This window comes from Amblyomma mixtum, chromosome 4, assembly GCF_055824585.1.
Source record: "Amblyomma mixtum isolate Tamu chromosome 4, ASM5582458v1, whole genome shotgun sequence".
Lineage (NCBI taxonomy): Eukaryota > Metazoa > Arthropoda > Arachnida > Ixodida > Ixodidae > Amblyomma > Amblyomma mixtum.
The window spans coordinates 93883947-93956035 of NC_143015.1; the positions used below are offsets into that span (position 1 = coordinate 93883947).

General features: G+C 47.4%; 1 protein-coding gene and 1 pseudogene across 1 annotated transcript; both read left to right on the forward strand.

The window, feature by feature from the left end:
• The first annotated feature begins 25980 nt into the window (after positions 1-25980).
• Positions 25981-43886, forward strand: LOC149347457 (solute carrier family 28 member 3-like). The gene is made up of 4 exons (XM_089585585.1): positions 25981-26112; positions 34762-34920; positions 42302-42482; positions 43737-43886. Exons 1-4 carry the CDS (start codon positions 25981-25983, stop codon positions 43805-43807), a joined length of 543 nt encoding a protein of 180 aa, XP_089441711.1. The 3' UTR covers positions 43808-43886.
• On the forward strand, positions 27514-28657 carry LOC149347458 (uncharacterized; annotated as a pseudogene).
• Positions 43887-72089: the final 28203 nt, after the last annotated feature.

A 72089-nucleotide genomic window follows, 5' to 3' on the forward strand; every position in this document is an offset into this window, starting at 1 on the left:
TGCCGTCACTACAACGTGACAATATCATAGCGAGTAGCTTCGGCGCAGCTTTCGAAGCTTCGACGCCGAACTTCGCCACGAGGCGTGACACTTTGCATGCCAACTGGGCAGTACGCGGAGGGCCGTTCCTTGTGGAATCTGTTTGGCCGTCTCGTTTTTTTCAGTGCTGGTGCAATGTACTTGATAAGCAGATTCTAGATTGGGTTAACAAAATTATTTAGGCCGCCAACTAATCATTTTTTAACAGCGCGAAAAGACGACGACGTTTACACACACAACAACACGAGCGCTGACTTTCAACTGAAAATTTATTAACACAAAAGATATTTACACATAATCCCGCCAAACAAACACACAAAAACCTACTTAACTTACCTTAAACATCCGGCAACGACTTCTCAAGAAGGGCAAATTCACGATTCATCAATGACAATGACGGTTTAGCGACACACGCAGAACACACGCAGGCCAATTAACCAACTTTAAAAGTGTCTGTGCCACATAGCCACAGTTAGCACTCCTTTAGCCAGTTAGCCCACCTTTAGAGCCTTGGAGAAGGCTTTACAAAGAGTCACCCTTTTGTCAGATTCATCGATGCCCGTGTTAAGGCCAGGACATATTGTAGCATATAGCTGTGAATGAAATTGACCATAACATACGATGTAATCGCGGTGCTCGACAGCAGTCGTTGTGTTAGACGCCGGACGCTTTCGGCGCGCCCACCGGAGAAAGAATTTTACTCGAACACCCTCCAGAGCGGTAACTCCAGCCAGCGCATCCCAGCGCATGGTCTTGGGCAGATGGTTCGAGTTGTTCGAGCACTACCGAGAACACAGGGCTAGGGACTGCAGCTTAGCGTTTGCTGCTGTGCCTAATCTTCTCAACGCCACCCGCTTCTAGAAATTTTAGGGCTGGTTCACGTTCAGGATTTTTTTACAAAATATGATAGTGTTCTAACGTGGTTAAACCGAGTAGACGCGTAAAGCATGTGCTCATCTACACGTGCACACAACCGTGCTTCATGATATTAATCTTCACAATCTCTCTCCACTCAGCGCCAGTTTGCGCGGCGCTACTCCAATCTTATCTGAGCTTCTTTTCACTGGTTGTAACTTGCGCGACGCTCCTCCGTACAAACCCTTGCTTACCCGAGTTTCTTCTAGTCTTCACACAAGATTCTTTGTTGGGAAATTGTTAAGTAGTGCTTTCGCACTGAGAACTTTGAATATTGGATATTGCAAAGTACTTTTGCGGCAAAAATGAAAGAAGTGGTTAATCGTTCCGATGCGTAACAAAATCTTTGTTTTAAAGCTTTTCCATCGCTCGCATCGTGTAGTAGAGACTACTAAAGAAAACCAATTAGGCGTTTTTGACGGTAGCAAAAACGTTAAGATGCAAGCCTTCCCACGGGAGATATGTACATATATTGTTTCTTACAGGGAAGCTTTGCGATACACGAAAAAATCGTGTGCATAAACTATGTCAGATTCTCTGGGTATGTATATACGAGCACGTTCCTGGTGCTATGGGATTCTTGTTCAGGCTACGTCGAGGAAAGGTCCCGGCTTTCGGGAAGCCATGATGTGCGAGCAGTGAGCTCAAATGTTGATTACATTATAAGTATCGATAGCAGAGTACTTGGTGTTGAGTCAGTTTTCACAACTTTTATATGTATGTCTTTCTTAATTATTGCAGAAGTTTTATAAAGTCCAGTTATTCTGTTTCTACGTTCGTCATCCGTCGATCGTCTTCCACTCTGCCTGCCAGGCGTCCTGCGCTAAGTTAAATCGCATCTTGGAGGAGCTAGGGAAAAACCCTAGCTTCACTGAAGGTTGCGCAAAGTGCACTGAGATTAATTTTTTTTTCCAGTTCAGCGCATTTTTCCGCATATCAGTCTCACCTTATAGGCGTTCGTGGTTACTAGTTATAGCCGAGCTATCCAAAACAGTAGAGAGTTGTGTGCCACCGACTACTCCTTTTTGGATAAATACGAATATTCTCTACCGAACAATAAAGATGTTCCTTTGGCTGGCAACACTTTCTGATGTGGCAACTCCCAGTGGTGCTGCCCCGTCCACGGACGAGTTACAGTTGTCGTAGAGTTATGAACTGGTAGTATTTGTGAGAAGCGGGTTGCACAAAACACCAAAGAACTCCCTCGGAGAAAGCATGTTAAAAAAGAGTGTCAGATGTTCACGTAGCTGCTGGTAGTGCAAGAAAATGCTCAGTTACAGCTATTTCAGTACGATTCCACATATCGGTTCCCAGATGTGAGGCACGGCCAGAATGAATGAGTCCTGAGCGTTTTTTTCGGGGTTTTCATTATGCTTATGTTACTCCGGTGTCAGTAAGCGGCCTCAAGTGAGTGCTGGGGGTCAGACTGTACCTCCTCAACACACGCAGGGCGACGAGCTTCTCGAAACAAGGTGGCCGTCTCGTGCTGGGCTTCCTGGTGACTGGGGAGTTCGAGGATACGGCTGTCTCCGTCACCCCCGGCTTTGCCTTCGCGGTAAAGTGTGTTTGTCTCGCCACTATAGACGCAGCTTACAGCCGACTTCGACACTACTGTTGTCTCGATTGGGTTGGCAGTTAGCCAAGACCACATTTTATCTACCCTGCTCCACCCGGTAGCCTGGTAGTGGAAATAAAATTGGACTGGACAGCGTTTAAGACCGTTACTAATTAAAAGGCCTACCAGAAGAAGCATCCCGGTACGTTAAATTGTGTCCAGTTGCTGCTCTAGGCCCGGTTAGGTGGACGACGAAGCAGTTTGTCCAAGTAGAATGAAAACGATGTGATGGAATGACACGCTGGATGAAATGAACTTTCGGTGAAAGGCAGCGAGCCGAGAGAGTGAGTGATGACACGCTGTGAGCACAGAAGGTTGACCTCATGAAATGGGAAAGAGGTGTTAGAGAGGAGGTGTTGTGTTTTATGGCGCATGTGCAACTAAGGCTATCATGTGCCAAATAACAGAGGTGAAAGAACATAGACGCGCATCTCTGTTCCATGTTGTGCCATGCCAGGAAGCGCTCTCTTAAAGCGCGTGCACTCACTGGCAAGTTCAAGCATGTTCACAAAAATCCTGTTCCTTCTATTTCTGGCTTGGTTTATGGGGTTTAACGTCCCAAACTGACTCAGGCTATGATGGACGCCGTAGTGAAGGGCTCCGGAAATCTGACCACCTGCATGAGGTCTTTGACGTGCACTGGCATTGAACAGTACAAGGGCCTCAAATATTTTTCAACCGTCAAAATTCGACCGCAGCCGCCGGTACCGAACCATCGTCTTTCAGGGTCAGCAGCAGAGCGCCATAACCACTGAGCCCACGCGGCGGCTCACGAATTCTGAGGAGCCAGTTCGCGTAGCATGGTTTGAAGACAAGCATGCTCTAGAGCGCAATTCAACAGAATGTTGTAAAAGAAGACATCTGGTCCCACTGCGTCAGAGCAGTTATTTCAGGATTGGTGTACGCGGCTAAATTGCGTCAGCGCGCAAAGCCTCCATGAATGCCTACCTACCTTCGTAAAAGTAATGTGGTCCGTTGAACTAGGACGCTTGCTTTCATTTTCTTCTACAAAAGAATCTCAGTTGTTATGGGAAGTGGCGCTCCGCAAATGTATTTCGCCTTTTCCGCTTATGCACAGCATTTCAAGCCGCTCAAAATTCGCCTCGGACACGTGGTGAGGCCTCCAGTATTACAACAGAAACTCAAAACCCATACAACGAGGAAAGGCATTGCTCTTTAACTGGGATATGTGGCCGTAGGACTATAAATATCAAAATTTCAGAGAAAAAGTGTGCAGTGAGTCCTATGAAGAAGTGTGCACATTTTTTCTAGGCAGCTTTAAAGATTCAAAAAATGGCTCCAGATTACGTACACCTGTCCACCATCCTGACTGCCATGAGCGGTTCTAACAAGCTCTCCCTATTCGCTTCATTTTCGTTGGTTATTCGCGATGAAAAACGACGAGCGCTTGTTGTGGGTTCTACACCTTTGTGCGTTTGTTTTCTGAGCTGTTCACCGCACGAGCACATAAGGGAGCTTGGAATTCTTACTCAAGTATTGCCGTCTTCTTCTGAGCAGCCGTGGCGCCTTAGTGGTTTTATTGCTCCGCTGCTGGCTCGAAAAACGCGGGTTCGATCCCTTCGGCAGCGCTTGAATTTCAATAAAGGCGGAATGCTAGAGGCCCATGTACTGTGCCATGTCAGCGCACGTTAAAGAAATCCTCGTGGCCGAATTTACCGCAAGCCACCACTGCGGCATCTGTCATAGCCTGATTCGCTTTGGGACTGTAAACCTCATAAGACCAAAGCCAAGCCTTTGTCGTCTATGCCCTGCGGACGCCAGTTTCTTTGCTCTTTTCCTGTTCCTTGAAGATCTGCAGGCACTAAAATTTGGTGCTTTGATGGGTTAGACCATGGTATACATGGAGCAAGCCGTGGAATTCAGCTGCGACCGCTAAATATTTCATAACTGAATTTCTTCTTTACATTCTTTAAGTTTCGGTTTCACGAATCAAAGCAGGCTAAAAAAAGAATGCCAATATCAGTTCTCCTACATCGTTTGTTGTAATTATAGCACGCAACTACGAATTGCGTTTATATTGCAGTTTTTCCGTTCCTCCCCTGACTGAAATTTCAACTGCACGTCACAGACATCGCTCGATTCACCGAAACAGCATGAGAGAAGTTCGATTACAAATTATTGAGCGGTCATAGGGGAATCTAACGCGGTGATTCATATATTGTAAACTCTAACGCGTCGTTTTAAAGAAGAAAACATGCAATAAAATAGGTGCCTATTGTCTCGTAACGTTATACGTACCTATCGTTTCCCTTCCCATATCATCCTGTAATGCGCGGAGATTCTTATTCTCCGCCAGAAACACAGTGGCGTGACCAGCAGTCGACCGGCTTCGTCATGTTTGCACAGAATAGCGAATAGAAAGCAGCTAGAAGCCAGAAAAATAGGTCTGCCTGCACGCTTCGTCATTGAAAACATTGCTGAGAGTTCTACAATACTGTAACGCAAGCGTGCAATCACTTTTTTTTAATGCGACAGTGCAGTTGACGGCTAAATTCTCTTCTCTCTTTGTAGTCCTTGCCTGCATCCCTTCATCCACAACATAAGCAAAGGACAATCTCCAACTGGGGCTCAACCACTGCCGCGCGAAGACATAAGGGAGTTGAAAGAAATAGATGAGAACAAAAAATAATGCAAGAATAGGCTCGTCATCATCATCATCATCATTTATTTGACTCTTAAAGGCCCCTGGGGGGTATTACATAAGGGGGGGGGGGAGTGTACATTCAACATGACTCACATTGGTGGGGAAAAAAAAGAACAAACAAAAAACACACACACACAACAAAAGCATAAAGAGAAATAAAGTCACGAAAGGGAAATGAAACGATTTATACAGCAAGATAACACTGCACGTCGCTGCAATTGCGTCATTGCTCCAGAAACATATGCCGGCATGCAGGTCTTTAAAGAACAGACAGAACAAGCGCTGACTCAGAACTGACCATTTATTCACAAAACGCCCAATAAATGCATCCTAACAAAACAACTAAGAAGGAGAAATCAATGAGGCGCATCTAGATATTACAACTCGCTTTCGTGCAGGACACCTGATGGGTCACTAACATATGTGTGCTCGTTCTTACAGATATGAGAGGCCTCTATCTGTAAGAACCAGCACGAACGTATTAGTGACCCCTCAGTTGTCTTGCACGAAAGCGAGTTTTCATATCTAGACTCAGCTCACTGATTTCTTCTTCTTAGTTGTTCTGTTAGGTCCTTGAAGCTTATGCAAGGGGCACTTGCTCATGTAATAGCGTGCAATTAATGCCACACAACCAACACCAGCTTTCTTAAGCCTTAAAGTGCGAGGAGGAAAACAAAGGTTTAGATAAATTACTCAGAATGAGAGACAATTATTATCCGGATATGGATGCAGAATAGTCTTAAGAGATAAACAGACAGAGAATATTTGAAATAGTTGCAGCTGCTTCAGGTTCTGGAACGCGCAGAGTGTCGTTCTTTGTTATGTGTTTTCTTTTGCGTTCGAATAAAGTTCGTAGCCACCCTCGCACATGCTTTTAATGTACGGTTTACTCTCTAAGGGTGTGATTGTTTTGTGTGTGGGACTGGCTCGTCGTGTGCAAACCTGTTTGCCTGACCAATGCAAAGATGCCGAGAAATAGGCAAATGATTCATTTTTATTCAGAACAATAATTGCATTGAATGGCCCTCCGAGTACTTTAAAACCGAACACAATGCATCGTCTCCGTTATTTCATTGGACATGTAGGCGTGCGTGGTAGCTTGGTTAGTTTTCAACGCAAGCTCACCACGAAACTAGTGCAGGTATCAGTGCATCAATACAAATGCAATGAAATCATGCTGCACGTTAAAGACCCCCATGTGGTCGAAATTTCCGGAGTCCTCCACTACGGCGTCTCTCATAGCCTGAGTAGCTTTGGGACGTTAAACCCCATAAACCAAACCAAACCAATGAAATCATGCCTCCATATTTTCATTCAACGAAGCTTCCTGTAATGCGACCCTTGCTGCCCTGCGCAGATCCTGCCGAACGTGCTGTTCCTCGGCTTCCTGGCCAACCTACTGTTCTACTACGGCGTAGCGCAGCGGGCCATCGCCAAGGTGGGTTGGCTGGCACACCACTTGTTGGGAGTGACCTGCTGCGAAGCTATAGTCGCCCTGGCAAACATCTTCCTAGGAATGGTAAGCCAGCTCTCCTTCCATTGCAGGCAGTGCTCTGCAGAGCCCTTATATGTATTGCGTGGACGAAACAAATGCTTTTGTACGCCGTCCTAGCCTTTTCTAGGCGATGATGAGCGGAGCAACGTATTCATAACTTCATCAAAGTGAACAAACTGTTTAGTGAACTGTTCGCAACGAATGCGACTGTAAAATGGATTTGGGCGTTTTTCCTTTTTCCCAGTTATACTTTCCATGTGTTCAGAGGCGTCCGAGATAGGATAAAGCGTCACAGTTTTATTCTTGCCTGAACGGCACCTCTGATATGAAAGATGAAAGGAACTGGACCAGCAGCAGCGGCCTATTGGTGTTACGGGTATGGTCCTCAGGTGCTTATATTGTGTTAGTATTAATTTTTCAGTGAACCGGATATCTTCCAGCGCCTAGGAAATTCCATCATGCATTACGTGCCGTCTCTTCAAACTTTAATCATAGCGACGTGATTCAAATGTCAAAACTTGCCGATATGAATTCCTCAGTTTTAACCCTACGTCCTCCAAACGCGGTCGCTGAATGCTTCTAGGAAGCACAGTACAAATAACAGCGGGCAATTAGTATTATGCATCGAGGAAGAGTGATAAACAGCGAATCGCACGGGGCGAAAAGTCCGGAGTGGAAGCTTTTGGAATTGCTGCCAAACCAATAATTAACCTGATTCACAGGCTTCAAGACGGTGCCCTCAGGGCAGCAAGACATAGGGTTCACTGCTGTTCTGTTTTCAGCGCAGTAAACGCAACCAGAGTTTTGCCGTACTTCTGTTTTCTTTGTTCTGTTTGCATTCTTTTATCTTTTTAACGGCCAGAGATATGAAAAAAAAAGTGTGGGGATATTTGGTTAACAAAATCTGGCTGGCATATAAAAAATGTGCATTTGCCTTTGCACGTGAGAATTAGGGATGTACTTTATTTTATCTGCAAGCTAGTTACTGAGACTGACCTACCTGAAAGACGAGGAAAATTATCAGTGAACCACAATGTTTTCACGTTGCTATCATCGACTCGTCGTGCGTCAGAATACCGTACCGCTTACCGCAATCACTGCAGCACTCCCACGAAACCCAGACGACGAATTCTTCGTAATCACCTGGCCCTCACTTCTTGACGCATCAAAAGATTAACCTCACCGCGTGGTAAAGAGCAGCATCAGGGATTTTAGAGTTTTTCATGGGATCCAACTCTGGAAAAGTTGATTATTTCCGACAATCGGTTGCTCTCATCGGCGTCAGCAAGCGGCGAATCAGCACAGCCCTGGAGCTTTCTTCAAAACGAAGCAATATTTTGGACTTCCGCATTGAAGCCGGGTTCATCCTGTGCTGCTATAAACTGAGAAAACTTGAGTGCTCGTAAGACTTGCGACTCGAGCACTGCTTTATATGTACGGAAACCGAAAAGGGTATTTAAAGTAATTCCATCATTCCTCGAAATTACTTGTAATTGGTTTGGTTTATTGGGGTTTGACGTCCCAAAGCGACTCAGGCTATGAGGGACGTCGTAGTGAAGGGCTCCGGAAATTTCGACCACCTGGGGTTCTTTAATGTGCACTAACATCGCACAGCACACGAGCTTCTTGAATTTCGCCTCCATCGAAATTGAGCCGCCGCGCCCGGGATCGAACCCGCGTCTTTCGGGTCAGCAGCCGGGCACCGTAACCACTGAGCCACCGCGGCGGGTCGAAATTACTTGTAATGTTTTTACTTTTTGTAAGCGGTAACTGCCAAAACATTGCCGTGAACTTTGGGAAAGCAATTATAAATGTAATTTCATTAATTTTCAAAAGTGATCTTGCCATACATGCTCGTGGATCTCAGACGCATCGCATCACATTAGCCTCCACGCCGTCCATCGTAAACTGCCGTCTGCTATAAGCTTTGTAGAACAAACATCTCGTCCTATTATGCTCCTAATTGATTTACTGACGCAAACGTGAGCTTTCTGGTCGGTGTGAATGCGCGCGAACCAATATTAAATCCCTCGTTAAATCAACCGTATTACATCCCCCTGAACATTGAGACACCCAGAGGCAGCAATTTAAATGCCATGTCGTCGAGCATCGCGTGCAGTTCTGCACTAAGCAAAGTGGAAGTTTGGGCTCGTTGGTAAGTCCTGATTTGGAGGGGAGCTTAGCGCGACAGAAATAAGTCCTGTGTCCCACTCATGTCCTTGTTTCTGTCGCACTAAGCCCCCTCCCCCAAATCATACCTATATTGCATGCACCCAGATTAGCCTTGACCAACGGATAAAGACTGCGTTCAATGGGGCCAGCCAGGATGATTCAGTTCGCTTCAGATTGTGCTCTTATGAGCGACATCCTTCAGAACGATTTAGTAAAATTTGTAGCGCAAATATAAAGAACCACATGGAGACGGCACACATACGCAAGCGCTAACTGATTTTATTGCTGAAAGGTGGCGCCTTATATAAAGCGAAAAGACCTGTGAAAAGGATGGGAAAGATACATAACAAGGATTGATGATACAGACAACTTAGTAGGACACATGCGCAGCGAAGCAGAAGTATAGCGGACCAAATAAAGTTTGTTTAGTTTTCTCATTTCATTTCGTCAACAATAGTAGCCTCTAGGAAGTCTAACTCGGCGGCAAAGCTGAAGCACTCACTGCCAAGTTTCGTTATGTAATTGTCAAGAAGTGGGAGCACGCCACCAATGGGCTCCACACTCTCTGTTACCAATTCTAGGGGAGGAGAGACAAACACCTCCACCCAAGTGGCAGATCTTAAGCAGGACCGAGTGGCTCGATAGGTCCACGCCTGACCAGCCGCTGACCGGAGGCCCGACACAGGAGTCGGGAATGAGAGTAAATAGAATTTAATTAACAAAGAGAACAACACTTTCACCAACGCATCAACAATAGCACAGCATAGACACAGGACAGACGGAACAAACTTTAGCTTTGACACATAGTATCAAATATGACAGGCGAGAGGAAATACAAATACTAGGCACTTTTAAAGGAACGAATTTATGGTATAGTTCGTAAATGTGGGAGTGGCTGGGGCTTAGCTGTTCGGGTGGTTGAGGTCCGGTCCGAGATAGGCGTCGGGCTGTCGATGTCGGGTCCCCGGAGTCGTTACTCGTTGCCCAGACACTTCGCGACGAGCCGACCACCTCTCGGCTGACACTTCACACACACGCGCGGTTAGCTGGCACACCGCCCCATCCAAGATCTCCACCTCGACTGCTCTCCGCCACATTCCACAGTCCCCCCGTAGTGTCCCCCTCTCTCCCTCACCATCCCCAGACAGCCCGGGGCCCGGGACCGACGAATCAGAGGCGGCAACGAAACGTAAACTATCGCGCCGAAACGTCCCGCGCCGAGCCCCGGCTGGCCCCGCAGACGCCCGAGCCGGAATTCCGCGTACAGGAGGTCACTGGCCAGACAACTGCTTTCTCACCGTCGGAGACCAGACAGCGAGAAGTGCGTGCGTGAGGGGGGAGGGGGGGGGGGTGCGCGTGGGGATGCTTAGGACGGAGTCCCCGCCGCCGGGCTCAACCGCTGCTGGGGAAAATCACGACTGGCGCGAATTCTGTTTCAGTAATAAGGTTCTCAAGTTATGCGCGCCGTCTTGTCTGTACTTTTTCCATAAATCTTTGTATCTTCCACTTACGTGCGCAACTAAATCTACGCATTCGCCATCTAGGTTCTTTAAACTTACGGCGTGTTCTCCTACGTAGTCATTGACGCAACGGCCAGTTTGGCCGACACGAAACTTTCGACATGACATTGGAATGGAGTATACCACTTCAGTGGGACATTTCACAAGCGGCGTTTCATGATTTTTGTTACGTCTCCATTCTTTGGTATTGCACATCCGTGGGCATAATTTTTACACTTTTCTGGGGAGCCGAGAAAAGAACTGCCTTGCCGTGCCGACTTGCCACTTTTTTGACATTCTGCTATATTCGGTGGGTGCAGGGCACAACCTGAGGCCTAGGGGCCTTTTGGTGATCAGCTGTTTTTCTTCGCATTGCGTCTTGGAGGACGGTCTCAGAAACGGCATTCAGGACAAAATAGTGAACCCCCTTAGCCAAAAGCCGGCTCATCTGATTATTAAAACATGATGCATTTGATGTTGGCAGGATTTTTGTAGAGCCGATTTCATGCACAGCGACGCTATTCCTCTTTTGATTGTTTTGAAGTGGAGCGAATTGTCCGGCAACAACTCCTTTTTGGCACGTGGATAATAGCCCAAACAGACGTATCCTTCAGAGAGCATCAGTTTAAGATCTAAGAGCTGTAAAACAGACTTCCGTTAGTTCATGGCGACTAAAACTCAACCCAAAACCATGTTTGTTAAAAGTAGCTAGAACTTCACTTACTGTAGAGGGGTAGGTGAAGTTGGTCTTCTGTGTTAAAAGTGCTAAAAAAATCATCAGCATACCCAAAAACCTTAAAAACTAGCCACCTTTTAAAATCTTGATATAGAAAATATTTCTACCTTTACTAAAAAATGTCGCAAAGGACAGGAGCCGCATATGAACCTATGCACATGCCATTGCGCTGAAAAAATGGCTCACTGCAAAAATGCGCACGTAAGTGCAAGGGATGTATGGCACTGTTTGAAGGGACAAAGATTCTCGGTGAAAGTGTAGAGAAGGTGACGCGGATAGTTTAGCAGCTTATCACATAAGGAAACTGGGCAGTGAATGATTCAGCCCCCCGGCCTTACGTGTTTTCGCCGCCGCGACTAATTGTGGACGAAATGAAAAGAGGAAACTAAACAAACTTGATTTGGTGTGCTATTCTTCTGCTTGGCTGTGCACATGTCCAACTATCCAACTATGTTGTCAGCGTCATCAATCCTTGTTATGCATCTTTCCCATCCTTTTCACAGATCTGTTCGCTTCATATAAGGTGTCTCCTTCAGGCATAAACTCAGTTGCCAGTTAGCGCTAGTTTATTTTGCCCTCTCTCTGTTGTTCTCTGTGTTTCTGATATAATTTTTTAGTAAATCATTATGGACCAACTAGCACAATAATAACTTTGAATTCTTCACAACTCCAGCGCAAGCTAAGCCATCGTTTTTGTTAAAGCAGACGCGCAGTGACGGTGTTCCATTCCTTCCAACTAAAGATTTACATGGCCCATTGTTACTGAAATTCTTTTCGGTCACAGAAATCAAGTAATCAGCAGGATGAAATATGTCATTATAGCAAAAAAACATCGTACATTATGCCAAAAGCAGATTTCAAGTATTTATGCTCAGGAATGACGGCAAATAGCTGTCTTTCATTTGCGTTTCTTGGAAAGGTTGCGCTCTGAGTGGTGCAAAAACAGTATTCCATTAGTAACAGTCGTCGCCTCTCCTCTCCCTCGTTGCAGAGCGAGGCGCCTCTGCTGGTGCGTCCGTACGTGGAGCGGCTCACCCGGTCCGAATTGCACTGCGTCATGACCGTCGGATTTTCCACTGTGTCGGCCGCCGTGCTTCCCGCCTACACCAGCCTTGGGGTACGGCTGCCTATGGCGGAGTTGTCGCGTTCCAGCAGGCGTCATTTCATTGCCACGAAAAAGTTCTCAAAACAGTTATCACATTTCCCTAGGGAAGTAATGCGAGATTGAAAAGAAAGTCTGATCTGCATGTTGCAAACACTGAGTGCTTGTGCCAGCGAATGCACTTCCTCCGATTGACCACAGCAGCCCTTCTATTATAAACCAGCCATCTTTACTCCCCCACCTTCTATCTTTCTGCACTTGAAACCTATCCTCGATTATATGGATAACTACCGCAGTCCATGGCAGAGACCAGAGCAAGAAGATTGGTTTCTTCGCAACACAAAGTTAACAATAGAGGGATGAGCCTCAGGGTGCGTAGACAACGTTTCGACAATAGGACAGGTCTTCTTGCATGCACAGGAACTTTCGAAGACATTAGTGGGCCTTACTGGTATCGAGACTTGCAACAAGTTATGGAATACAGGTGTGCTGCTGCAAACCGTGAATGTGAAAGTCTTGCGGCGAAATGTCATCGCAAAAGTATTGCCACAATTGTGGACCCAAAAGTTGATTAGAATATTGCATGCACCGCCAAAGAGAACTTAAGCGTTGTTTCATGCAGCGCCGTAAATTGGCGAGCCCAAAAATTGGTTGCGACGCTAGTGACACCGGTATTTCGTTTTTTTGTGTGTGTGTTTGCTGACCTGTAAAAGCTCCATTTTTGGTGAGAGTGGTCTCTATGGAAAGGAAGCGTGCTTAGTGACACAGGCACGATTCTATATGTTCGCATTGTGTCCTTTAAACTGAATACTGCTGAACCACAGGAGCGGTGGTGTGGTGTGTGGACACTGCGCGTCTCCCGTGCTTCTTGCGGTCTGCACGGATATATTTTTGCCGCCATAGGCTTGAAGAAATAAAGTGACGAAGTATGGTGCTAGAGTGGGGTGGACGAGGAGGACAAAGTGTGGCCGGGCGCTGGCCCTTAGTGCAGGCTCCTTGGCGGTCTCTCGCTCCATATATCTGCTACCACTTTTTTTAAAGATATATTTCTACTCGTTAAATTATTTCAGGGCTTTTCAAATACCACGAATCATGACGCCAGTGACGACTTCATCGGTATCTCTCATGCAGCTACCTAGGAGTCGCGAGCAAGCGATCCTCTTACAAGTATTCCTCCATGTAAAATTAAACAAAAAATATAATAATATAAATAATACATAAGTCTCGGCACTGCATCTGCCCTCACCGGGGCCTAAGTATTAATACGGGACGGTAAGCTCCCCATTACCAGGAGCTCGGGACAAGGGCTTTTAGTTCCCTTGGCTGCAATGTGGTGCCGTATGTCTTTAAACATTCAAACAGTGTGTTGACATCAACCGTAGCGCAAGAGAAAGATATTGACCAATCGGCTGCAGAAGAGTATGTGATAGGCCGCTAGGCTCAGCGCGCTAAATGGGCGCCGTCCCATATTGACGGTAATGTTGCACATCCGGTAGATCGTCCACGGGCTTCTGGCCCACGTTAGGACGCATACGTGAAAAAGAAATATTTATTTCCGATTTATCTAAGGAACGCTGTTGGTGACAAGCATGAGAACAAAGTCCTGCAAAGCTTTTAAACTGCAATTTCCCTCATTAGGACAGAGCTCCGCAGTTAACGCAGTGGCACTATTCCAAAAGGCGGTTTCGTTTATTTGATATTAGCAGCTTTAACGACACCCGCATAAATGAAAGCGAGTCAATAGGCCGTACTTCCAGTCAGCAACAACAAAAATCCGCTCGCACAAACTCAAATGATATTGTAAATCCTCAACCACTACCGCGCATACGTCAGCCATTTGAAGCAATGGGGAAGTCAGATACAAAGCCACCATTCGCCCGGCATCGGAGCGAAAAAAATTGGGCTCAGCTTAATGATTCTTGCCAGGTTATTCAGCGAAGGCTGTTGCTTCTTGTTCTTCCTCTGGATAATGGCTTGGATGACTCAGTGAACCACAAGGAGAGCGTCACATTACAGCTCTTACTTTCTCAGCTCATTACAGCTGTTCTTATCTTCATAGCTCCTCTTCCCCTCAGGTGCGGCTCTTGAAATTAGACGTGACTTTCGAGGCTAATATTACACGCCCACGCGGACAAAATTCAGCCGAACATCCGTCCTGCAATCCATTTAAATAACATTATATTTGCCAGTGGATAAAAGCCGGAGTTTCCCAGTATGCCGGAGTTACCGAGTATGCCATTTTACGACAGCGCCGCTTATTGAGGAGAAAGTCGAATGCACAGTCGCTGTCGTGAATGAGCTAGGCTGAGCTAAAAGCAAGGGAAATGGGGACTAGACCCTTATGCCAAGACAGCTGGGGATGTGTGGATAAAATCAGAGAGATAAACATGAACAAAACAAGTCTGAATCATCTTAACGACAGTATGTGATGTTTAAATTACTGGTCGACCATGGTTCTTGTATTTCACTTTACCATTGGATCCGTAAATGGAAAAACGCAGCCATAAAAATTTCAGTGCATTTCAGTGCGCGCCTATAGTTATGACACTCTTTTGCTCTGCAAGCAAGCCATAATGATTGTTTGATAAGCAGAAACCTGACTCTCCTTAACCTTTTTTCGCCAATCGCAGCTCAACTCCATGGACCTCATCGTGGCGTCGGTGCTGTCCATGGTAGCGGGCATCGCATCCTCGAAGCTGCTCTACCCGGAGACAGCGCTCTCCATCACGGCCCACTACAACATCGACGAATACGAGAGGTGCACGCTTCGCATCTATTAAGCTCGTTTAGGTTTGGTTTATGGGGTTTAACGTCCCAAAGCGACTAAGGCTATGAGGGACGCCGTAGAGAAGGGCTCCGGAAATTTCCACCACCTGGGGTTCTCTAACGTGCACTGACATCGCACAGCGCACGGGCCTCTAGAATTTCGCCTCCACCGAAATTCGGCCGCCGCGGCCGGGATCGAAACCGCGTCTTTCGGGTCAGTAGCCGAGCACCATAACCACTGAGCCACCACGGCGGGTGCATCTATTAAGCGCCCTCCCAACCAAACTGTGCATTCGAATGACGACGTCATTGACAGCACAGAAAACAGAATCTGCACCGTCGTCCTAAATCAGGAAGTGACGCGGTTTATCATGCACCAGGGGACGCAGCTAGTCAGTCTAAAGGCTACGCCTTTATGCTTTAAGATTTCAGCACATGCTGAACTGCTTGTAGTTAACGACGCTTACGCTGTAGGAATTAAGCGCTGTAAATGTAGAAATGCGAGAGACAAATGCGAGATCTGACAGATTCGTGCCCACCATACCATGGCTGGGAGACTTTTTGACTATTTTATGCATTTTAAGCAGAGCCTCTGTGTGCTGTCCATGTAGATAAGTCAACAAAGATCCAACAGTACGGCGCTGACGTCTGCCAATGACTAGGGTGCGGCGACGTACCTTTTTCGGCCGGTCGCGAGAAGGGAGGGAGCTGTCGTTGTTTCACTGACGAGTCACTACAGCGGGTTGACAACAACGCATCAGTCGCCGAAAGGAAACATACAGCGAAAGAGGCGATGGCGGCATCCCTTTACCGCCATTCATATGGAGGGAGCTCCGCTTGCACCCGTTTGACGATGGACAGTTCGACGTGCTGTTCGACCATTGTAGTTGCCCGCGAGTAGGTAATTTTTCCGTCCGGGGAGGCAGTCAAGATGGAAGGCAATCGGTGGCTTGGTGCGATTCTAAACGAGAGTGCCACGAAACGTCCTATCTTTCCATTTGCTGGATGCCGACAGCGTCGAGTGGACGAAGTCAATCCGCTCCATCTGCGACTGCAAAGACATGGTGATCTTTTCTTGCGCTATCAGGAAAGAACGAGTGTTCTTTCTGTCAACCTCGGTCAACGACTACCCTTCAAGCAATACAAATGTACGCTAGACAAGCTCCCCTAAACGTCACCGCTTCTCTAGTTCGCGTCGCAAAGGCAACCTTGCGCGCGGCGTGCGCAGCCTTACCTTAGCTTCCGAAACCAGCTTTCCTTCTGCTCACCCTACTTAGACTGGCTAACCCTTCTTACCCCAAATTATCCGACAAGCGGCACCTATTCTCCTTCGGTTGGTACTTGCTAGAACTGAAAATGCATTTTTAGCCGTGCCTTCGAGGGCTACCTTCCTCATATTGGGTTGTGGCGCGCGTTTGCTACAAGACACCGCCAAATGCCTCGAAATGTGTCTCGGAGAAACATAAAAAAGGGCCTCCATCGCCGGTTTCGATCGCACTTCATCTTAAACATTGTTGCCACAGGTCCTTTCGGGCGAAAAGCCGGCTAGAGAAAGGAAAATGACTTCAATGATTGTTACACATAGAAGAAACAGAATAAATGCGCACGTCCGCCGTACAAGTTATAACAACAGCGTTAACACCAGCGTTCGTCGAACACACACGCACGATGACGCAGTGTGCCGCGCTCATGTGCAATTCCGCACACCCTCCAGATGCCGCGCCTCGACTACATAACCGTTGCTTTCAATGTAGGGGACGCCAGCGAGCTGCTGGGAAAAAAAAATTAAAAGGAAGCCCATGTTCGGTAAACCATCCTTGCTGATGTGTACGAAGTTGTCGCAATGACGCACACATAATTAGTTATCTAAATCGCATCAGAACACTTCTGTCTCAAAATCAGTCCAAACATGGTCGACAGCATCACGAAACATGTACCTGGATCTGGCGGTAAGCAGGCATTGCATTTTAAAAGAAATTACCCTCTTATGGAGGCATTTCCCTGATAACGAGGAGGACGTAATAAATATGAAGAAAGGCGAACCGACACAGAGTCAAAGTTCGAATAAACCACGCACCTTTAAGACACGGACTCAGCAAGATAGGGCATGTCTTAAGGGAGCGCTGGATTTTTCCAAATATGAACTGCCAACCAGCAAGTTCGACCCCCCTTACAGGGTCAAAGAACGCAGTCGTAAAATGTAATTATCCGCATTCTCGTCACCATGATTGAAACATCAATCATGTAGCATGCAACACGGAACTTGCCACGGACTGCACCATCATTGTGCTAATTATTTCTCAAACCGACTAGCGCTGATCCGCCCACCTGCACCATTTCAGTAAGCGCCCAAAATCTCTAGTTGCCACCTTCGACTTCGTGGTGCGCCGGTAGAACTGAGTAGTGTAATTAGCATATGTTTGCAGATGTTTACGGTACTTCCTTTCGCCCTGCTGCGATTACCTGGGGACGCACCACGCATGCCCGGTAAAGTGACGGACAACGAAAAAATGCGGCACCAGGACCAGCGTTCAAATTTTGCATCACTCTCGCATGCTTAGTCAGAACTTGCCGGATGGAATGCAGGAGAGCTCGGCCTGAAACTATAGAGCGATACAAGGGTCCGTCCTTTCCCCCTTTCTCTTTAACATTACCCTTATACCCCTCGGCCGAAAATTGGCAACTATTCCCTACCTCAAGCACATTCTTTATGCCGACGATATCACCCTGTGGACCACCCACGGCAGTGATGGCGACATAGAGAACACTTTACAGGAAGCAGCCACCCTCACCCAAAATTACGCACGGACCATCGGACTGTCTTGCTCCCCAGAGAAGTCCGAACTGTTCCTCATCTGTCCTAAGAACCACCGCTGTCCCCGCTCCCCCATTGCCATTGAATTGAATGAATACCCGGTACCTGAGGTTAGCACACTCCTTGTACTGGGCCTGCACATCCAGAACAATGGCAAAAACACCAGTACCCTCAAGAAACTCAAGCAGGTTGCAGGCGCGATATCGCACCTCATCCGCAGGGTTTCGGGACATCATAGAGGAATGAAGGAGCGCAACTTATGTATCCTCATTCATGCCTTTGTCCTCAGCCGTGTGCTGTACACTACCCCATACTTACAACTATCCAAACATGACATAAACGCTTTGGATACTTTGATTCGCAAGGCATTCAAAGTAGCACTTCATCTTCCCCTCAACACACCCACAGACAGATTACTACGCCTGGGGCTCCACAACACGATTGGGGAACTGGTGGAGGCCCACCGACAGGCCCAATACATCAGGCTCACAAAAACTTCCATAGGTCGTTATATCCTGGGCTCCCTGGGAATCAGAATACCGGCCAACGACGCAACCCTCCTCGCCATCCCACGACCCTTTCACCGGGAGCTCCTCATCAGGCCGCTCCCGAAGAATATGCACCCGTCCCACCATGAGCAGCGCCGCAGAGCCCGTGCGAAGGCACTCCATCGAGCGTACGGCCCCCAGCCGGACGCCGTATGGGTGGACGCTGCCTGCACGGGTGATGAAGCGACAGCAGCTGCGGTGGACTCCTCTTCATCCACCCTCCTCACACTACCTCTCCCTCCAGATACGTCCCCAAAGGCTGCAGAGGAAGCCGCCATTGCACTTGCTATCACTCGCACGGAAGCACGGTATATTTTAAGTGACTCTAAAACTGCGATTCTAAATTTTTCTCGAGGCCGAGTTCATGTGCCTGCTTTTGACATACTGGACTCGCCCGATGCACCCCCGCCCCGCCATGTGGAGGTGACATGGGTGCCTGCGCACTCCGGGGATCCCGGAAACGAGGCCGCCAACCTTTTAGTCCGAGGTTCTTTCAACCGGGCTCAGGTGGCCTCGGATCGGGGATTCACAAAGGAGTGCATGCACTCATTCAGTGAGGTGACCCAGGCATACAGAGCGTCACGCCAGCTTACCCCCCGCCCCACCCGTCTCTAGATAACAGGCACGCAACACTCTGGCGCAAATTACAGACACACACTCTCCCCTCGCCCCTTACCCTAACCCACTATCATCCCTCCTTCCCCACTCCTGCTTGCGCCCTATGCCCAGGACCATTCGCTTCTTTCCTCCACATCCTTTCTCTCTGCCCGTCGGACCCTCCCCCGCGGGACCTAGAGAACCTCAAGACCTGGCAGGAATGGGAGACCCTGCTGCGCTCGGAGGACCCGGCCATGCAGACCATCGCCACCGGCTGTGCTGCCAGTGTTATGGACCTTAAGAACATAAACACTTGAGTGCAGTGGGGTCGTGCAGGGACCCTGGGGCGTGCCCTGAATTCCTTTTGAAATAAAGTTTTTCTCTCTCTCTCCTAGCTGTAGTCAGCGAGAGTTCGATCGAGCGGGATAGCAGTCGCGATTGTACAGGATGATAAGGGGGCTAACCCTCTGGAGCGTTTTATGCATTGTTGAGTATGTTGCGAACTTGCAGCTTTTTCTCAATGTGAGCCCAAGCTAGCACATATTTTTTTCACGCGAATTTGTCACTTTCCATAGTGCAGATAAGGTTTTTCTTTTATAAACTAGCAAACGCAGCGAATAATGTATTTCAATGAGTTTTCTTGGTTGCACCACCTCCACCATTTCTTGCAGGCAGATTTTGCCGCCAGTCTTGATGTCACTTCTTTTTCTGAATGTCTGGCGTCATGTGCATCATCGAAGCAGAAAGTCATTCCATTATGTCGAGGGTGTTAACTTCACCATTCCTGGAGTTTGAATATTGGTATTCCAAAATATTTTGCCAGGCTGTAAAGAATTTTGCATACACTTATAAAATATTCAACATATGTTTTGAGGAAAGGGAATGGCGCAGTAACTGTCTCACTGTGGGTGGAAAAGTTCTATATTTGTGCGGAAGGAAGGGTGCGGAAGGAAGGAAGGGAAAACCATTTTCACTAATGCTTTTTCCTGCGGTTTTTCTCGTATATTTTTATGATGTAACTTTTTGGCTGTGGTAGAAATAAAGAAACTCAAACTCAAACACCTCAGTGGACACCCGAACCGCGTCGTAAGAGAAGGGATAAATGAGGGAGTGCAATAAAGGAAGGTTGCTTGGTTGGTTTGTGGGGTTTAACGTCCCAAAGCGACTAAGGCTATGAGAGACGCCGTAGTAGAGGGCTCCGGAAATTTCGACCACCTGGGGTTCTTCAACGTGCACTGACATGGCACAGTACACGGGCCTCTAGGATTTCTCCTCCATAGAAATTCAACCGCCGCGGCCGGGATCGAACCCGTGTCTTTCTGGTCAGCAGCTGAGCACCATAACCAGGCGCAGGGGCGCGAGTGTGTGAAAGCAACTGGTATCTGTTCTCGCTTCGGCGAGCGCGGCTTCGGCCGCTTATCTGTTTTTTCAGCAGCGTCCGCTACGGCGGACGCAGTTGTTGCTGCGACGCGCGTCATTTCTTTCCCTTTTTATGCGAAGCATATTACTCGCACAACCGAGCTCTTACTTGCTGCGCCGCGCACGGCCGCGTAGCTACCACTTGACCTTCACCGGCGCACCACGTGATATGACGTCACAAGAGCTGTGAAAGCTGGGGCCTCGTGCGCTCGCTTGCGGACGCGCAGCCTCCGCCGGCGGCCTAACTCCCTCTCCTACCGCTAGGAGATACTGACGTCACGCAAAAGGCGACGCACTCGTTGAGTCAGTTGAGCAGCGAGATGTCGGCCAGGGAGAGGGCGGCTCGCCAGACCGCAAAGCGCAAGTTACAAAGAGCCACGGGAAAGTGGTAAGGCGCCCGTCTACCGAGCCGAAGTACCCGGGTTCGAACCCGACCGCGGCGGCCGCGTTTCGATGGAGGTGAAACGCAAGAGGCGCCCGTGTGCTGTGCGATGTCAGTGCACGTTATAGATCCCCAGGTAGTCGAAATTATTCCGGAGACCTCCACTACGTCACCTCTTTCTCTTTCTTCTTTCACTCCTACCTTCCTCCCTTCCCTTACGGCGCGGTTCAGGTGTCCGCCGAGATATGCGAGACAGATACTGCGTCATTTCCTTTCCTCAAAAACCAATTTACCAATTTTTAACGGGAGAAGAACGAGAAGTACGGCTTGCCAAGCGACGTGCACAGTATGCAGCTTGACGGCAGCGTTCGACAACCGATGCCGAGGTGAAGGATGAAGCTTCGAGTACTTCTACTCGGTTCGAGCCGCGAAATGCTACCAAACGGAAAATGCGTGCTGAAGAAACTCCTGAACAGCGGGAACAGCGCCTTGTAAAGGAGCGTGCTTACCGGAAGAAGCAACGTGAGAAACGAATTACTTTACTGATCATCATAGTGTATTTATTGGTTTGAGAAAAATAAAGGAAGAAGCAGAGTAACACATGAGTTGTTCTTGTCTATGAAATGGCTAACCAGGTATAGCCAGGTAATGTCTTGTCTATGAATGGCTAACCAGGTATAGCCAGGTAATGTTTAATTTTTTTAGGCTACTATGCTTCGCATCCTAGGCTTAACCATAAGCTAAGCCAGGCCATTTTTCTTTCCTCTGATCTTTGAACTCTCCTCTATCTGCAGTGGCAGCGGTGGTGGCTCGGCTAGAGCCAGTTGGCAGGCCCGTGCAATTTTCCTTTTCATCCTTCTCTCAGCAACAACAACACCATAACCACTTAGGCGCTGAGGTGGCGCAGTGGTTATGGCTCTCGGCTGCTGAACCAAAAGACGCGGTCCCAGCTGTGGCGGTCGAATTTCTAAAAAAGGTTGGTTGGTTGGTTGGTTTATGGGGTTTAACGTCCCAAAGCGACTAAGGCTATGAGAGACGCCGTAGTGGAGGGCTCCGGAAATTTCGACCACCTGGGGTTCTTTAACGTGCACTGACATCGCACAGTACACGGGCCTCTAGAATTTCTCCTCCAAAGAAATTCAACAGCTGCGGCCGGGATCGAAAAAAGAAAGAAGAGGTTCTGTTCTACCACCTGGAGACCGTCAACTTGCACTGACATCGCACAGCACGCTTTTTGCCTTTCATCCTCAACGAAACGCGGCCGCCGCGGCCGGATTCGAACCCGTCCAGGTAGCCAAGAGCCCAGTATCCGGGCCAGTAGCTGAACGCTCTCACCACTGAGCCACCGCGACGAGTTGTAAAAAATTACCCTTTGCTCTTTTGGTAGGGTAGCTTGTGAATATGCTGTGTGTGGAAAAGTTCTATATTTGTGCGGAAGGAAGGAAGGGAAAACTATTTTCACCAATGCTTTTTCCTGCGGTTCGAGGGCATCTTCAGAGACGTCTTGGTTCTATCCCCAGGAGCCTTATCCGTCGAAGTCGTCCGCCTCTAATCAATGGTCGGTTGCCCTCAGTCCAGGGCTCCGCTGGCCACTGCCGCCCGTTGAGCTCGCTGTACCAGACCTCGTTGGTCTTCACAGCGGTCGCTGGACAGCAGAGTCTCCCATTTCTCCGCACTCGGAAAAATTTCTGTTTTGACTCGAAATGAAAAAAAAATTGGCTGTGGCTTAGGTAAGCTTAAGGCTGTATATCTCGAAGCGAAAAACTGCGGCGAGGCCGAGGATGTAGTGCAGTGTCTTCTGACACCTATCACATGGTGTGGGCCTTGCCCCTCCAACCCGGCCATTCCCCCTATCCCCAACCCAACCCGGAAGGACTGGGAGGCGACCCTGCTCGGCTGCCACGACTTACAGGGCGACCCACATGGAGCGAACTTGCGCTGCGGATTTTGAGCGGCGCGGCGGAACGCGGACGCACCGCCGCTGTGCCGCACCACAAGAGGCGGAAAACGGGCGGCTGCCGCCAAACCGCTGCCGACAAAAACAAAAAAAAAAAAGACTTGTAAGCTTAGTCTAAAGCCATTGTTTATTGGAGGGCGCATTCTCACTTTTTAGTTCAGCGTATGCTATCTCCCCTCTCCACTCCACCCCCACTCGGTTTCACCCTGCGCGCCGAGCCACCGGCAGCTGCTGCTAGCAGAGACGCAAAAATAGACTCAGCCTATAGTAGCGCCATCTGGTTCTCGGGACAGGAACCATTATTGTAAACAAACCGGCTCTCCTCTTAAGCCTAGAAGTGGGAGAATCGTCACTCTAAATAAAAAAATAAGGAAAACTTATCACTTATAAGTGTTATTATAGGCAAGGCGAGACGAAGCGAAAGACCGGTGCTCCATTTACGGCCAGTGAACGCAGTGAAAAAGGCAGCAACAACGAGAATTCAGTCCAAAGCGAGGGGTCCGGCTTCGAAAGGCGCCGCCATGTTTGTCGCCGCGCGCGGGCGGAAGCTAGATGCGGGAGCAGAGCGCCCTCATTGGTCCGCGCTTACAGCTCGCATTCGCCGCTTCCGGTGAGCGGCTGACCGCCGGGCGAACGTATCTAGCACTGCTTGGTCGGCGGCGAACGGCCGCCGGCGGCCAAGCGGCCGCCGCCGGGCGGCCGTACGCAGGTTTACCGCGAGAAAACCGCTCCATGTGGGTCGGGTCGGGCGCGCCCGGGCGGCGGCCACCGCCACTGGGGTCCCATACTAGGGACCACCACCTAGTGTTTGTAAGGATCGGTCCCTTACGGGCTGATCCAAACATACCTCCTGCTCATTCTTAATAAATGTTTTCACCACCACAATCAGGCCGAGGATGAGCCGCGCGTGTAGTGAATACGGTGCTGTCTTAGGTTGCTTTAGAGACATGTAATGTGGTGTGCAATCCTTTCGGGTGTACACCACGATATGAGAAAGGGATTTGCTTTACTTAAAAGCAATTTTCATTTCATTTCATTTTCCTTAAGACCCTTACGGCGCGGTTCGGGTGTCCACCGAGATGAGAGAGGTTCCTCGCGTACTGCTTTACTTTTATTTATTTTTTTTTTATTTTTTCCGCGTGTAACGTCACTTCTCTCGGGTGTACACCAAGATATGAGAGACAGGCATTTCCTTTCCTTAAACCCAATTTACATTTCATTTCATTTTTCTTAAGGCCCTTACGGCGCGGTTCGGGTATCCACCGAGATATGAGAGAGACAGGCGTCGTTTCCTTTGCTTAAAACCAATTTTCTTTTCATTTTCCTTCCCTTACTGTGGGGTTCGAGTGTGCGCCGAGATAAGAGTGTTTCCTGGCGCACTGTTTGTCTTTGTTTGTTTGTTTTTCTGCCTCTCCTGTGACGTCCCTCGGTTCTGCGCATGCGCAGCTGGGGCTAATTCTGATCTCGGAGCATACGCCTGTCTCGAGTTTGACTAGCCTAGTGAAGCTTTTCGCTTGAAAAATTGGCAGTGACAGCTCTGCTCTGCCAGCATATACGTAGCGTGAGGTGAAGGTGAGGTGTGACACCTTTACCAGAAAGAATGCGCATAACTGCCCTCTTGGAACGGTGGACACCTAAACCGTGCTTTAAGCTAAGTGGCGGTAGTCACAGGTGTGCGCTGCATGCGTCGGCATTGACAACTTTGTGCCAGAAACCCGGCGCTGAAGCAAAGGCCGTCGGCGTTTGTTGTGTTCATTGGCATTGGCGTTAACGTTTTACACTCCGATCATTTTAAGCAATGGAAGTGCGCATAACTGGTTCCCTGGGTCAGTGGACGCCTAAATCGCGCTTATATCTACGTGGGGAGATCAGAGTGAGATGTGGGCTGCAAGCATTGACAAGGTTGTGCCAGTAACGCGGCGCTGAAGCTATAGGACGTCGGCGTTCATTGTCTTCAATGGCGTTGGCGTTGTCAACGTTTTACACTCCAATCATTTTAAAAAAGAAGGCGAGCGCGCGCGGCGAGGCACGCCAGCTGTGCGCGTCTTCGCGCACGCGCAGCGCGGCTCTCCGGTAGCCACGCGAAACTGCTCAACCTCGGCCAGTGTAGCCCATGTTACAAAAATATTGCCGACGATTACGTTAACTTCCTAATGCGAAATCTGAGCGCAGCTGATCAGCTGTTTAAGCTTTTCGACAAATTGAGGCAAAGAATTCGAGCAAGACATGGATGTACGATTACAGACTTGTTATTTTTCACTCATATTGCTTCTTCAAGAAACACTCCAATTGCATTCTTGATTGTCATGAAGGAAGCTTTGTGGTTGGAGAAATAGATGGATATGTGCTCGACGTGCTGCACCAGTGCATTGTTCTCAAAGACGAGGTATATGCAAGTATGTCGCGAGGTTGTCACAGCCGTAGGAGGTGTTACGAGCAAGAGGAACGGGATGTTCTTCCGCATAAGTGGTAAGGAATTCCTGGTTGTCATTATACCTAAAGTCCCCACCCACCGTGCTACCCTGGAAGGTGGCAGTTAATGGTTGATCGCGAGAAATCGCCACCGTTGAAAGCGCTAACGCATACAGCCCACATCTCTCTCTCATCAACGTGAAAGACATGAGAGTGCAAAATGGCAACACAGACAAGTAAGGAAACAGGATGAGCGCTGCGTGCAGCGCTCATCCTGTTCCCTTAAGGCTCACCTCCATGGACACATCCGAGGCGCACGAGGGCAGCGCCTACGCGCCCAGCGCCGCACCGCGACAAGCGTCGGAAAACATACGCAACTCGATGGCCTGTCTCCTCCTATCGCTGGCACTGGCGCTCAGCTCATTTCAGCGAGGAAAATGGCGCGAAGGGCCGTACCTGGCCGTACCGGATGCCGAGATAACTGCGTTCTCTGATGGGTTACACCGACCGAAAACCAGCGAGCCACTTCCGGCGCCGGTGCGAGCCACTTCCGGCGCAGATATATTTGCCAAGCGCCAGCGCTAGCTCGCGTCTGCGCCTCGCGCATGCACAGACCGGCTGCGGCGTACGCTGGCACGCATAGGCGCTGCGATCGAGCGCCTCGGATGGGCCCATGGAGATGGGCCTTTACGTCCATGTTGCCATTCTGCGCTGTCATGTCTTTCACGAATACGCACCAACAAGCCCAGCTGCAAAAAAAACAAAAAAAAAAACAGAGCGCTCTTGGTGCTGCTTGGCACGCGTTGCAGCCCAGAGAGGAGTGCTGTGGAGGCGGTCGTCGGCGGCATGGCGACCGTGGCGATGATGGCTCCCGCCATCGCGTTTAGCCTCTTCGCCTTCCTTTCGGCGGAGGCATGCGTGAACGATCTGTGCAGTCGCCTGGGAAAGCTCGTCCACTTTCCGGAAGTTACACCCCACGTAAGTCCGCATTAACAGCTGGGCATTTTGACACCCATCGTCGTCGCCTTCCGTGCCGAGTCCGCAAAATGAGAGCGTCTACCATTAATAAACGCTTGCTCTAGGTGAAAGTAAAAGTATAGAAGGGTGGTTTGATTTTGGTTTAAGGGGCTTAACATCCCAAAACGATTCAGGCTATGCGGAACGCCGTATACGGAGGCCTCGGGAAAATTTCAACCACCTGCGGTTCTTAACGTGCACTGACATCGCACAATACACGGGCCTCAAGTATTTCGCCTGCATCGGAGTGCTACTGCCACGGCCGAGATCGAACCCAGATCTTTCGAGACAGCAGCCGAGAGCCGTAATCACTGTGCCACGAAGGCAAAACGGCACGAAAGAGCGGAATGAGCAGTGCCCTCAATGCCTAGACCTTCAGGCATGATATATTATATAGCAATGGAGGGTAAAGGTAAACAGTGGCAGCAGGAAGACGAAATAAATGGCACGGGCAGGTATTGTCAGGCCAGTCAATCAGATGCTCGTGCATGGTGACCAAGAAAGGCCCTCTTTTAATGTTCCGTCGTGCAATATGTACAGCCAGAACAGTCACATGAATTTTGTGAGAAGTGGGTGAGGGAAACGAAGGCATGGCGCATATCTCAGCGCGTATCAGTGGAACGGGCGAGCGCACACTGCTTATCAGGATGACTGACATCTTCCCCTCTTTTACAAGCACTTCGTGTGGCCACAGAAAAAAATAAGAAACACCACCATTCAGTGATTGATACCGAGTCTTTTCGGCGTTCGGACGATGCGCCCATATCGCGTCGTTCTTTGTACTGGTGTTGAAGTTGCGTTTTCAGGTACGTTCGCTTGGGTGTGATTGGATGACTGCTCCGGCACGATGGTGCTACCAAGCGGATCAGAAGCAGTTCGTGTCTTCACGTCGTTGGTGGTGGTTTTCTCTAAGGCAGCCGCCTTGTTGACGCTGGCCGCCTTGTGCGGGGCTGGTTTCTTCTTTAGGGAGCAGCACCAGAAGACGCCTGTTTCGGCGTATGGCTCCCCCTTCAGACAGGACCCAGTAGGACATTTGGGTCTAAGACGGACGGAGGACTGCGCCCCGGGAGCACCTTTCTCGCAGCCACACCTGGTTACGTCAGAGAAACTGGGAAGAGGTCTAGCAGCATGACGTCTCTCAAAATACAACTTTTGTTTCTCCCGGCTCTGGATCCGCTTTGGATCCTTTGCCTGCTCTGAGCGTATGCGGTCTAGCATATCATCTGAGGGCGCATATCGGACAACTCCGTCCACAGATGCTGAAACGTTAGCTTCAGGCAGTGCTCTTATGGCTAGTTCCGTGTTCAAGAAAGAGTGTCCGCCGTAGCGATGCTTTTGCCCGGAAAATGTGTAAGCGCGAACGAGACCCAGAGCGGGGAGAACAATAGCAAGATGGCGCTGGCCGCCTCGGCAGCAGGTGGCGCGAGCGGAGCAGCAGCTGGCGCGCCAGCTGCGCGCAAAGCACAAAGAAAGCCGTGACGCAGGCTACCGCCGCTTCCAAAGGGCGACGCAAAAATCATCATCAGACCAAAGAGTGGCCTGCCGATCAAGGCGCTGAAGGCGATAGAAATCGCGCGAGCCATCACCTAGGCATGCAACAACAACTTCACGGATGAAGACTTTATAGTCAGACTAACTAAGAACAGAATCCAACATCATCATAGCAAGTACTTCGAATGAAGAAGTAGCGAAGATGATGCTGGGAATAACCAACCTACGAGTCAGAGGTCAAGCCTACGAAGTGAACAGATACGTGGCGTTGCCGGAAGACGTCAAGCGAGCCGTCATACACGGAATCCCCACGGGAACGCCGACAGAAACGCTCAAGGCAAAGATACGAGTGCGCACCCAGGGAGTTGTGGTGCCTACCGCAAGAATGCTAGGAAAATCGGAAACGGCGGTCATCACCTTTGACGGCCCCATCTTACCCAAGTACGTAATCTTTGCCGGAGCAGAATTCAGATGCTACCCATATCGACCGACGAGGCAGGTGTGCTACATTTGCTGCCAGCAAGGTCACCGGTCCGACGTCTGCCCGACGCCAAACACCAAGGCGTGCAGGCAATGTGGAATGCATAACCCACCGGAGAACCACCAATGCCAAGCCAAGTGCCTGATATGCGGAGGCGACCACGCCACCGGATCCAGGGACTGTAAGGACCGCCTAAAGAAAGCTAGAGAGCTGCGAGGCCGACATTACCAGTCTCAGCAGCAGCAACAGCAGCGCAGCAGCAGGGAGAGGGAACGGAGGCAACACCAACCGAGATGGTTCAGCTCGGAGGGCGAACGGAGCGGATCCCGGAAGCACTCACGGAACGGGTCACGGAGCCAGTCACGGAGCAGTTCACGGAGCCGGTCCGGGTCCTTTCCACCCCTGCCGCCCCCGGCCATCAAGGGGCAGCAACAGCAGCAGCAGAAAAAGAAGAAGAAACCCAACAGCGGCACGAAGCTGAGCTGGGAAGCAGGCCCTCCCAAAACTCTGTCTCTGCACTCGGAAAACAATTAAAACAACAGAGAAAAACAGCTAGAGGAAGAAAACAGGGCACTAAGGCGAGAGCTAGAAATTAGCCGCAGAGCGCGCGAAGAGCAGGACACAAAAATCAACAGGCTACAGCAGGAGATACAGGACCTCAGGTCAAGCAGCCCTCCCATGCCGCCACCACCACCCCCGCAAAGTCAACCCACCGAAATGACACAGACCAATTTCGCCAAGTTTGTGGCAGAAGTGCAACAAGTAATACAAAGAATAGAACATCAGGTTCTAGCCATGCAAGGAACAGAAATCCGCACCCTGCGAAAACAGAAAATCACCGAAGGCGTCAAAGATAAGTTCAATCAGAGACGCCCGGCGTTAGAAAACTACAGTACGAGAGACGAATCCGAAAACTAAACATGGACAGTACAACCAAAGGTGCGAAGAAGGAAGAAAAATTAGAAATATGGCAGTGGAACTGCAGAGGATACAGAAGAAAACCCGGATTATTACAACAATACATCAACATGCAACTAACTCCACCTGATGTAATTGCCCTACAAGAAACTGGGATCACCCCAACACTCCAGGGCTGCACGTGCTACGAAACCTCGGAAGAAGGCAGAAGAACGGCAATCCTAGTCAACAAAGCCCTCATCGCCATAGCCCATGATAGGATAGCCGACACAGACGTGGAGCACGTAATAATAGAGATCACATCGAAGGAGAAAAGAAAGGGAGGAAGTATATTCGTCGTAAATATATACAGCCCCCCAAGACAAAGTAGGGCGAAATTCGACGCGCTGTTTAAGGGAGCAAACAAACTAGCCAAAGGAAACGCACTTGTCATACTGGCAACGCCAGAGAACAGAGCTCGGGCTACACTAGAACAGATATGAAGGGAAGAGCAGTAACCCAGGCAGCCGACAGTATCGACTGTGAGCTTATCACGGACGCCGACACCCCTACGAGAATCGGAAACAGCGTGACCAAGGACACCTGCCCCGATCTCACGTTCGTCAAAAGAACAAGGCAAGCGGAGTGGGACAACCTAATGGAAAACCTAGGAAGCGACCACTATATCCTAAATACACAAATTACAATAGAGGATAAAATCAGACGACAGATAGGCAAGGCAAACGTAACGGACTGGAATGCCTTCAGAGCAGCATGTGACGACGCCATAGGAAGTATCGAGTCCATCACGGAGTGGGGGAACTTGCTCCCAGAAAAACAACGCAATTTCACCAAAGAAATCGAGCGTACGCCGCAAACACCGGACGTAGACTCCAGACTTCTCAGGCTATGGGAAGCCAGGAGGGGACTCACCAAAAGGTGGAAACGACAGAAATACAATAGGAAACTCAAGCTGAAAATCGCGGAAATCACAAAAAAGGCAGAGGAGTACGCGACGAAGCTAGCAAGACAGAACTGGCAACAATTTAGCGACTCCCTAAACGGAACCTTAAGCACCGCAAAAACATGGCGCATACTCAAGGCACTTATAGATCCAGCAAAAACAAAGACAGAAAACAACAAAGCCATATACCGACTGGTACACCAATACGAAGGAACAGACTCAGAATTATTGGACAAAGTACGCAAAAAGTGCAACGAGAAGGCAACCCAGCAGCCTACGCAGAGCGCTACAAAGGAGAAAAAAACGAAAAGCTAAACAGACCCATTACCCGGGAAGAGGTGTACGCAGCAATAAGAAACGCAACAAAGAACACAGCCGCGGGCGCGGACAAGATCAACAACGCGCTCATTCGCAACCTCAGCGACGAACAAATCGAAAAGCTAACCGAATACCTCAATAGGCACTGGCAAGCGGGAACCGTACGAGAAGAATGGAAACACGCGGAAGTCATCATGATCCCGAAACCAGGCAAGAAAGTTCAAGTAGAAAACCTCAGACCAATCTCCCTTACATCGTGCCTAGGCAAAATCTACGAGAGAGTGGTCACGAGAAGGCTACAAAACTATATGGAAGAAAACGAACTTTACCCCCACAGCATGTTCGGCTTCAGAACCAGGCTTTCAACCCAAGACGTGCTCCTACAAATCAGAGAAGAAGTACTGAGCAACACCCCGCTCAACGGAGAACACATTATCATGGCACTGGACATCAAAAGCGCCTTTGATAACGCAAGCCACGAAGCCATCATGACAGGACTAGACAACTTGAACTGCGGCACGAAAATACACAGCTACGTCAAGGCATTTGTGTCCAACAGAACAGCAACAATTGGCCTGGAAGAGCTAAGATCAGAAAAATTCAACACCCCGAACAAAGGCACGCCGCAAGGATCGGTTATTTCACCCATCCTTTTCAACGTTGCCATGGTCGGGCTAGCCCAACAACTGCAGCAAATCGAAAACATACGACACGCAATGTACGCCGACGACATCACCGTATGGGTAACCAAAGGCTCACTCGGGGAAAAGGAAGAAAGACTACAAGAGGCCGCGGCATGCGTAGAAGTCTATGTCAAGGCAAGAGGACTAGCCTGCTCGACAGAGAAGTCCGAGCTCCTAAGAGTATGGCAAGGCAAGAAGAACCGCACTGTCCGCGAGGAAGAAAACCTGAGGATAAACGTCCGACTCGAGGGACAACTAATCCCGGAAAAAACACTCATCAGGATATTAGGAATGTGGATACAATCGAACCAAAGGTGCACCCACAACCTAACAATACTTAAAACAGCAACCAGCCAAGTAGCTCGCATGATAACAAGGATCTCGAGGAAAAGACACGGCATGAAAGAAGCAGACACGCTGCAGCTGGTCAGAAGCCTGGTGGTAAGCAGAGTAACATATAGCCTCCCATACTACCACTGCACAAAATACGAAATCCAACAAGCGGACGCAATCCTGAGGAAAGCCCTCAAGACGGCGCTTCACTTACCACAATCAACATCAACCGGCAAATTACTGGCTCTGGGGCTACACAACAGCCTCGAAGAACTCCAAGAAACGCAAATAGCACAAATCGAAAGACAAACTATCGGCAACGGGCAGAAGACTCCTGAGCAGATACGGCGGTGAAGCTACAATACAGGAGACACAAAGCACGGAGACTATACCAGACGAATATAGAAACACCATCAAAGTAGCACCGATATCAAGGAATATGGACCCGAACCTACACATGGTGTGAAGAGAAGCAAGAGCAGAGTACGTACAAAGAACACTGGCAACTAGAAACCACACTGTGTACGTATACGCCGCTTATTACACTGGTTACGGAAACACAAGAAAAGCAAAGTGGCAACGGTGATCAATTCGGACCTAAAAGAAATCACCAGCGTGTCAATCCGGAACTGTACGGTAGTCGAGGCCGAAGAGGCAGCCGTGGCTCTAGCGGCAGCGGAGGGCTACCGATCCAACAGGTCTTTAACAATACTCACCGACTCACAAGCTGCATGCTGCAACTACATAAACGGCCGAATCAACCACAGCGCGCTCCGCATTCTCCGCTCAAGTGGCAAAACCGAAAACAACCAGGCCAAACACATGATAGTTTGGGTGCCGGGACATACCGACATTACGGGAAATCAGGAGGCGGATAGGATAGCTCGAGGGTACGCAACAAACCGAGCATCCAACATTCCCGACACCGCTGAGGAACCCGAGCCGGTAGCCCAAAGCTATACAGACATTCTTAACTACTACAGAGGGATCGGACGAAAATACCCGCCCCCACACAAACAACTCAATATAGAAGACGCCGTAGCATGGCTACAGTAACAAACGGGAACATTCCCGTGCCTAAACATACTCAGGAAAATCTACCCCACACAGTTCAAGAGCGAGTGCCCGTGGTGTGGAGACAAACCAACATTATACCATACCACATGGGCATGCCAGAAAATAGACAAGCTACCCATAATTGAAAACCCGAGTGCGGAACAGTGGGAGAGGATTCTATCCAGCGACATCCTGAAAGTCCAACAAGGACTAGTAAGGCGTACGCGCAGGGCAGCTACCCTCAGCGGAGCCCTGGACTAGGGGAACCGACCCTGATGATACGATTGAAGACTCCTTGTGAAGCCGAAAAAAAATATCTTGTAAAATAGAGCAAATAAACGTTTTCCACCGCCACTATCTTATAAGGCGCATCTTGAACCTTTGAATTCTAGGTGGAAGAGTCAAGGCGATTGCGACCTAACAAAGGAAGGAGGGGCTTGTGATCTGTCTCAAATATAACTTAGAAGGGTCAGGGTTCGGGCTAGTGGGTAGTCAACATGAGGATCCATAGCGCACAAAATTGACGGGACACAACACAAGCGCTAATGTCTCAAATAGAAACGTGAGACCTCTCAGGAATTCGTCGAAGCGGTCCGCTGCCGGAGACAAAGCCAATGCTTCGTTCTCGATCTGTGAATACGTCTGCTCAGTTTTCGTGAGCGATCAGGAGGCATATGCTACAGGACGTTATTCGCTGGAGAGCTGGTCTTGGAGTAGAACTGCAGAAACTCCTTTCGAAGACGCGTCCGCTGACACGATTGTCGAGTACTCGGGGTTCTACCTTGAGAGGCGCCTGTTCGACTTGAGAGTAGTCTGGATCTTCTCAAAGGCTTCCTCTTGTTAGGTTTCGCAAGACCGGTCGCTGTCTTTGCTGAACAGGCGCCGACACAGGCGTAGCGTCCTGGAGGAACCTTGAGAGGTTGTTCATCATGCCTAACAAGGAACAAACTTGAGCAGAGTTTTCAGGTCGAGGCAACTCCTTGATGACTTAACCTTTTCAGGATCCAGGCGCACACCATTGCCGTCGGAGTTCACACCAAGGAATGTTAACTGACTGACACGGACACAACGTTTTTCTTTGCTGAGAGTAACGTCTGTCTGTTGCAGCCGGTTGAGCACTTCAAGAAGGCGTCTGTCGTGTTCCATTTCGTTCTTTACTAACTGCGCACCGACCGGCGTACTAGCGCCGTGTCGCGAGCAGGTAGGCGTACCTTTCACAACTGCGCCATAATGCGCCGGCCGGCGTGCTCAGCGACACTGCTTGAAATGCAGCAGTAGTTAAGCAAGAGCCATAAGTTTCTCACCTTGCCACTGACGGAAACAACTGGAATGACATGAACCGCGTCACAACAGCCGGCAAGCCACGAATCTTGCTCGCCTCTTCATGAACTGCCTAGTGGAAGGCACTGGCCGGTGCGGTGAACGTAAACTGCCTGAAATGCGGAGTAGTTGGGAAAAAAAAATTTCTCACCTTGCCGTCGTCAGAAACAGCATGAGCTCAGCTCCGAAGACCAAGACAGACGCAAAAAAATATGGAGTCAGAGCGCTAACAAAGACGCCGGGCGCTCACAAGCGCAGTCGACAGTCTCCTGGTTTCTTTCTTCCTCGACCGCCCGCCTGCCGTTTACTCAGTCGCCCGCGCGCCGCGTCAGAGCAGCCGCCATGTTAGAGCAGTCAGGCAGACTTTCGTGCATGGTGACCAAGAAATTCCCCCTTCTAATGTTTCGTCCCGCAATACATGCAGCCAGAATGATCACATGACTTGTGAGAACTGGATGAGAAAAATCAAGACATAGCGCACATCTCAGCGCGTATCAGTGGGACGGCCGCACGCAAAGTGTGTATCAGGATGGCGTCACTGTTATCTAGTTTAAGGCTACCGCTAGATCCCCCCCCCCCCCAAAAAAAAACAACAAAGACACGGAAATGGGTCAAGGAATTAATGAGCTTTTACGCAGAAAAGAAACAGTGTAGACTAAGAGGAAAGCTGTAGCACAGGGGTCTGGATGAATTTGGGCTACTAATTCAAGACAGGCGCCTCCGGGGGATAAAGATGATGTGGCTGTGTGTTTCATAACACCATCTGCCGGGCTAGTTGGTTGCGATCCATATGTATCAGCAGCGCGAACACAAGACAGGAAGAAGGAGAAGCGCTCTGTACTATCTTCTCCTTCTTCCTGTGTTGTGTTCGCGCTGCTGATACATACACGTGTGTTCCAGTGGAAATTCACTCGGCTGATGATTGTCACCGTGATTACCGGAGAAGGAGGATTTGCTGATTAGAGGCGTGATACTCGTCCTTTACTCGGCCTTTATTCGTGATACTCGGCCTTGCCCACCCACGAGTGCGCGTCTCGGCGCCTTGGCGCTATTCTTTTTCTGCGCAGGCTGCGCTGACGCTGTTCTTCGAGCCCCTGGTGATGCTCATGGGCATCGAGCTGTCCGAGGTGCACTGCGCGGCCAGGCTGTTGGCCACCAGGATTCTCGCCAACGACCTTGTTGCCTACCAGGACCTCACGCGGCAGCCATGCAGTGCTAGTCTATCGGTGCGGTACACAACTACTCTCAATGGTCAACGAATTACTTTTATGTTAGGGGAGGTGTGGTCGCGCTTTGCTGACAGCAGTAATACCTTTAGTATGAATGACTGAAACAATGACGGTCCATTTGCGTGGACTGCACAAGTAAGCTAAACTGGGCTAGTCGGAGCAATTGCATCTTAGAAAACGTAGCGCAAAAAACGAGACACAGAAAAGGTGAAGACAGGGCACGAGCGCTTCTCACAGCTGAATTTTTATTGGGAAGGTTATCAGAATATATGCTGTAGATATAGAATAGGGGAAGGAAGAAGGAAATACAAAACAACAACACACACACAAAATAACAAGACGAGATAAAAGGCCGGCGATGAAAGCAAGTACAATACGGTCCACTGTTAAAGGGAACATCAGATCGCGTGGCCTCCGCGCTTCGCGGAGCGCTGTCACCGAGAACTTGAGGGAATTGTCGACACAAGGCGCATGCACAGTAAGCATGACGGTTGGTCATTTTGCGCATGCGCCTGACGCCGCCTATTCTCGCCGCATCTAGGTGGCAGGGCTTCGTGAAGCGCGGAGGTCACGCGATCGCTTGTTCCCTTTAACAATGGACCGTACTGCACATAGCAACATAAAACACGTGCAGTGTTACTTAACAACCGATTCAAGGTACACAATCTCACTTTTTGTCAACGCGATGGATGCGCCACCAACACACTTTCCCCCTCCTTTCGCGATATGGAATGCTTCAATAATCTCTCGATTGTACGCTGATTATGTGCTTTGCCAAGTACTACAGCCTTTTTTTTGTGTGTTGTTGTTTTGTATTTCCTTCTTCCTTCCCATCTTCTATATCTACAGTATATATTCTGATAACCTTCCCAATAAAAATTCAGTTGTGAGAAGCGCTTGTGTCCTGTCTTCACCTTTTCTGTGTCTCGTTTTTCGCGCTACGTTCTCTAAGATCCATTTGCGTGGTTAGCTCAATGACAATCAGGTGCGCTAACGCTGTTAGGCCATTGCTTTGCATTGTTTTTCCTCCACCTTCCATCTCGGTGCCGTTGCCTTCTGACGTCATCACCTACTGGCAGGTATATACATCTCGTATATACAAGAAGGAAGCTGCGTTTCGGTGACTGTTGACTTTCGGCATGTACAGTCTTTGTCAAAAGTTTAGAGCCCAGGGGGTTTGCTACTAAGCCTTGTAGTGGGACTCCTGAGGCATTTGTGGCAGCCCTACCCATTGGAGGAGGCAGGGCCAGAAATAACCTTGCCTTCAGTAAATTTGGAGCGCTGGAAATGCATTACGAACCACACAGTGTGGCTCAGAAGCAAACCCCCTGGGCTCCAAACTTTTGACAAAGGCTATACGTCGATAACCAGCCCCTCTTTTCTCTTCCCTTGTTTGCTACCGATATAGTACTTAACAGTTCTGAACAAAAGCATTGTTCAACGGGAAATAGTTTATGAATGGAATTCTTTCGTACTTTGTAAGTTTCACTTGAACAATCAATACATCTGTTGATCCCCCATAAGTATTCTTGCATTTTTTTTGCTATTAACGTTTTAGCAGCAGTTCTAGCTATTAACGTTTTATTAACGTATTAGCAGCCTTAACTGCTCGATGCTAATGATAGAAAAACTTCAGACGAAAGATTTCGCTTAGCATCGAAAGATTGGACAGCAGTCGCCGTAGGTGAGTTGGTCGAGCACCAGTCATGAAATTCGGAGGTCGTGGGGTCGGATCCCACCTGCGGCACGGTTTTTGTTTTTCTGCTTTACAATCAATTGTCTTTAAGCGACAGATAATACTGGTATTAGGTTTGGTTTATTGGTTTATTTGGGTTTAACGTCCCAAAGTGACTCAGGCTATGAGGGACGTCGTAGTGAAGGGTTCCGGAAATTTCTCCAGGTGGTCGAAATTTCCGGAGCCCTTCACTACGGCGCCTCTCATAGCCTGAGTCACTGTGGGACGTTAAACCCGAATGTACCAAACTTAATCCCAGTATATTCTGCCATTGATCAACACCACAAATAAAAAATGAAAATATTCCCTCAAGTTCCTTCGTTTCGGTGGCTGCTGGTTTCTTTCTTACGTATGTCAAACGAGCTCCTCATTTTGCGTTTCCTTGCCTTGAAAAACATAACACGATTTGATTCGCGACGTTTCGGCTGGAGGACTCGCCTTTTTCGAGTGTACTGCAGCATTCGAAATGCGCAGCTTTTAAAGCACGCGCGATGCTCAGAAATAGCGTAAAACACCAGTGCAAACAATAGAGGAGGGAAGGGGCAGAATGAAAAAGACGACAAAGGAAAAACAGAAACCGTGACAACCCGAAAAAGGCGATCCCTTAAGGTGGATGCAAGTGTTCGAAAGGAGCGAACGGCAGAAAATAAAAAGGAGGGAAGGAAAATTCCTTTCCCCACCACCTCATAGCTTTCGTAGAAGGACAAGGGAGTGACCCTCGAGGTGTTGCTTATTACCGCATTTTTTGACAAGCATGAAGCGCTTGACCCCTGCGCAGCGAGGAGGCAACATCTCAATAGAAACTAGCAGGGATGGGGGTGAACAGGAATCACAAAAAAATCTCAGAAAAAAAAAAGAAAAGGCTATTGCACACAACTTTGCAAAATACCACTCAGAGAAGGGTGGTGGCAGCACAACAGAATACAAAATAGGACATCAACAGAAAATCACAAGTTTTTAATAAATCCTTACGCCGTGCTTGAGTAAAAAGAAAAAAAAGAGAAACGAAAATCAGCCAAGCCTAACAACAAATCCAATACCAGAAATGAACTGCACTGAGTCACAAGTACAATGTACCTTAAGACAAATGCCACTGCAGGATTATTCAGGGTTAAACAAATGTAATTGTCCACTGCGCGTGAGCACGCGCAGAGCAGCATGACAGTTCATTAATGTATGAAGCGAAGAGTGACATAACAGAAAAAATGACAATGAAAAGAGGGGAAAAAAGGGGGAGAAACAACGCCCGCAGTAAGCGCATAATAATTGAATGGAATGTGTAACAATACTATATAAAAAAGGGGGCAAAAACAACACTAATAGTAAAGGCGTGACAATACGAGTGTCATGTACAAAAAGAAACGACGTCGGAAGCAATGCTTGCTATGCTTTCTGCCGCCCGTTCTGTCAGTCTCTACTCCCAACATGTCTTGGGTAATTATTTTTTACTCTATTAGGGGTGTAAGCATGACAGCCGGCCTACTGTCTCGTTGCTGCCGCTTGAGACTCCGTTAAATTTGTGAATCAGGTATAATCATAATGCCGTAATGCTCATAATCAAAATGCTAGCGGTCATAATGTGTTTTGAACCCCGATTGTAGTACAATAGCTCTGAAGTTATCGAATGGATACAAAGGTTGTTTCTGTGTTTTGGAAGTGGGAGATTTGGCCGTGTCTGCCCATGTAATCTGTGGTTGTTGGTGCGAATTCTGAGCGGTGTAACTGTTTGCCCCACGTAGCTTTACAGGTGCCACATTCCAGGAGGTAGACAACATTAGCGACTGGCGATGAGTTTTTGTGTCGGACTAGATCTGCCCGTAGCTGCTCGCAGTTTGAGTCAATGTCGCGTTCTATAGAGCAAATCCTACGGAAACGTAGGGGCTGACTGTAAGCGGTAGAGGTTTTACAATGTCGAGTGTGACTACTCTGGAAGCGTAACTAGTGGTGTCGGTCTGTGGGTTTTCTGTGAACTGTTGTCTGAAGTTTCTTTTCCGTGATGGTCATCTGGACATCAAGGAAATTCATTGTCGAGGCTGAATGTGAAGAGAAAAACGAGACGTTAATGTGGGCGCTGTTGAAGTAAGAAATTAACTTAGTTTTTCCTCACCATTTGCCCAAACCATAAATATGTCATCGGTGAATCTTGTGTAATATGTTGGTTTACATAGAGAACTTTTGAGGAATTCCGTTTGGAGTACAGCCCTGCATATATTAACGTAATTTGGTCCAATGTTTGTTCCCATTAATGTACCGCTCATTTGTACGTAGTGCTGGCCATTAAATTCAAAGTTGTTTAACTCAAGTATCAGTTTTAACAGCTTTGCAAGCGTGTTGCCGTCAACAGGTTGCTTGGACTCTAAGAGCTCATAAGCATAGACGACTGCTTTCATGCCATCAGTATGCGGTATGTTGGTGCTCAGTGAAGCAACGTCCTGGGTCAACAAAAGAGAATAATATTGGATGACTAAGTCGAGAATTTCGCTCAAAAAATGTCCTTAACAGAAGGGATATAAGACGGATATTCGTGATGAGACGTCGACATCACTCGAGTTGTTTTCAGTAACAGTTCCGATACAAGAGCCGATTGGTCTTCCCGGATTGTTTGCTTTCTGAATTTTTGGAAGTTAAAAATGTCCTGGACCTAAATGTAATGGAATTAGTGCTTGTGCGATCTTGTCATCAATTTTCTTCTTTTTTCGCCAGACTTGAATAGATTCTGTACCCTTCTTGTTATACTCTGGGGTGAGATGAATAGGGAGAGCCTTGTAAAATGAGAAGCCGCATAATTGTGTTAGGGCCTCAAAGAGGTAGTCCTTTTATCTATAGGTATGGTGGCTTCACCTTTATCCACAAATTTTATTACATTGTCAGATCGGCTGCTGAGAGCATGCAATGCGTTGCGTTTGAGTATTGTAAGATTCGGGCGGTAAGAGCGCCGTTTTTTCAGATTCCGAAAGGATATCTTTTTGCACCGCCTTTATATATATACCCAGACATTTATGGGTAATAGAGGGAAGTTTTGGACCATGACCTGATTTTCGGAGGCGGTGGTGGTAGTATTCCCTCTGTCTAAGGTATCGGGAGCAATTTTTTAGTTCTTTGTAAAGCTGAAGTTCATTAAATATGCCGCTGGTGGAGCAGAAGTTGAGGCCCTTTGAGAGCACCATGATTTCATCATATGTGACAAAGTTACCGAGGTGACATTTACAACATTGTAAGGTGTGAACTTGGCGACTGTGAAGGTTGAGCGGCATGAGCCTAAAGGGGGTGAGCTGAGTTTTATATCTGATGCAGAGATTAGACTGCAGGTTGCAAAGAGCTGACAAATTTCTATATCTGACGGAGGTGGTGGTAGAACTCCATCTCGAAGGAACTTTTTCTTCTTCTTTGTTAGGTGTGAACTTTTTTTCTTCTGTGGAAACAACTGTAAACGAGCGGTTTCATGAACGGTCAGAAGAAGTTCTTGCGTCCAGACAAGACTCATTATGTGAGTTTGACAGGACACTCTTCAGAAGGCGTCAGGGGAACTTATGGATATTGTCATCACGCGCAGTGCACCATTACATTTCGCTGCGGTGGCTCAGTGGTTATGGTGCTCGGCTGCTGACCCGATAGACGCGGGTTCGATCCCGACCGCGGCGGTTTAATTTCTTTAGGGGAGAAATTCTAGAGGCCCGTGTACTGTGCGATGTCAGTGCACGTTAAAGAACCCCAGGTGGTCGAAATTTCCGGATCCCTCCACTACGGTGTCTCTCATAGCCTTCATAGCCTTAGTCGCTTCGGGACGTTAAACCCCATAAACCAAACCAAACATTTGCTTAAACCGTGTCCTGCGGTTCCATTTGTCTTACGGTACATTGCCCTTGTGACTCACTGTAGTTCGTTTCTGGGGTTGGATTCGTTGTTTGCCTTGTCTGTTTTTTTTTTGTTTTTACTTTCGCGTGCGTGCGGAGTGCTTGAGTAAGGATTGATTAAAAACTTATTTTTGCTGATGTCCTACTTTGTACTCTGTTGTGCGGCCACCATCCTTCTCTGAGTGACATGTTGCAAAGTTGTGTGCAATAGCCTTTTCTTTATTTGTTTTTAGATGTCTCGTTGGCATTCCTCCTATATATGTGTGTGTAAGGGGGGGGGGAGCCCTCAGCCACCGAAACCAAGGAGCATAGGCGAATGTTTTCTTTAATTGTGGCGTTAATCAATGAAAGGTTAATAGCGTAATTATTTTATCTCCTAAATATAATTAATTACAAAGCAGGAGAAAAGCAACCGCATACCATCGGTTTGATCTGAACTCACGACCTCCGAATTTCGCGTCCACACACACACCTGAGCAGGCTCCCACAACTCAATGGACAGCCTACCACAAAGCACGCTTCAGACAAACAAACGCACAGCGCCCGAATGCGAGGAATAGCGGCTATAATTGCTACCGCACTAATGAACGTGAACGCATGCTTCACTTTTTCCATAGCTTCACCATAGAGTGGGGGGCCCGTTCATGATGCCATAGTTGTTGCCAGTAATGCACCTCTGCCGCAAATAATCCTTGCTAACTGCTTGAGTAAATGAGGTTGTTTTTCGTGCTGCGGAACTCATTAGCTACAGTGGCAACCGTTCATAGCTTCTAAATGAATTTTAGTCGCTTCCGAGCAGCATGGACAATAAGCAGTGCTAAGACAAACATCCTTCATATCTTACTGCAGCATACGCATCGGGTAATCCTGGAGGTCCAGCGCTGGACTAACGAAAGCCGGAGCGCAGAAATGATAACACCAGCAAAATCATCCGAGCCTACGGCGCGGAGTATTCCTGCCTTTGTGACGGGTATTAAAAACGAATTTTCCCCAACTCACAAAGCAGAAAGAAGAACGATGCCAAGCATATTATGCGGCAGACGTTGGCGAGATGCTGTTACCAGTTAGAAGCAGCGCACGCGGATGCCCTCATTTGTGTTCCGACGCTACGCTTCTTCAGGAGCCACAAAGTTTCATAGAAACAATCTGCGTCCTGCAGAGAACTGCAGAGGTCGTTCTGTAGGAGCAACTGTGCAAGAAGGCGGATCAACTGTAGTCGCAGACAACTCATGAACGAAGCTGAAAAATATTCTTTAAAGAAGGCCCTCCAAACAATGCAGTAGACTTATTGCCATGACGTCATGTCAATCGCCTTACATTTGCCAGCCGCTTGCGCTGTCATGCCAAAAGTTGAAAGGCTGGCGTTATGACCACGGCGCCTGGAGAACTAGTCGGGTAAATTGGCTGGAGATCCTCCTTTGAAGGGATTTTTTCCCTTCTTTATTGTGTTGTATCTAGCTACAATCAGCCAACAATAAAAATATATTTAAAAACCTGTTTTGCGTTCCGGTAAGCTTTGTCCGAATAACGAAGGTACTACGACGGAAACATTGAATTTGGGCTTTCGCTTATCATCATTAACACACATGCTCAGCGAACTATTCTAACATTACAAGTTATTCTGCATGTGAGAACTTTGTTGTAGCACAAAATTTTGCACGTCTGCCACCTCGGACAACAGCAGATGTCGTTGCTTAGAATACCGGTACGCATTCCATACAGCCAGAAGAACGTGCAGTATAGTTCATACACGACTGATATAGCCTCCTTATGAACCTTTTGACCGCAGGTGCGAACCAGGCGACTGCTGACGTACGCACTGTGCAGCTTTGCCAACGTAGGCTCGACCGCCGTGACGATGGGAGGGCTGAGCGCTATTGCCCCCAGCCGATCCGGGGACGTGGCGTCGGTCATTTTCTGGGCTCTGGTCGCCGGATGCATCGCGAACCTGCTCACTGCCTGCACTGTCGGTACGGATATGCGGTGCTTTTTCCTAAACATGCCAACGCGAATGCTTCGCTTCGAGGGACAAGCACGACAGCGAGGCGTTAAGCAAGGCCAGAATGTTATCCTGGTCTGCAAAGTCGGGATATCTAGAGGACTCGTTATTGGACTGTTGTATGTATTCTGTGAGCAGAAATTTTGAGATGACACACAGGTAGCAGAGTTGCGGGTACGCACGCTACACACGAACCTCGAAAAGACAGGGAGGCTGAGCACTGGCATTTATCTGTCTCACTGTGGATAGTCCAAACTTCAGAGGAGCCATAGTTTCCACACTTCACGACCTGTAGAGAATTCACGAAGGCCGAACCTCGTTTTTGAACTTGATTGTCTCAAGCGGCGGTCAGAAAATTTATTTTCTGGTCCTTGCGGCGTCGACTGTCTAGAAAAGACGAGTCCATGTGTTGTCGTTGTTTCCGTAGATTCGTATAAGTGCCAGCTGCTGTGCAATATGTGCACGCTATTTAAAGATGGCAATCAGAAAGTCGATTAAATTCATTCAACCATATTTCTGCGAAACTTACCTGTATTCGCCATCTTCCCCTGTGCGTAAAATATTAGACAAGCAGTGAACTTTACGTGTCGTATTAGTTCACGATTAGTCGGTGACGTGTCTATAAATTCGGCCGCTAATATGTGAAAGACCAGCTAATGGACGCCAGGGAAGCCCGAGCTCTCCGCACCTCCATTATGCTTTTTGAATCTTGTTTACGCCTGCGATGCTTACTGTATTTTTGATAGCGGTCGCCTTTATTTAATGACTTTTCTTAAAGTACAAAGCAATAATGCGCAGCCTTTCCAGTCCACTAGATTTTTCGTAGAGAGATAGAAAGATGAAATATGTTATTACAGGCATGACATTTAGGCACTGAAATTTTCTCGGCCTGTACCTCCGCGGTCAGCTAGCGGTGAAGCTTGTTCAGGGTAAGCCAGGTATTGCAAGAAGAGTCAGGCTTTGTAACTGGACGCTTACAGAACGTCTCTTTTGGAAATTTTCTGGGAGTGGCAAAAACTATCGCTTTACCTTCACAGACACACTGCTGTTCCCATGTACTGTAGGTGCTCGGTTATGCCGTGCAAGCATAGGCCCAACGATCCTAGCGATGGCTTGTGACTAAGAGTGCACGTCAGGTACGAGGTTCTTAGCGTTGGGCTATAAATGTGGTTTCTATAAATGTGGTCTTATAATTGGGCTATAATGTGCTTTCTTCCTTTCCCAGGGACAATGATAACGAACAAGGCCAACCCTGTTGTGACCAAGTTCAACGCCATAGATTTCCTCGACGGATGACTCCGCCTTCAACGTCATCACGCCGCAAACTGCGTAGCTGCGGCTGTGCACGAATTGCGGCCTGTTCGCTAAACCAATCAGTGACCAGCTTACACGGGCGGGTCACATTTCTAGACGCCTATGTCGAAGTTTTTCCGAAATACCAAGTTTCAACATCACATAAATTTCCACCTGTTTCATCGCACGTTCTGAAGCAAGGACTACAATGCGGATGTTTTTGTTCGTTGGAAGGCTAGTCAAGTGTGAGCGCAAGATACTTTGCCCCTCCTTGAGAGCACCCATAGCAGTACATGAACTCATAGTGAACTATTAGGCAAAGCTTGCCGGAACTAAACATTGCGCAAATTCTACCCGCTTTGCCTGTTTCGGCCCTGTGGGACTGCTGTCGTCGGTACCAACTGTTGTGCCGTTGGCGCTTTGTAACTAATTACACTTCTAGGAACCAGATTCGCGAAAATCTTGTAACAATTGCTTGTACTTCCGCTGCAACCGCAGTAGGAGCTACTTACATAAGCGTATAGATGCAAACGCATTTGCTATGTTTTACGCGGAAGGCCGCCCATCCTGATCTCGATGGACGAGCTGAGAGTCAGATTCTTGGCTTCCGCGTGTCGCATTGTTTTTTCTTCTGCAGTTTCAATCTTGTGAATGTGCTTCTATTCTTAACAATTATTTTGTCGCAGCTCACTCTAGCAATGCTTCTCTTGACAATCGCGAGCGCCTGTTTTTGTTGTTCTTCCCATGAATCCAGTTCTATTCACTGAATCGGGTACTCAGAGCATCAGAGATCTTAAGGTTTCCTTTTCCTGCTGTGTAGACAGCGTTAATCCTAAATTTTTTATTAATACAAAAGGTTTTACTGCTTCATATTTATTACTGAATTGTTTAATCCGTCTCCTGAAATAGGATATATTCCCAATGATCAGAAAAATGGGAGAGTGATTCCAATGCTTAAGTCTGGAAATCAACATTGCTCCGATCAATTTCGACCTATAACACATACTTGTATTCCGTGTATCATGCAACCTGTCACATTCTACCATCTAAACTCCTTTTTAGAATCTAATCCCTCCTTTTAGAATTGCCCAGCATGAGTCCAGTAGGTAATTTACATGCAAAACTCAGGCAATGTGCTCTACAACGACCCTAATTGCATCCTTGATCATGGGCCTATTGTGGACTGAATATTTTTGGACTTTTCCGAAACATTTGACGCTGTTTCTCACGAGATTGACTTTATTTCATGAATTGATCTTACTATAGATAATGCATGTCTGAAGTGCTTTCTTTAAACCTTTCACAATCTAGAATCGCGAACATTGATTTTTGTTCTATACCTATCTGTTATGGTATGTTTTAGGGCTCCGTTCTTGGGCCTCTCCTCTTTGTAAGCTGAATAAATTGCCCACCGGCTAAAATTTCTCCAATTAAAGTCGGCTGATGACTGTGATTTACCGCACAATGATGATAATAATGTATCTTGTCTTTAACCCGGCATTCACAAGGACTTGTGCAATATTTGCAACATGAAACTGAACATCAGTAAGTGCCTTGTAGGTACATGAGCATTTCAGTTTCTCTTAAGCTGTCGTGGAAAGCTCACGTTGAATGATAAACATTGCTACCCGCATGCTTGGGTATATTCGCAGAAATTTTTCTTATTCGCCCAGTTCATTAAATTATTACTTTATAAAACATCGGCACGCTCGAAATCAGTTATGCCGCACCTGTCTGAAGCCCTTACCTCAAATCCGATTTTGAAGCCCTCCAGAACCGCCCATGCCGTTACACTTTCAATCATCGAACAAGTACTGTAACCGCCATGAAATAAAAATTGGCCCCATCGCTTTTATCTTATCACAGCTCAGGAGCTTCATCATGCCTTTTTCGCAAAATTTACTGCAACCGGTATCTCTAAGAAAAGTTGCAAGACCATCTTACTTATCAGCACGCATTTATCACCGCCATAAAATAAGGATTCATCTTGTCACACAAAATGTTTTCTTTACTCTTTCATTGTCTGAACTTGCGTAAGCTGAAACCGTTATCCCCATGAGATCGCTGTGTTCCAGATATTGAATTTCGCAAAGCCATTAATGCTTTTTTTTCTTAGTGTGTGCGTGTTGCTGCGTAGGTTTTGCTCTTTACTGCTTGAACACTGTTTTCAATGTATTCCCGGCAGCATTTTTAAAAGTCGGGTTTTTGTGCTGTGTTCGCGCCTGTTATTATGTATTTTGCTTTTCTTTTTTTGCTGCTGTTTTTGTTGCTATCTGTATTGTATTTTTAATATATCCCTATTCTCTTTTCTATTGGCCTTGGGCCCCCAAATTCCTTTATATTTAAATAACTTTACATTTACACTTTACAATAAACACTTAAAAATTTTAGCTTACGCTGATACAGTCAGCCTTTTGTGTTCAGAATGAGTACGCTGAAAGCTTAGTATTTAACTGTCCACTTCTGTGAAGACTGGCGCGGCTATAAATTGGCATTGATCTAAAAACTTCTGTTTGCGTTACTAGGATACGAAACCTAAAAATTTCTGTGGCATAAGCTGGGACTCTGATTTCAAGTAGTATATTGCGGCTCCTCTTTATCAGCTCCGGAATTCCTTGTCTTATTTCGAGTCGCAAATTAGCCTTCTGAGGCGCCAAACAGAGCCTTGGATGGGTCGGAAGCTCGCGATTTCTGCCAAGAACAAGTTTTCAACATCGTCTTTGTTCCAACGCTTGTCTATTTATCGCATGTAGTAAAATGTTTCAGCAAAGTTACAAGCACTGCACAGACTTTTCACAACCATTGCGTGGCGCTCTTAAAGCTTATGCGTCGGGAAAATTTGTTTCTTTCTCTAGACTGTGGAGGAACTTCCGTCCAGACTCGAGTAACTTGTACGAACACGCAAGCAATTAAGCAGAGATTTTTAGGCGGAAGCATTTAATGCCTCATCGTTGTAAGCAGGAGTTATCGACAGAAATGTCACGCTTTTCGATTGGTCGAAACGGTCGTGACGTCCCAGTGCGCGAATATCAAACGAGGCCAATTGTACTTTGGCTATAACCATGCAACCAATTAAAGGGATTGTATAATGATGCTCCAGGTAAGTGTGACTGAGTTTTGTTATGTGCTTCATTACCCAATTAGCCTAATTGATCTTTCTAGTCAGGCCAGATAAATAAATAAAACCGAAGGAAGGGAAGGCAAAACTTTATTTTCACTAATGGTTTTTCCTGCGGTTTGGGGGCATCTTCAGGGACGTCTTGGTTCTACCCCCAGGAGCATTCTCTGTCGAAGTCGTCCGCCTCTAATCAGTGGTCGGTTGCCCTCAGTCCAGGGCTCCGCTGGCCACTGCCGCCCGTTGAGCTCGCTGTACCAGACCTTGTTGGTCTTCACAGCGGTCGCTGGACAGCAGAGTCTCCCACTGCTCCGCACTCGGGTTTTGTATTTTGGGGACCACGTCTATGTTTTGGCAGGCCCATGTGATGTGGTATAGAGTAGGTTTTTCGTCGCACCAGGGACATTTGTCCGCGTATATCGTAGGGTGCATTTTGTTTAGTATATGTAGGTTTGGAAAAGAGCCTGTTTGTTATTGTCTCCAAGTGACAGCTTCCTCTCTGCTGAGAGATTTGTGCGGTGGGGGATATCGCATTCTTCTGCCTCTATAGTTTTGTAGTATGGCCGAGTATTCCCTGGGTGCTGGCGCGAGTTCCGCGGTCTCGTCGGAAGCTCGGAAAGTAATGTATCCTCGAGCTATCCTGTCGGTCTCTCGGTTCCCTGCCACCCCCGTGTGCCCCGGTACCCACACAATTTTGTGTCGGATCTTGTCGTTTTGTTCTTCATGGTTTTTAATCCTGTCGGTCGCTGCGAGGAGTATACAGTGCGCGTTGCGACCTATCCTTCCATTCATGTAATTTCGGCAGGCTGTTTGAGAGTCCGTGAGTATTGTTAGTGACCGCCCGGTTCTATAGCCCTCCGCCCCCGCTAGAGCAACGGCTACTTCCTCGGACTCTCCAGCTGTGCAGCCTCGGAGAGACGCGCTGGTCATTTCGCGTAAAGACGAATCGACCACCGCCGCTACAGCGATTTTGGTATCTCCTCCTCTCCAAGACGCGTCTGCATACACAGTCGTGGCTTGAGGAGCGTATGCTTTCTCGATGAATTCGGCCCTCGCTTCTCTTCTGCCTCGATGGAGGCTGGGATCCATGTTTTTTGGTATTGGCGCTACCTTGAGGGTCTTGCGAAGCTCGTCGGGGATCATTGCCGTCCTCGACATTTCTCGCATCTGCTCGCGGTATCCGAGCCTCTGCAGGAGCGCTCTTCCAGTCGTTGTTTGCAACAGCCTGAGTTTTTGCGACTCAAGCTGCGCCTCTCGTAGCTCCTCAAAGGTGTTATGTAATCCCAGGGCCATGAGTTTTTCTGTAGACGTGTTGCGTGGTAGTCGGAGCGCTGTCTTATACGCTTTGCGTAGCAGGGCATCCGCTTGTTGTATTTCGTTTTTGTTGAGGCACTGGTAGGGTAGGCTGTACGTGATTCGACTAACTACTAGGCTTCTGACTAGTTTGTGTCTCTTCACGCATGCCATGTCGCCTGTTGGTGATGCGGGTGATCATGCGTGCGACTTGTAGCGTTGTTGCTTTCAGTAGGGTAAAAGTGTGAGTACTGCGCTGGTTGGAATGAACCCACATGCCCAAAATTCTTATTGTTGTCTTTTCTGGTATGGGCGTCCCTTCTAGGTAGACGTTGAGCTTTAGGTCCTCGTTGGTTGGGACGGTCCGGTTTTGCTTGCCTCTCTAGACTCTCAGCATTTCCGATTTCTCGGTCGAGCATGCGAGTCCTCTTTGCGCAAGGTATTGCTCTACACAAGAGGCCGCTTCATGTAGCCTTTCTTCCTTCTCTCCGAGGCAGCCCGTGTTTGTCCAGACTGTTATATCGTCAGCATACATTGCATACCTGATGCCTTCGATGTTCTCTAGTTTTCGAGCTAGGCCTATCATAGCTATTGTAGCGGCCTTTATTGGCAAGAGAAGACTGGTTGTTAAGGCCGGTTAGAGCGGGCAAGGGCAGGTCCGGTCCCGGAACAGTTGATGCTTTTTCCGCGCGTCGGTTCTGCTGCTTCAGCTGCCGATCGTCGTCTTCTCGCCTCGCGCCGCGCATCGGTTCTGTTGCTCCGTCTGCTAAGCGTCTTCCTCTTTACATTGGCCCCCGGGGGAAAAAGAGCCATCCTGGCGATTTAGGGAGTCAACAGGACGCAGGGGTCGTAATACGGCTTCAAACGCGAAACGTGAACGGTCTCGCGCCCACGTCGTCGGAGATCGGGTGATGGCGTCACGGGCTCAACGATGTAAGTGACGGGAGAAGTGCGCTCAAGGACACGGTAGGGTCCGTGGTATTTTGGTAGCAACTTGGTAGAGAGACCTGGAGCAGCAGAAGGCACACGGAGCCAAACAAGGGATTGCGGCTGAAAAGTGTCTGTGCCATGGGAGTGGTCGAAACGGTATTTCTGGCGCCCTTGGTCGTCAGACGTGAATGACCGGGCGAGCTGGCGGCACTCTTCAGCGTGTCTGGAGGCTTCAGATACGGTTGTGGATTCCGACGAATCAGGATGGTACGGAAGAATAGTGTCGAGCGGCGAGGAGGGTTCACGGCCGTAGAGAAGGAAGAATGGTGAGAAACCAGTAGTGCTCTGCGTAGCGGTGTTGTAGGCATATGTGACGAAGGGGAGGACGACGTCCCAGTTAGAATGGTCTGCCGCGACGTACATTGACAACATGTCACCTAATGTTCGATTGAAACGTTCTGTCAAGCCGTTCGTCTGGGGATGACAGGCAGTAGTGGTGCGGCGAGTAATGTTGCATTGCTGCAGAAGAGATGAAACTACGTCTGACAGAAACACCCGCCCACGGTCGCTCAACAGTTCACGCGGGGCTCCGTGACGAAGTATGAAATGGTGCAAGAGGAAGGCTGCAACATCCCGCACCGTAGCAGCTGGGAGGGCGGCTGTTTCGGCGTACCGTGTCAGGTGGTCTACAGCGACGATGACCCAGCGGTTTCCTGCAGCAGTGTAGGGAAGTGGTCCATACAGGTCAATGCCAACTCGGTCAAATGGCCTGGATGCGCAAGACAAAGGCCGCATAGGGCCGGTCGAATGGTGATGAGCGAGCTTGCGGCGCTGGCAATCGGGGCAGGAACGGACGAATTTTCGTACGTAGTTATACATGCCGCGCCAGTAATAGCGGAGGCGAAGCCGGTTGTAGGTCTTAAAAGCACCGCCGTGACCAGCTTGCGGGGCGCTATGAAAGGCTGCGCATATTTCTGAGCGTAAATGTCCAGGGATCACTAGGAGCCATTTGCGCCCATCAGAGAGGTAATTTCGGCGGTACAAAATCCCATCATAAACAGTGAAGTGGGCAGCCTGACGGCGGATTGCGCGCGGTACCGGCACGACAGAACGGTCTGAAAGAAAACGTACAAGAGAAGTGATCCAAGGGTCCTTCGACTGCTCGTTGGGCATATCGTCCAATGACAAGGAGGCGCAGTCGATGGCGGGAGGAGAGGCACGTTCATTGGCTAGAGGTGAACGAGAGAGAGCGTCGGCGTCGTTATGCTTCCTGCCAGAGCGATAGAGCACACGAATATCGTACTCTTGAAGGCGTAAGGCCCATCGGGCGAGGCGGCCATTTGGGTCTTTTAGGGAGGACAGCCAACATAGGGAATGGTGGTCCGTGACGACCGCGAAAGGCCGGCCGTACACGTAAGGCCGAAATTTCCCGATGCTTTTTTCCGCGCGTCGGTTCTGCTGCTTCAGCTGCCGATCGTCGTCTTCTCGCCTCGCGCCGCGCATCGGTTCTGTTGCTCCGTCTGCTAAGCGTCTTCCTCTTTACACTATGTTGAAGAATAGGGGTGAGATAACTGACCCTTGGGGTGTTCCCTTGCTTGGAGTGCGAATTTTGTCCGATCGAAGGTCTCCTATGCCGATGGTGGCAGTTCTATCGGACAGGAAGGCTATGACGAAGCCGTGGATTCTGCTTCCGCAATCCAGGTTGTCTAGGCCCGTAAGGATCGCTTCGTGGCTGACGTTATCGAATGCCCTCTTGATGTCTAGGGCCATTATGACATTTTCTCCCGTCCGAGGTACGTCTCGCAGCACATCTTCTTGTATTTGGAGGAGGACGTCCTGCGTGGAGAGCTTTGCTCTGAAGCCGAACATGGTATGTGGTGCACAGTCGTTATCTTCCATGTAATTTTACAGTCTTAAAGTTACCACTCGTTCGTAAAGTTTGCCAAGGCAAACGCTTCAGTGACACAAGCAGCAACACCGCGCTTAAGGCCTCACCGCACTTTAGGTCAACAAAGTGCCCCCCTGAATTTTTTTCTTGTGCTGGGATCTGCGTAAGTCGCGGTTATGCAGCTCTTAGCACGAAGGCATACTCTCGTTTTACAAACGCACCTCTGGACTGCGGCAACCGCACTGAACTTAATGGGTTCGTGTGCTCACTAGGCACAGGCCGTTCGAGAACGCAATGCTGAATGGGAAGGATCGTTCCGTGCAGCTGGTGATGTCGGCCAGTCGCTGGGCACTCCCTTTAGGCAAAGACGGTGGTAACGGTGATTTATGCTTCGCGCATTTAGTAAAACAATTTCATATGTGATTGATGTGCCGGTTCGCTGTGGCTCACTGCGCAAACTCTGAAACCGAATGCCGCTTCAATTGCGTTACGTCATGCGGCACTGTCTGACAACGCGCGTGATTTGTACAGCAAGCATTGGGTTTGTTATAGCAATTCCATTTCAATTGAGTGAAAACCTCACTTGCTTTCGCATTTTAGAGCAAGGGAGAAGAAAAGCAAAGTTGAGAGCAGTTGACTTGAAGGCATTGATATACACCTCTTGATTGTGAACTGTTGGTAAAAAAATTACTAGCAAACGATATCATTCTGGCTCAAAAAGAGCGAATTACTGGAATACTCGAATGTGATTGCTTCGCACCTGAAGGAAATTAAAAGAACTTTGAATGCAAAAATAGGAGTGAGAGTGACATTGTGTTACACAAGAACAATGGAGGGTTTGCTACAGCTAATTCATTTCAGTGATGCCTCATTAATCACGGAAACAGTGCTTTATTCTGCGTATTCGGATTCATGTTTTGTGCTTAGGAAGTCTGAGGGAAAAAAAATTGGCACTTTAGAGCTAATAGACAGTTCTAGCAAAGTTTGTCAGCCACGTGGCCAATACCGTAACGCGTTGATGCTGTTACTGTTGCAGTTCTTGCCATGCCATATTTTGCCGTGCACTCGTAGTTACAGTAATTTACCGTACAACGGTGTCAAAACTCTCCCTGTGTTACGAGCGCTTCGCTCTGGGGTTACTGCCACACAGACCTATGAGTCTGTGTGGCTCTACTGCAGGACAATCATTGTATCTGAGGCAGCGTGTGCCTAAATATTTTGATTCATTCGTTTAGAGAAGGAAACCCCACCGCTCTGACGAACTTGCTCAGCTCTGTATAATTTATTCTTACATTTTACACCTCCCCCCCCCCCCTGCTATAGGTCCAAATCATGCTACATTGTCTACAAATAGATCATTAAAATGAACAGTAACTAAAGTTACGTTATCCTACCTGCTCTAAGAGAAACGAATGTGGGCAAGTTATATTAATATTTGTTGGTGCTACCGTTTTTGAGAACGAAAGTTGTCTAGGCGTCCTTTTGCGGCGCAGTGTCAGAGCACGCTAAATATCTCTGGGTGGTCGAAATTATTCCGGAGCCCCCCACTACAGCACCTTTCTCTCTCTCCTCCTTCAATCCCACCTCCCTCCCTTCCTTTAGAGCGCGTTTGAGGTGTCCATGAAGAAAGGAGACAGTTACTGCATCTTTATTATCCTGATAATTTTTCATGAGAAGTTCGTTTACAGAAAGAACGGGGCAATTTCTCTTTTGGTTCTATCCGTACTAATAGGCAGTACAAAGACAATGTAGTAAACGATATCTACAAAAATGGCTTTCTTCTCATTACCCTCCTTAACTCCTTCAACCATGCGGTGGAGCTCAATGTGGAGAAGAGGTACGGAGAATAATTTCACTTTCTATAAATGAAAACTGCATGCAGGTTATGTTCAGCGCACTGAAGTTTTGTTTCCTTTTTCTTTGTGATATCATCATCAATATCAGCTGCAACACTCACTGCTTGGTACTATATCTGTTCACTAGGAATCTCCATATTCGCGGTCGGCGAAAGGAACAAGTACACTGGATGTTCCGCAATTTCAGTGGTCTGTCATGAAGGCGCATTGACTAGTTTGAAGCCAGAGCCTGGGTTGCTACAGGATACTTCCTGCCCCAAGGCCTTTTGTCATCTCATGTTCGCTCACTGAATATGTCTTCTATTCCTCGATTTATGAACAAGTTTTCGTTAGCCTGAAACGCAGAAAGCAAATGTTGCTATCGTTACTTTGAATTTTTTTTTTTATTCGTGAAGTCTGCCTTGAGGCATAAGTTGAGAAAAGGGGGAGTGGAATGTAGGTTACAGAAAGTTAAAAGAAGGAGTGTAGACCAGTTTCGGCGAGGTACTCGCATAGGCTGCTGGTGAAGTGATTGTCCATAGTCCACTTCACATAGTCCCCGTCGCGGTTCCACCACAGGCCGACCTCCCTGAGGAGCCGTTTTCTAATAGGGGCCGTCGCTGGGCAAGTCCACAACAGGTGCCGCACATCACAAATGTCCGGTGCAGCGCCGCAGTGAGGGCACCTGTCAGTTGCTGGCAGATATTTATCACCCCACCGATAACGGACAGATGGGGTCAGGGCCGCCCCTGCCCGAATCCGGCGCACTGATACCTCCTCCTGCCGAGTTAGACTACGGGGGAGAGGGTGCGAACACGGAGGAATTAGAGCGCGTGTTCGCTGGCGCAGAGCTTGTGAATCGGAGACATGGGACAGGAACGGATCTGGTGGAAGAGGGGAAGGTGGCGGGTCGTCTGATGTGTCAATGTGAGTCATAGCATCTGCTTGAATGTTATGTGGATCGTGAGCATGACCGCGAATCCAGTGTATGCGTACAGGACATGGGTATTTTGCGCAGAGTAGGTGAATTGATTGTGTAATCTGGAATGTGCGTCGAACAGCCTTAAGCTGTTTAAGGGCGGCGAGGGAGTCTGTATAAATATGAACTGCATTGAATGTGGGAACGAGCGGAAGGGAAGCAATGGCATTGTAAATGGCTTGAAGTTCCATTGCCAGGGGGGTACATGTATGCGGTGTACGTCGCACGAGAGTTGAGATGCGGATGGGAGGGACTATATACAGCGGTAACTCCCCGCTCTGCAGTATGTGACGCATCGGTGTACAATATGCACCCTTCATGCAGATGCGCGGCTGATACCGACGGGGAAACAGTGGGGCGATTGTCTGTGAGCTGACAATACGACCACGGAGGGAGCGTCTTTAAACGATGAAGTTGTAGAGACTGTTTGCGAGCTCTGTTTGCCACCCGCTGGTCGATGAGTTCACTGAGAGTATTAATTTGGGCGAACTCCTGAAGCACGGGTATGGGTGTCAAACGAGGCAAAAATGTTATTGCGCGCATAGCCTCACGATTGATAGCTTCAAGGGAGTCCCACTGTCTGCGGGTGAGACGTTGAAATTGTGCCTGATATATTATCCGTGGCTGAAGGATAGAGCGCACAAGCTGGCGGGCCGTATGAGCACGTGCGCCACCAGATCGCATAGCTATGCGACGAATCAGACCTATAGTAGCGTGAGCTGATTTACGTGTGGCTGTCAGCCAAGGGGTGCCAGTCCCAGAGGTATGAAGGAGGAGGCCAAGAATACGAACAGTTTCTACCTGAGGAATCGGAGAACTATCTACTGTAAAGTTTAAAGGGGCTGCTTTCCGTAAGCCGGCTTTGTTTCCAATGCGAATGAAACATGACTTAGTAGGCGAGAGGGTTAGACCCAGAGGTGGGAGGCGAGATGTCAAGACATCTAGCGCATGTTGGAGGGCCGACTGATGGATAGACGCATCTGGGTGACAGCACCACAAGGTTATGTCATCGGCGTACGCAAGCACACGGATAGAAGGGATGGTTTCTAGGGCTCTAACAAGAGGAATAAAAGCCACATTGAATAATGTGGGGGCGAGAACGGAGCCCTGGGGCACTCCTCTATTGGAAGTGAAGTTACCAAAGGGCTTTCCATGGACCCGTACACTGAAGGTTCGATTTGTTAAAAAGGCGTGAATGGATAGGAGAAACCGGTGAGGGAGACCAAGAGTTTGAAGGGAGGCAAGAATGGCAGAGTGAAGGATGTTATCATATGCCTTTGTTATGTCTGTCGCGATGACCGTTCGAACGAGGTGACTCTGCGGAGAGTGGTGAAGCACGTCAGTAGCCAAAGTAGCAAGACCATCCTCCGTTCCAATTTGGGGACGGAAACCTATTTGGGAATCTGGGTAACAATCGTGTGAATATTAGATGCTGTTATACGCAGCAACGCGAAATTTTCTTTCTTTCAGCGTGGTACTGACAGGACTCAGGTAGACAAGGTACGCTCAATACTGGGTCGATTGGGTCGTGTAGTTGGATATGGGGTGGTCTGTGAACAGCCAGCACGCAAAATCTATTGTTCGTGTCATTTCGTACCGCGTTTCTCCAATTGCGTAGACGTATGTCGACTGACCCACGACTCAGAGCAGTCCCTCTCGTCTAAACATATTCCCTCTGGTGAAATCCAGCGTGTTTCAAGCAAGCGTACATCTATAAGTTAAGCTTACAGATGGAAATTTCCCTGCGTAAGGAAACACGGAACTGCGTCACCCCAGTTTACGCTTGCGCCTTAAGCTGGAACTGTTCATAGAAGACCTTTTGCCAGAAGACGAAAGGCAAGACGATATTCATTGTGCCTGTAAGGGCTGCTAGGTCTTGAATAAGAAAAAGATATTATGAACTATAATCTAGCGCTAATGCATTGAACAGTGTTGTCTCATTACGTCAGTTAAAAGTAATACAACTTTGACCCATAGAAACATACGGGTGCTCAGTGTAAACAACAACGATTATTACTGACGTCAAATTGCACATTTTAACCTCAATATTTCAAGGCCATAAGTGCGCTTTTGTGTGGACGCGTTTATTGTCGATTGTCTACGCACGCTGCTGTATAACAATAACAATCACCAAATACGCATCGCAAAGTTGACCACCATAAACATTGAAACGAACACAGCAGGATCTTTTTTGCTTAACACAATGTTTCCTGCAGTAAAAAGCAACTAACAATTAAATATAACGCTGAACATATATTTCAGAAGAAATCTTGTTTGCTTGGTGAGAAACACTTTTCGAACTTAAACAGTCACAGTGTGCAAATGGAGAGAAAAGTTCATATCTTATTTGTTTATGTGTTGTTCAAAGTTCTTATGCAAAGGCAAGCTTTAGTTGAAGGATTCCTTGGATATGACGAAAAAAGAGCGCATGTTCTTCGTGCGCTTGAGTCCCACATCTCGAGGCATGACCACGCCGCGCTGGTAACTTGCAAAGGACACTGGGATGCCGAAGACCGTTTGTTGCTGAGCTATGTAGCATGGCCTGTTACACAATGGAAACTGCCCAGTGATCGCTTTCTTCAATATCTGAAGGGGAACAGGCGAATGAGCATCAAGACGAACGTCCTGTTACAAAGTCTCGGGCAAAATAATTCAGCGTGTCTTGAACAGACTCTGAGTTTCCCACAATCAACCTACCTCGTTGACTGGCTTGTGATTGCCGAGAGCACCGAGACAAGGAAGACATTTAATCGTTCCGTATTACTATCGAAAGGAAGAAATTTTACTTGCGGCCGTCTCGGAATAAAAAAGGGAGTTATATACGAGAACGGAACACATCGACCAAGGGCCAATGCTTACGTATCTCTCTACTCGAGGGGCTGCAGCGGGCGTTCACAAGCCAAGGATGCCAGATTGGACAAGCAAAGCGAGTTAAGGGACAGTGTCGTCCGTGTCGGATGCCTTCAGCGGGAATCCACAGGCCCCTGTTCCAACTTTTGGAAATCGGAACTGCTGTTGGACGCTCTTGGCCTGTACAATGTCACAGTGCTTCGAAGTTTCTACAGCGACATGAAAATTCACCGCGATGATCTCTTGAAAAGATATTACGACGTTTCGGGATATACGCTCGTTGCGAGCGACAAGCTAGCGCTCAGATTTGCGGTTCCACCGGCAGTCGTAACCGCGCAGGAAACGTTCTACGTCAAAAGCAGCCGTCCTGCACCGGTCTCTTTCTTCGGTATCCTTGTGAAATCTAGGCTCGGGCTATATCTCCTTTTAGCAGCATTACTTTCAGCCTCTGCAGTTACAACAATCGCTCACCTGAAGGGAACAAATCGTGGGCTAGCGACCACAGTCGCTGATGCTTTGATGATGCATCTTGCCTCATTTTACTCAAATTCGTGCCCGATTCCCCTAAGACCACGCTCGGTTTTGGCAAGTGGGATTGTTCTCGGCGTATGGCTAATGGCGATGGTACCTCTGTCGAGTTATTTCCAGAGCGAGCTTGTTTCAAGGCTGAGTCTGCAAACATCTCCAGACGTTATCGACACTATCCAAGAACTTGAGGATGCGATGGATCAGGGAAGGGTGACTCCATGCATTATGGCGGGCACGTTCACACACCGCATGGTTGAGGAGCGAATCACCACGAACAAGTTGTACACAAGCCTTCGCTCAGCGTCTCTAAAAAGCAAAGAAAAAGATGTCTTGTTGGTTTACGATATGCGTCACTGCTACTCATGCGCTCGGGAGGAGGGTCATGTATGCTTCGGACAAAAGTTGCCGACTTGCTACTTGCTCAAATGGGCACACGGGCTTGTGCATTCGAGGGAACATTTAAGCGCGGCTTCGTTTGTGACGCCTGTTCGCAAGAATTATCCCCTTTTGCGCGGGTACCACGAGTTTCTTCAAAGAATAGTTGAGGCCTCACTGCTAAGAGATTCAAAACTACGCCTTGAAAAGTGCGGTCCCGGTGATTACTACGAAACAAACGCCGATGTTCTGGCTGAGGCAGCCCAGTTGCACGTCTTCTTTATGGCCTTCTGCTCCCTTTTGGCTGTCTCTTTGGCGGTGTTTCTGTTTGAGCTGGTTGGTGCTAGCAGACGGCCATTGTCACTAGTTTCAGTCTGAATACAACAAAAGGCTCTAAAGTTATCTGATGCTGAGAATACGCTTATTTGTTGGTACCCATCATTTGAAACTGAAACTGAAAAAAATTGTCTCAGAATAAGCTAAATGAACCGGCAAAGAACTAAAAATTTACCTTGTTTATTAACCGTAATACTAGCTTTATTGTAAACGTTTTACTCCCCTCAGAATAATCTTGCCAAAAATTCAAACATGCTGTTTCTATAGTTGCTCCTGTGTTGTTATAAAGGGCTCAATGTCCTGACTCAAGTTCTGACAGACGCCGTTGTGGAGGTCTCCGGATTATTTCGACCACCTGGGGTTCTTTAACATGCACTAATATCGCACAACGCACGGGCCTCTTGCATTTCACCTCCATCGTAATGCTACCGCGGTGGCCGGGATCAAACCCGCGTCTTTCGCGACAGTAACTCCTACCTGGAGACGAAGTTGTATCACTTGTCTTTAAAATAGCTATATCAATCCCACCAATGATATGAAAAATCGTTGATTATGTCATCTGGAACGACTGCTGCCGCTCTTTAACTCACAACAACTTTTTTATCGGCATCCGAAAATAATTCCAACAGACTAACTAAAAAGTCGTCGCGGGCGTGTCAACGCCGAAGAACCTGAAAAATATCGCGGGTGTACCACAAATCACCAGACTCGCTTTGTCGAATGCGCGGAAGGCGTTGTTTATTCCCAGCCGTTGAAATGTGGAAAAAAGTAGATAAGACAGACCGGCAGATGCAGTAACGAGAGAGTGAACGAAAATACTTGCATTTTTTCACTATTGATTGATTGATTCAATTTTTATTTCTCAACATTCATACAAGGCATGCTTGTTAAAACATCTGGATCCCTAGCTGGAAGCTAGTTGGGATCCATGCAATTCAGTTTCAAAGAAAATTGCAGGCATAACAAAAATTAATTACATTCATATAAAAGCTCATGAAATTAGAAAGACATAAATGGGTACATAGAGCAACAATATTCAGAGCACCAAGCCTCTTTTACAAACAGATACAAACACACAAAAATACATGAAAAGAAAAAAAAAGCGGTGGCTTCACTCATTGTTTATAATATTTCTTCAGTGACACACGAAAAGTTTTACAATGTTTGAGTTCACTTGGAAGCTTGTTCCACAGCTTAATACCAACATGGGCCATCCTTCTTTCTCCATAGACATTTTTTGTTTTCGGAAGAAGGAAATTTCTATGAGTGGCGTTGCGAGTGCATAGTGGTGGGATACAGAATAGCGATGAGTGTAACGGGTAATTGTCTGTAAGGCATGTGTGTATTGTCAAGACAGTCCTGTATTCAAGTAATGATTGTAGTGGCAGTATATCCATCTGTTTAAAAAGAGGAGCAGTGTGGGCGTTGTATCCTGAATGTGAAATGAATCGAATTGCCCTTTTTTGCAAGACCCTAAGTGGTTCCAAATAAGATTGGTAGGTGTGGCCCCATGATTCAATGCAATATGATAACTGGCTTTGAAAAATTGAGAAATAAATAGTTATGAGTATGTCATTACCAAAATAATCTCGGCATTTGTAGAGTGCAAAGCATGCTGCAGCTAACTTTTTACAAAGCGCCTGAATGTATGGCTTCCTATGGCCTATCAGTGCGGGAGTCATCAGGATCGGATAATCGCGGTATTCCGCTGTAGGTTTTATTGAGTGGTTTGCGTTGCAGGTATCCAGAGGCGCGAATGGATAATGTAACATCAATATAATTGTCATATGAGCAGGATTCAACACTCGTATCATTTGTTTCCTCGGTTCCGTAAGCTACTTTGCAGATACCTAAAATTATTATGGTCGCATTATTTGTGCAGACGACTAAAATGCCTTATTGACAGCCGCTAAGTAAAAAAAAATATTAATTCATTCAAGTGTGAACAACAAATTAGTTTCTCAATAAATTGCTCAGAGAAAATAAGAGTGCGGAACAACAAAGAAAACCACCTACATCACTGTGATGCCTTGAAATAATGCACTGCACTGTCATTAACGTAAAATTTGAAAAACATATCTTCTGATCTAATCAGAAAAAATTCACGGAATATAGCTCGAGGTGCACCTAATTTGGATTAAAAGAAGAGAAAGGAATTTAATGAGGAAAAGGTGGAGAGGTCGGCCGGTGACAACATGGCCTGGCTGGAGTAGTACACACCAATCACTTAAGTGCAGAGCGGGTGCAGCCTGAAGGTTGTTTCCCTGTTTTGAAAAGCTTTTCTTCACTCGCGCCACCGCGTCCAGGTTGGTGGAGGTGACCTCACGATGTTTTTTTTTCATGTTCCAGAAAGAGATGGAAAGGAAAGGTAGTGTAGTTCACCCGAAGAGTGTTTATTCCCTATAGCCACCCTGTAGTCGCAGAAAGAGAAGACGTAAAAAGGAAAGACAAAAGAGAGAAATGTAGCCAGGAGCAAGCAGAGCAAGAAAAACTACGCGCGCTGGAAGTCACAGGCCACTCTAGCCTCAATCCTCAGTGCGCACGTTGTCTGTCGCTCGCTGCCTTACACGGGACATGCACACAGCGCAGACATTCCACCGTCTACCAAGGTTGTTTCCCACCTCCGTTGATACTGTGAATGAAAAAGTTAGACATCCCGACTTCTCAGAGTGATGTGGGTGGAGTAGCCATTGTGCTCGCGAGTGAAGAGCTGCAGGATCGCATTCACCGCGTCCAGCAAGAGCAGTGCATGTGTTGATAACAGTCTGAAGCAATGCCACAACTAGCTCGTCTTGGACTCGGCCCGAACCATGGTGTACAGCGTGACTAGCAGCAGGTTAAACAACTACATGCCGCCTGCTGAATCTGAACCCATGATCCTGGTGGTTTTGGGTTTGGATTCTAACGACGGAATGTGGTTGTTCTTTCTTCTAGTTTGTGACCGGATAATTTGCGGTCATAAATAAATTACACGAATACTATCCTGTTTATCTATACTAAAAAAAGATACTAAACATTACCTTACGCTCCTTGGTTTAATGGAGTGTTGCCTTCTTTCATATATATGTCATAAGTAGCCCCTCATTTCCCTTCGTTTCTCTGCTGAGATTAGCTCTTGTTGTACAAGCTTCATGCATATTATTTTTCGCGTGGGAAGATGTTTAAAGGAACAGCGAAATAAATTCCGAGCGAGATTGTTGTTTATGCGCACACATGGTAAAAATAAAAATCAGGGCATCCATTGTCCGTAACAATATTTCAATAAACTCATGACAGCTTTTCCTCGTGTGTACTAATGTGTTATAATCTTTGCTGTTTGGTAGTGCGTTGCAGATTTAAGCGTGTGGACACAGTATTCACCTAAGTGTGCACTTATTGCGGTGCTGTTACTGCGAGTTGTGTTCACCTGAAGCAAAGATGTGCGTTGTTTCTTGGAAATATGCATGAATCATTTTGTGTAAGAGTGTGCCTATATGTGATCAATCTTAACAGCTTGCCCAGTGCGTCAATAAAAAGGTGAAACCAAAACATCATATGCGCTGAACTGAATTACTTGTATGACGAAGTGTATATTGTCAGTCTTGTGCCGCTGCAACGGTGGCGCGCCTTTGGGTAACTCCTAAAGGAAGGTAATGAGAAGACAGCCATTTCCACCATACACTGCTCAAACTTTTTGTCACAAGAATTACACCTAGAACAGGGGTGATCTCACCCCGTTCCCCGCTTTCAAATCTTCCCCTGATCTGCCACGTATGCCGTGCCTGATTGCTGATATCCTGAGCCAACATTTAGGATGTCATCATTAAGTTGGACTCATCAACAATGTACAATGCCCTTTCTCGTTCACCTCCAACAAGTCATGTTTTGTGCCAGCTCGTCTGGCACTGCTCCTAAATTTTCCTATACTCGTTTTATGACCGGACAATCTGCTGTACGCTGCTACTTCCTCGTTTCCTGGAAGTCTTTCATTTACCTCAACTATGGATCGGTCATATAACTTACGCTATTCCGTATCCCGTCAAAGTCCACTGCTGGTGCGATGTCTGCCAGAGGAAAATTTCATTGCCGTTGAAATGTTTGTAAAATTTCAAACATAATATTTGTACCGCTTTGGCAATTAACTTAAACGCAAACATTTGGACAGGCTGGCACTCATTCACGAGATACCATGACTTCTTTGCTCCTGGTAGCGCATGGTCACATAGTTGCAGCATTGTAGCGTATATTTTAAGTCGGCATTGAACATGCGCCTGCTTTGATTTCTCCACTGATCCTTTAGCCACAAGAAAATGCTTCATAGTTAAAATCTCCTTATTAAATATACTAAAAGTTAATTACAAGAACAAACTGAAATAAATATGGAGTTTTTGACTTGCTTATACAGGCTTTATTCACTGCTGTCGTTGGTTACCGAAATAACACTGGAATCGGCGGGCCATGAAAAAAACCCTGCATAATAAAGTTATACCCAGCTTAGGCTTAAAGGGGCTGCGAAACACTGCTTGGGGGGATACCCGCTATACTTCATGTGGATTCTTTATGTCACACAGATGCTGACTTAAAAAGAATTACGGGAATCGATGCACAGGAACGGGAGCTATTCAATGAAGAAATTTCAAAATACAAGCAAACAAAACGCTGCCCTCAGCTCGATTTAGGCGGGGCTTCCCACTCCTATTTCGCTCTCCCTATGACGGCACCTGGCGCAACCAATCAAAACAACCTGCCAGAGCACGTCGCGCAAGTCTGCCCTCCGTGGTTGCCTGCTCTCTGTAACTGCTGAGACTGGCAGTGTGGTTTCCATACCAGAGCACCTAGTGGTGTATTTTTATTTTACTTGCTTTGCAGGGTTTTTATCTAAGACGAACAAGTTCTTTTTGTTGATCTAATATAAAACGCAGACAGGTGAAAAAATGTTTCTCTTTTTATTCCCACAATTTGCGCTATATTTACTGTTTGTCCAATCATCAAGCTCACGCCAGGTGATGTCATATCCGCTGCTGAAACCCGCCACTGTGTGGGGACACCATCAGAGTCATGCATTTTTTGGGGGGAGGACATTAAATCATTAAAAAACGCAATATACGCGGTATTACCGACGCTAATAGCACCATTGTAACTCACTGTATGCGATCAACAGGCAAAACAGTCAACTAAGATAGTGTTTCTGGGCCCCTTTAAGCTGCGGTTTATCTAAGCGAAGTTTTTATCTACGAGAGATTAGGCTTCGCGGGAGTATAATGCAGTCGCGCCTCGTTAGCGCAAAATATGTAAGCGGATAATTTACACTCTTACAGCCCGACAAGAAACAGCCATAGCTTCTGATTCTTTCTCCCGAGCTGTGTTCATATTGGAAGAATATTCGTTCGTTGCGTTGGAGGAGCCACATTTTGTTGTTTGAGGAGAAGATTTGTTTATTGCCGGTCCTCAAAAATACGGAAGTCTTGAGGTAAGGAAAAATTCTAACAAAAGAAATTTCGCAAGCCGACAAAGCGAGATTATAACAACAAAAGTTCTTCGGTTAGTGATAGAATCAAGTTTAAACTACAAGGCAGAAATTTTCACTTCTAAAAGCAGGAATACACGACAGGAATAAAATGCCCCGACGACGCATTACTGCACTACAAACGAAAAAACAGCCCATCGCAATCGAGTACGTAGCGAAACTTGTGCACGTATGTTCAATGCACCGGGAAGTGGAGTGTAACAGTGATTCCGCAAAAATCCGCATTTTTCTGCCTGCAAACATCGCATGCTGTCAGGATGAAAAGAACTGAAACGTAAGAACGCCATATTGTAACGTGGCGGCCAGCGAAGAATGAGGCGTGATGAACGATGGACAAGAGATGATTTAATGGCCGCTGGCCTAGCGCGAGTGCTTAGTCCCGCGCCACTGCCAGCTTCGTCTTCTTCGTAACATTACCCGGGCCACCGAGCGATCGTCCCGATCGTAAACTGAGGAAGACGTGGACGAAGGGATGCGTGATTCAGCGATGGCGTTCATTACAGAAAACAAGTGGCAAGGTGATGAAGTGCTGGCCGCCACGGTGGATGAGATGATTGACATCTTTGAGACCCCTTTTTCAATTTTGTCATTTTTCATTTCTTTAAATATTCAATTAATTTGAATGATTTAATTAATTCGTCATCGCCTATCACACACGAATCAATCTTCAATCTCTAGAGCTACAGATTACAATGATATGGTTTTTTTACGCCGCCCCGATTATTTACGACACGCGGTGCCGACTACTACTACGCCGATGGCTTTTGTAGCGAAAGCTACACCAGGCTAGGAGAAACGCATTTCGTGGAGCCGGGCAAAGGCCACTACTGCGCATGCGTCGTTACTATGGCAACCAGTTGCGCTGGAGCCACAGGTGTGCGCCGCTCGCCGTCGCTCCGCCACAGCCGCTGCGCCGAGTTTCGCTACGCGTGACGAGATCACTTCGCTATGCGCCTCACTGCAGCAAAAAAGGCTTAGCGGGTGGCCGAGGCGCCCGAGGAACGATAGGAACGCCTCGCGAAGAGACGTCGCCAAGTTGCTGAACGACGACGGCGTGTCGCTACCGAAATGTCAGTAGACGAAACTGCTTTGGCAACGGATATCCTGGCCTAGATGAGCTAAGACACTGCAAATTTTTTCGACCGATTGAGCTTGTAGCGCCACCGTATCGGCACGCGGAAGAAGACGAAGCGGTGGGCACGCGAAGGAGAACGCTGGCTCGCGCAGAGAACGCTCTGGACTTCGGCCTCGGCCGGACGCTGCCGCCGCTGCTCTGCCGCTACCTCTTCTCAGGGAGCCCTCAAATAAACGTGGCCGCGTTCGCCTCCTGGGCGACCTCAACAGCGACCTGTACAAGCTGTATGCGCCGTTGCGTAATAATTAGTTTCCTTAGTCGCCTTTTGTCAACGCGCACCACTTCAATAATAGAAGCGGCGGGTATCATTGCTTTTTCACCTATTTGCCATGATATCAAAAGTCGATGCTAGCAATAGTATATTGGAAGCGAAAACAAATGAACAAGGTATAAAATAATTGTTGCAATTTTGGCCGAGTTATTGAAAATAAACGCTCTCTAATATCGGCCGGTGGCAGTGAAAACGGAGGTTAAAGTGCCACCGCGGGCTTTACATCTAAACGCCCCCAGCGATAACTTACGAGTGGCTTAGAATTTTTGATTGCGCGACCAGGGAGTCAGGAAGTTATTTGCTGCCGATGAAAGAAATTTGCTACTGCTACTGCAGTTACTGCAGTTACTGCAGTTATTGGCAGTTATTTGCTGCCTTCTTTCCGATGAAAGAAGGGCTACGAAGGGCGCCTGATGCAGTCAGATGCAGTGAAGGAGGCATGCTTTATTAGTAGGTTCCTGTTATCTTTCACCCATATTCTGGGGCAATGGTCAAAACCTTCATCTCATGGGAGATCTGTGAAGGGGCTATTGAAACTCTGAAAAGATTAACCGTTGAGTTCGAGGCTGTGAATATTTAGAGCGGTACCTATGTGCCCCCCATAGTTATGACATACCGACACGTGCAAAACAAATTCCCCAGTCCTCTATTTCCTTTCGTTCTCTCCCTTTGTTCTCTTTCTCGCTAGTACGGTAGCACACTGGCAGTCGCTTAGTTAACCTGTCCTTCCGTACTTCTGTTTCTCTTTCTCTCTCTCAGCGGCGGTGTCAGATGGCGCGTTCCCATGGAAGCGTAACGCAAAAGGGGTCATTTTGCGGTGCAGTATCAGAGCACGCTAAAGATCTCTGGGTGGTCGAAATTATTCCGAAGCCACCCACTACAGAACCTTTCTCTATTTCCTCCTTCAATCCAACCTCCCTCCCTTCCCTTAGGGCGCGTTTGAGGTGTCCACTAAGAAAGGAGACAGTTACGGCACCTTTATTACCCTGATAATTTTTCACAAGTTCGTTTACAGAAAGAACGGGACGATTTCTCTTTTGTTGCCATCCGTACTAACAGGCAGTACAATGGCGATGTAGTAAACGATATACAGAGAAATGGCTTCCTTCTCATTACAGTCCAGCGAACGTGGTTTGCAAAGTAGACTATACATTAGTGCTGACGTCCTTAACTCCAGTCACGCCGTGAAGCTCAATATGGAGAAGAAAGCAGCAGAATAACTTCACTTTCTATCAATGAAAGCTGCACACAAGTTATGTTCTGCGCGCTGAAATTTTCTTTCCTCCTTCTTTGTGATATCACCCTCAATATCATCTGCCAGACTCCCGGCTTGGCACTGTATCTGTTCATCAAGTATCGCCATATTCGCGGGCGGCGAAAGGAAGAAGTACACTCGATGTTCTGTAATTTCAGTGGCCTGCCTGAAGGCGCATTGACTAGTTTGAAGCCGGAACCTGGGTTCCTACAGGTTGCTGCCTGTCTCAAGGACTTTTGTCATCTTGTCTTCACGCACTGAAGTCGTCTTCTGTTTCTATATTTATGTACCAGTTTTCGTTTCCCTGAAATGCAGCAAGCAATTGTTGCTATCATTACTTTGAATATTAGATGCTGTGATACGTAGCAACGCGAAATTTCCTTTCTTTCAGCGTGGTACCGACAGGCCGCAGGTAGACAAGGTACGCTCAATACTGGGTCGATTGGGTCGTGTAATGAGATAGGGGGCGATCTGTGAACAGCCAGCACGCAAAATCTATTGTTCGTGTCATTTCGTACCGCGTTTCTCCAGGTGCGTAGACGTATGTCGACAAACCCACGGCTCAGAGCAGTCTATCTCGTGGAAACATTTACCTTCGGGTGAAATGCAGCATATTTAAAGCAAGAGTACATCTATTGGTCAAGCAGCTTACAGATGAACATTTTTCTCCGTGCCGAAACTCGGAACTGCGTCACCCCAATATACGCTTGCGCTCTAAGCTAGAACTCTTCACAGAAGACCTTTTGCCGGAATACGAAAGGCAAGACGATATCTATTGTGCCTGTAAGGGCTGCTAAGTCATGAGTAAGAAAAAAAATATTATGAACTATAATATGGCGCTAATGCATTGAACGGTGTTGTCTCATTGCGTGAGATAAAAAAAATACAGCTTTTACCCATAGAAACATACGGGTGCTCAGTGTGAACAACTACTCTTATTACTGACGTGATGTCACTTTAACTGCCTTGAAAACGTCAGATTGCACCTTCTAACCTCAATAATTCAAGTCCATCAGTGTGCTTTTGTGTCGACGCGTTTATTGTCGATTGCCTACGCACGCTGCTGTATAACAATAACAATCATCAGCTAATAACAATCAGCAAATACGCATCGCAAAGTTGACCACCATAAACATTGAAACGAACACAGCAGCATCATTTTTGCTTAACACAATGTTTCTTGCAGTAAAAGGCGAATAACAACTAAATATAACGCTGAACATATTTCAGAAGAAATCTTGTTTGCTTGGTGAGAAACACTTTTCGAACATAAACAGTGACTGTGTGAAAATGGCGAGAAAAGTTACAATCTTTTTTGTTTATGTGTTGTTTAAAGTTTTATTGCAAAGGCAAGCTTTAGTTGAAGGATTCCTTGGACATGAAGAAAAAAGAGTGCATGTTCTACGAGCGCTTGAGTCCCACATCTCGAGGCATGACCACGCCGCGCTGGTAACTTGCAAAGGACACTGGGACGCCGAAGATCGTTTGTTGCTGAGCTATGTACCATGGCCTGTTACACAATGGAAACTGCCCAGTGATCGCTTTCTTCGATATCTGAAGGGGAACAGGCAAATGAGCATCAAGACGAACGTCCTGTTACAAAGTCTCGGAGAAAATAATTCAGCCTGTCTTCAACAGACTCTGAGTTTCCCACAATCAACCTACCTCGTTGACTGGCTTGTGGTTGCCGAGAACACCGAGACAAGGAAGACATTTAACCGTTTCGTAATACTATCGAAAGGAAGAAATTTTACTTGCGGCCGTCTCGGAATACAGAAGGGAGTTACATACGAGAACGGAACACATCGACCAAGGGCCAATGCTTACGTATCTCTCTACTCGAGGGGCTGCAGCGGGCGTTCGCAAGCCAAGGATGCCAGGTTGGACAAGCAAAGCGAGTTACGGGACAGTGTCGTCCGTGTCGCATGCCTTCAGCGGCAATCCACAGGCCCCTGTTCCAACTTTTGGAAATCGGAACTGCTGTTGGACGCTCTTGGCCTGTACAATGTCACAGTGCTTCGAAGTTTCTACAGCGACTTGAAAATTCACCGCGAGGATCTGTTGAAAAGCTATTACGACATTTCGGGATATATGCTCGTTGCGAGCGACAAGCTAGCGCTCAGGTCTGCGGTTCCACCGGCACTCGCAACCGCACAGGAGACGTTCTACGTCAAAAGAAGCCATCCTGAACCGGTCTCTTTCTTCGGTATCCTGGTGAAGTCTAATCTCGGGCTTTTTCTCCTTTTAGCAGCATTACTTTCTGCCTCTGCAGTTACAACAATCGCTCATCTGAAGGAAACAAATGACGGGCTAGCGACCACAGTCGCTGATGCTTTGATGATGCATCTTGCCTCATTTTACTCAAATTCGTGCCCAATTCCCCTAAGACCACGCTCGGTTTTGGCAAGTGGGATTGTTCTCGGCGTATGGCTAATGGCGATGGTACCTCTGTCGAGTTATTTCCAGAGCGAGCTTGTTTCAAGGCTGAGTCTGCAAACATCTCCAGACGTTATCGACACTATCCAAGAACTTGAGGATGCGATGGATCAGGGAAGGTTGACTCCATGCATTATGGCGGGCACGTTCACACACCGCATGGTTGAGGAGCGAATCACCACGAACAAGTTGTACACAAGCCTTCGCTCAGCGTCTCTAAAAAGCAAAGAAAAAGATGTCTTGTTGGTTTACGATATGCGTCACTGCTACTCATGCGCTCGGGAGGAGGGTCATGTATGCTTCGGACAAAAGTTGCCGACTTGCTACTTGCTCAAATGGGCACACGGGCTTGTGCATTCGAGGGAACATTTAAGCGCGGCTTCGTTTGTGACGCCTGTTCGCAAGAATTATCCCCTTTTGCGCGGGTACCACGAGTTTCTTCAAAGAATAGTTGAGGCCTCACTGCTAAGAGATTCAAAACTACGCCTTGAAAAGTGCGGTCCCGGGGATTACTACGAAACAAACGCCGATGTTCTGGCTGAGGCAGCCCAGTTGCACGTCTTCTTTATGGCCTTCTGCTCCCTTTTGGCTGTCTCTTTGGCGGTGTTTCTGTTTGAGCTGGTTGGTGCTAGCAGACGGCCATTGTCACTAGTTTCAGTCTGAATACAACAAAAGGCTCTAAAGTTATCTGATGCTGAGAATACGCTTATTTGTTGGTACCCATCATTTGAAACTGAAACTGAAAAAAATTGTCTCAGAATAAGCTAAATGAACCGGCAAAGAACTAAAAATTTACCTTGTTTATTAACCGTAATACTAGCTTTATTGTAAACGTTTTACTCCCCTCAGAATAATCTTGCCAAAAATTCAAACATGCTGTTTCTATAGTTGCTCCTGTGTTGTTATAAAGGGCTCAATGTCCTGACTCAAGTTCTGACAGACGCCGTTGTGGAGGTCTCCGGATTATTTCGACCACCTGGGGTTCTTTAACATGCACTAATATCGCACAACGCACGGGCCTCTTGCATTTCACCTCCATCGTAATGCTACCGCGGTGGCCGGGATCAAACCCGCGTCTTTCGCGACAGTAACTCCTACCTGGAGACGAAGTTGTATCACTTGTCTTTAAAATAGCTATATCAATCCCACCAATGATATGAAAAATCGTTGATTATGTCATCTGGAACGACTGCTGCCGCTCTTTAACTCACAACAACTTTTTTATCGGCATCCGAAAATAATTCCAACAGACTAACTAAAAAGTCGTCGCGGGCGTGTCAACGCCGAAGAACCTGAAAAATATCGCGGGTGTACCACAAATCACCAGACTCGCTTTGTCGAATGCGCGGAAGGCGTTGTTTATTCCCAGCCGTTGAAATGTGGAAAAAAGTAGATAAGACAGACCGGCAGATGCAGTAACGAGAGAGTGAACGAAAATACTTGCATTTTTTCACTATTGATTGATTGATTCAATTTTTATTTCTCAACATTCATACAAGGCATGCTTGTTAAAACATCTGGATCCCTAGCTGGAAGCTACCGTATTTTCCGGTGTATAAGACGCGGTTTTTTTTCAAAAACCTTGCTGGTGCGTCCTATACAAGGGTGCGTCTTATATGCGAATTTTCCGTTTTTTTTTTTTTGCGAGTTGAGAAATTATTTAGGTTCATGTTCAAGCTTTTTTCACCGAAAAAATATTACTACCAATAACGCGGTTGCAACATGGTTAATACTTAAATACGGGGACCGCCGTGCGCAACATTTTAGGTGAAGTTTATCATGAAACGGCGGGGTTGACCACTTCCGGGATCTTAAATACGAACCGTTTCGGAGGCCCCAAGCAAAGGTAATGTGAAATGCCAAAAGATGGCGACAGTCGCGCTTCTCGCCATTGTCAAGACAAGCCAAGAGAAGCCGATGTTTTTTTTTTTTAGTCACCCTTTGCAAGTGCGTAGTGCGAAGAGAATGCTTCAGCCGCGTTGCCGTTTCGATAGCGCATCCGAAGATGAAGACTTTGAAGGTTTTATGTGAAAATAAATTGCTATGGACATAAAGAGAGTTCTTTCGCTTTTTTTTCTTTTGTGCTGAAACGTGGGCGGGTATGGCATGAGTGTTGCCTTTTTCGATCACATAGCGTTGCTTAAGAACTTCTCTCACGTACGGTGCTTTTTGCGATGGTCGCATAAGCATGTTTAATTAAGCCTCACTAGCCTAACTGGGTAAATTAGGATGCGTCTTATACACGGGTGCGTCTTATATACCAATTTTTTCAATGACAGCCTGAATATATGGCGGGTGCGTCTTATACAAGGGTGCGTCTTGTACACCGGAAAATACGGTAGTTGGGATCCATGCAATTCAGTTTCAAAGAAAATTGCAGGCATAACAAAAATTAATTACATTCATATAAAAGCTCATGAAATTAGAAAGACATAAATGGGTACATAGAGCAACAATATTCAGAGCACCAAGCCTCTTTTACAAACAGATACAAACACACAAAAATACATGAAAAGAAAAAAAAAGCGGTGGCTTCACTCATTGTTTATAATATTTCTTCAGTGACACACGAAAAGTTTTACAATGTTTGAGTTCACTTGGAAGCTTGTTCCACAGCTTAATACCAACATGGGCCATCCTTCTTTCTCCATAGACATTTTTTGTTTTCGGAAGAAGGAAATTTCTATGAGTGGCGTTGCGAGTGCATAGTGGTGGGATACAGAATAGCGATGAGTGTAACGGGTAATTGTCTGTAAGGCATGTGTGTATTGTCAAGACAGTCCTGTATTCAAGTAATGATTGTAGTGGCAGTATATCCATCTGTTTAAAAAGAGGAGCAGTGTGGGCGTTGTATCCTGAATGTGAAATGAATCGAATTGCCCTTTTTTGCAAGACCCTAAGTGGTTCCAAATAAGATTGGTAGGTGTGGCCCCATGATTCAATGCAATATGATAACTGGCTTTGAAAAATTGAGAAATAAATAGTTATGAGTATGTCATTACCAAAATAATCTCGGCATTTGTAGAGTGCAAAGCATGCTGCAGCTAACTTTTTACAAAGCGCCTGAATGTATGGCTTCCTATGGCCTATCAGTGCGGGAGTCATCAGGATCGGATAATCGCGGTATTCCGCTGTAGGTTTTATTGAGTGGTTTGCGTTGCAGGTATCCAGAGGCGCGAATGGATAATGTAACATCAATATAATTGTCATATGAGCAGGATTCAACACTCGTATCATTTGTTTCCTCGGTTCCGTAAGCTACTTTGCAGATACCTAAAATTATTATGGTCGCATTATTTGTGCAGACGACTAAAATGCCTTATTGACAGCCGCTAAGTAAAAAAAAATATTAATTCATTCAAGTGTGAACAACAAATTAGTTTCTCAATAAATTGCTCAGAGAAAATAAGAGTGCGGAACAACAAAGAAAACCACCTACATCACTGTGATGCCTTGAAATAATGCACTGCACTGTCATTAACGTAAAATTTGAAAAACATATCTTCTGATCTAATCAGAAAAAATTCACGGAATATAGCTCGAGGTGCACCTA

Coding starts and splice junctions, on each gene's coding strand:
- LOC149347457 (XM_089585585.1), top strand. CDS start 25,981: ATGGCGACCGTGGCGATGATGGCTCCCGCCATCGCGTTTAGCCTCTTC. Junction 26,113..34,761: donor TTCCGGAAGTTACACCCCAC/GTAAGTCCGCAT, acceptor TTTTCTGCGCAG/GCTGCGCTGACGCTGTTCTT. Junction 34,921..42,301: donor CATGCAGTGCTAGTCTATCG/GTGCGGTACACA, acceptor TTTTGACCGCAG/GTGCGAACCAGGCGACTGCT.